Source organism: Phalaenopsis equestris, unplaced genomic scaffold, assembly GCF_001263595.1.
Source record: "Phalaenopsis equestris unplaced genomic scaffold, ASM126359v1 Scaffold000251, whole genome shotgun sequence".
Classification (NCBI taxonomy): domain Eukaryota; kingdom Viridiplantae; phylum Streptophyta; class Magnoliopsida; order Asparagales; family Orchidaceae; genus Phalaenopsis; species Phalaenopsis equestris.
Genome location: NW_018164693.1, coordinates 426,560 through 487,517, shown reverse-complemented (window position 1 = coordinate 487,517; position 60,958 = coordinate 426,560). Strand labels below are relative to the sequence as shown.

At 34.0% G+C, this 60,958-nt stretch overlaps 3 protein-coding genes across 5 annotated transcripts; 1 reads left to right on the top strand and 2 right to left on the bottom strand.

Moving 5' to 3' along the window:
- Positions 1-3,452: 3,452 nt before the first annotated feature.
- LOC110024266 (putative SNAP25 homologous protein SNAP30) lies at positions 3,453-6,930 on the bottom strand. The gene is made up of 6 exons (XM_020724143.1): positions 6,619-6,930; positions 4,884-5,406; positions 4,195-4,288; positions 4,001-4,116; positions 3,813-3,910; positions 3,453-3,692 (listed from the first exon to the last, which is right to left on the bottom strand). The coding sequence occupies exons 2-6, from the start codon at positions 5,382-5,384 to the stop codon at positions 3,593-3,595; spliced, it is 909 nt and encodes a 302-aa protein (XP_020579802.1). The 5' UTR covers positions 5,385-5,406; positions 6,619-6,930; the 3' UTR covers positions 3,453-3,592.
- A 13,372-nt stretch (positions 6,931-20,302) lies between these two features.
- LOC110024258 (alpha-1,4 glucan phosphorylase L isozyme, chloroplastic/amyloplastic-like) lies at positions 20,303-38,413 on the top strand. The gene is given in 16 exon segments (XM_020724123.1): positions 20,303-20,598; positions 21,883-22,121; positions 22,202-22,303; positions 22,706-22,882; positions 22,971-23,246; positions 23,643-23,917; positions 31,415-31,532; positions 31,625-32,071; positions 32,189-32,341; positions 32,697-32,825; positions 32,914-33,150; positions 33,299-33,326; positions 33,329-33,371; positions 33,578-33,764; positions 36,211-36,411; positions 38,056-38,413. Coding segments are annotated over 16 exon segments (2,937 nt in total). The 5' UTR covers positions 20,303-20,390; the 3' UTR covers positions 38,173-38,413.
- LOC110024259 (intracellular protein transport protein USO1-like) lies at positions 38,370-49,487 on the bottom strand. Of its 3 annotated transcripts, none has more exons than XM_020724126.1 (7): positions 49,366-49,487; positions 47,794-47,895; positions 46,969-47,593; positions 45,732-45,867; positions 45,489-45,656; positions 45,144-45,275; positions 38,370-38,466 (listed from the first exon to the last, which is right to left on the bottom strand). In XM_020724126.1, the coding sequence occupies exons 1-7, from the start codon at positions 49,481-49,483 to the stop codon at positions 38,389-38,391; spliced, it is 1,359 nt and encodes a 452-aa protein (XP_020579785.1). In that variant the 5' UTR covers positions 49,484-49,487; the 3' UTR covers positions 38,370-38,388. The 3 variants fall into 3 exon arrangements, with proteins under 3 accessions (XP_020579785.1, XP_020579783.1, XP_020579784.1); XM_020724124.1 differs by lacking the exon at positions 38,370-38,466 and adding an exon at positions 38,505-38,805; XM_020724125.1 differs by lacking the exon at positions 38,370-38,466 and adding an exon at positions 38,505-38,805 and having other exon boundaries at positions 45,144-45,269.
- Positions 49,488-60,958: the final 11,471 nt, after the last annotated feature.

Here is a 60,958-nt window from a genome sequence, read left to right as displayed (position 1 = left end):
ATTTCTGCAATAGATTAGCAGTTGCATTACCTCCAACCTACACTGTGCTCACCACTTTCTAACATCAAGCAAAGCTAAAGTGTAAACAAACCATAAAGAAGGAGTGCAACGAAGCAAAATCTTTGAGCATAAGAGAAGAATAACGAGCAAACCCGAGCAGAAATTTTTTTTAAACAAAAGGCAAGCTGTCGAGCAACCAACAGGAATGTCGAGCAAATCAGCAAGAGTATCAAGCAACCCACAAAATCTAAGATCGACCAAGAACACCGCGAAATCGACCAACATAACCGAGAGAACGAGCAAGAAAAACCAGAATCCGGAAGGGAGGCAAGATTGCGAGTGTTGTGAAACTGGATCTACTGAAATTTCTTCCCAATCTCAGATCTCTCGGCGAAATAGGGGAAAGAACGCGATTGTTTTGTTACCTGTGGAGGAGCGACGAAGGCGAGATCGAGCTTGCGATATACCCGTGGAGGACCGAATGATGAAAGGGCGGCTGCGGGGTTGAGGGTAGCCGAAGGTAAAATGTGGAGCTCAAACGCGGATCGCGGGGATATACCCGCGATCCGCGTGTAACACAAATTAAAAAAGCCGTTCTAAAAAACGCACGGGAAACGTGATTTCCAAACGCTGCGGCGGCGTTTTCAAAACCGCCGCCGCACATTTAAGCTGTCCCAAACGGGGCCTCAATTTGCCCTTTATTCCATTCCGATTCCAGATGTCCAGCAAAGCAATTTCGGAAGAAATTTCTGAGGGAATCCTTCCTTTCCTTCCCCGCACAGCTTGATAAAATTTTTGGAAAGAAATATGAGGGAATATTCCTGCGGAGCGAAATATAGGGAATATTTTGATTCCTTGATTCCTCCTCCGCTCCTTTCCGTTCCTGGCCTCCGCTCCTTTCCTTTCGTGATCATCCGCTCCTTTCCGTTCCTGGCCTCCGCTCCTTTCCGTTCCTGGCCTCCGCTCCTTTTCAGCTGAACCCGCGAACGCTCGCCTCAGGCAAGCCTCCTTCGCGATCCTTCGGCCTGTCGCATAAGCCTCCGCTTTTCGCTGCTTCTACCTGTCGCAAGCCTCCACAGAAAAATCTTTTCGCCTGCCCGGAACTCCCTTTCTCCTGCGTCGCGAAAGAGCCCGGATCCAAAAACCCCTTCACGCGAAAACCTGCGTCCTGCAAGATCCGCCGTTCGCAAATCTCGCCCGTTGGCGAAACTTCTGCTCGGACCTCCTATGGCAGAACTCTACCCTATCCGCCAAATCTTCTTCCTTGCGCCGACGAAATTTCTTCCCTTGCCCTCGAACCTTGTCTCTGATACCACTTCTTGGGAAAATTAGGGCGAAGAAAAATAGCAATCGACGCAAATCCAGAAGAACACAGAGATTTAACGAGGTTCGGCAAAGATGCCTACGTCATCGGGAGCAGAGCGGCGAGTTCCTTTCAATAATCAGAAAAGAGTTTACAGAATTCAGAGATACCTCCTGGGGTTACTAACAGGCCTATTTATAACCCCAGGAGTAAACCTAGGCACAATATGTAATTACAACATTACCCCTGTACCAAACCGCGGGGCTTTGCCCCCGCACCCCAACCCACGTAACTTCCCAATTTGGACAGATTCTTCCGCTCCGCTCCGCTTTGATCCAGCGTCTGTCTCGATATGGTATATGAGCCATACCATAACAAATACCCATTTCTGTTTTCATTTCTTGATAAATATGTAATCGTCTGTGAAATGTTATTCAATCCATTGCAACATGTTTGTCTATCTCCATCAACATTTGCCAACAGATTAGAGAAGAAGGTATCAACGCAATTCTATGTTTTTTCTTTCTCTCAAGAACACAATCACTCAGGTAATGCCTACTATTTATCTTCTCAAGAGAAACAGACTGCTGTTACTATGCTAGTCAGTTTGGCAGATCAAACCGACAGTTGGTACACACTGCATGTGTTTTGGAAGAATAGGCTATCAAGACCCATTGAGCCTTTTTAAATTTTCTATAGCCCATAATATTCGTTTATTTTTATATAGATCCCAAGTAATTTAGAATGATAATTAACTAGAGTTTTTTTTTAACTTAATAATTTGCATGTATATATGTATGTATGTATGTATGAATGTATGTACGTTTCAATCAATGTTTGATGTTGTCAGTCCTTCTAACCATCATGTTAATGAACATGAGCTCTTAGCTAGCTTCACTAACCATTTGAGTGTTTGAATGTATGTTTAAAAATGTAAATTTGAATATTTTTAATATAATTTAAAATTGATTTGTGTCACTCATTTTGAATGTCCAAAATTCCGAATGTTATTTAAATTCTCTCACACACAAATGGATGGCGAAGTACCTTTGTGATCGCATGCGCAATTAACCCATTTAGATGGTGCTTGCTATTTTGATGAGACTTTGCATACTTTTATGCATAATTGTATGTGTCATTACATGATCTGTGTATCACAATACATGATGATTTTAATACAATAACACATCATTTCATACATCCGATTTGACATATACATTGCATTAAATGATGCAATGATTATTTATATTGCTTATCCACATCATGATGCTAATGCATGCTCTTTTTTTGCGTGCAATGATAGGAATCATAGATGTTTGTGTAATAGCTGCTAAGTGTAGTAGTCCCCCAGACTTTGAGTGAGGTTTTCCATTCATTCATGAGTGTGCACACTCTTATATTTGTCACTCAATCCAGTCATTTATAGACAAGACTAACGTATAATTTTTTGTACTTTCAAATTTTTTATTATTTATTATGATAGTTGCTCAAATTATACTGAACTATTTTTTTTATTGCACATCCACATATAGGTCTGATTGGCTGAGAATAAACCGTTTGATCATAGTTTGGCATACCTCACTTTCACATGCATGATTGAATCATCTACAGACCAAATCAATCTCTTGTAATGTGAGCAATGGACACCCTTTTTCGTGTTATAGCCCGCTAGTTTGCCACTTATTTTCTGAGATATGATAGGATACATACATTGTATCAATACGAGTCTTTAACACTTCAGAGTTTCTCGGAACTTCTATAATATGTTAAATATATATTAAAATATGTAAAAATAATATAATTTCAAACCACATAAAACTTGATTCATTTTCCCTTTACTGCTAAAATTCATAAAATTTTACTTCATAAAGAACACATGCTTAATCAATATTCAATGTCCGACCCACATTTTGACCTTAGCTCTCCCTAGAAATATAGTGAGATATTTAAAACATGTAAAGGTACAAACATGAAACTTTCGAAGAAGTTATTTATGCCTTCTTTGTATTTTATAAACCCTATGTTTCCCATAATGAAACTTGAACTAAGAAGTTATTTATGTAATGAGAAAGCATGCACAAGCTAAAATTCATTAAATGACCAAACTTGTATAAGAAAAATATTTATACAATGAGGTCATATGCACAAACAAAGTTCATTACAGTGACCCAATATAAGGGTTGGAAATTGATAAATTACAAAAAAACATGATCCAATTCTAAAAGCAAAAGAAAAATTTTACCAATGATGAAGAAATGAATAATACAGAATTGCCAACAAAACTTATTTTTATCTTCCTAATAGATAGCGAGCACGAAGGTTGGCCCCTCTTACTCTTACATTTAGTTCCTCAACATCATCTTGCATGTGATCCAAAGCTTTATTCTGCCTTTAATCACCCAAAAAATAAATAGAGATTGAGATTTGCCATTAAAAGTTAATTGAAGAAAGCTAACTATTTTATAGCAAGGATAAACAACTAATTCAATAGGAAGAAGAACAAACCAACCTTTCAACTTCAGATCCAATGCCTATAGCCATGGCTTTTAGTTCACTTAATAAGTCACTCAAATTTGAAAGAGCATCATCTTGTTTCATTTTCTCCATCTGTTGGGACAAAAAGGAGTAATCAATATAAAACAAGTACAATTTTATTATACTTCATCTCACAAGTTTCTAATTTATAACTATGTATACCTCAACTCTTTCTAGGGCTGATGAAGGGTGTCGAGGATTTGATCGAGACCTTATAGCATTTAATCCAAGCTTTGTTCTTTGCTCCATATTAGTTCTCTTTTTCAAGAGCAAATTATCTGTGAATTTCCTTCCGGGTTAGGGACAGTTTGTTTAAAATGATCATCAAATTCATATTAATTCGTTGATATAATTACCATTTGAAAGAACCGGTCCTTTTATTTCACGACTTTTCTTAGGTTTCCATGTCCTAGAAAAAACTCCCCCAAGACTTCCCAGAATCTTTTCACCCTGAAATAAGCATGTAATCCATGTATAAATTAACAAGAATTTAAATGAATAGGGTGACAAATTTCAGATTGAATTGCTTCTTTGCAAGATAACTACCAAAGTATATTTTTTTAGACTCGACGAAATAACTTATCAGCTCACGTACTACAGAATCTTTTTGTGAAAGACTAGACATGAAGGATTTTTCAAAGAGCTAGGCATGACAGGTAGCCAAAAGAATTAATGTGAAAGAGTTAAGAAAATAGGGATAGAAGGTCAAAGAAAACAAGGCTATAAATAATTAAATAAAGCTGCGTAAATGAGATTCATCGAAGAATTCAAAAATTTGGTCTGAAATACAGGGATGAAGTTGATGCTTTGTGATGAACGTGATGATGGCAAACGTTAGTTAAAGATCAATTATTAGCTGACCAAACTATGAGAGTATCATACTTTCAAAATAGTATGCTTGCAAATTGCAATCATCTGACAGTACAAAATAACAAGCAAAAGCATGGCTTCGTAGTATATCCATAAAAACAACAAAAAATTCATACTTTTAACTTAAGAGATTTATGAACACGGTAGGAAAAAATTTTATAAATATATTGCATACCCTATTAAGTTCATGGTCAATGGTTACTGTTGTTGAATGAGTTCTAATAATCTGTTCACCCTGCTGATGAATGCTGCTAAGAGTCCTTGAGGAAACTACTCTTATTTCTTCAGCAACCTTCATACAACCATTGATTGTTTGTGTAGTTTCTTCTGCCTTGTGTACACAATACTTTTCTAGTTCTTGCACTGACTGGTTTTCAAAATTATTGACAGCTCGAAATTCATTCATGCATCCAATATTCCCATCAGCTAATGTAGAATAAAGAGGTGAAGAAGTGTCTTTTGCATCAGGACTATTATTATGCGACTGATTCGTTGAGGGGGTAGTAGAAGCCACTGTAGATCTATGACTTTTTTTCATATATGGATTGAAAGGGTAGGTTCTAAAGAAAACGGATCCAGGGAGCTCGTAAACCTTGATTTTAGGTGCTTTTGATGATCTAATTTTGGACATGCTGGTGTCCACAGAATGTTTGACATGCTGATAAAGATGTGTCATCGGATGCAGCGAAGATATCTGTCTGTAAAAACAAAAGATGAAACAAACTCATATACATGTAAAATAGCTAGGAAGTAGAAGACTTTTGATAGCTTAATCAGGATAATTAATGTGAATAATAAAATGCATGTTTAATATATTTAGTTGATAATAAAAAGAAAAGAAGAATGTAACACAAAGAAACTTTCCAAAGAAAGGGGGAAACTAGTTGGATGCTATAAAATTAATTATCAGAAATGATAAACCATTTTATATGATGATAAGAATAATACAAGTTATAAAATACAAAAGCAGATAATCTTTGTAAAGGTGTAACAAACCCAACTAAAATGAAGTCTGTTAAATCTGTATCAACAATCTTCAATTGCTGTCTTAAAGAGCAGTAAACGCATAACTCTATGATTGGAATAGTTAGAAAGATTGCAAATAATTTTGATGATTGTGAGTTTAAAAAGAGAATAAACGAAATGAAAAGAGAGGATATTCTTACTCCTATAAAGGATTCATATAACAAAATTTTTAATAGTGAGACACTAGGTACACTTTCACTTATATACATATGCAAAACAATATTATTAAAATTTCTTCAAAGTTCTTTTATTTGTTAGGAACAATTTTCTTTCTTTCATCTCGTCGAACTCATAATTGAAATGAAAATAATTTATATCATTTCTATCATTTTATATTCTTGCCCTCTAAATTCTTTCATTTTCTTCGTTCAGCTCTCTGACAGAATGAGGAGAAGATATTAGATGTATGCAACGCACCTACGAATAGAGAATATGAGGAAAAAGAGTGTAGAGACTAGAGAGAGTCTGTGTACATACAGACGTGTTCTCTTATTAGCTGTCTGCACGCACTTACTATTTTCTCTAAAGAATGAGGGACAAAGCGCAATAAGGAGCTCCCTTTTCTTTGTTTGCTCAATGAGTAATACAAGTTCAAAAACTTTGAAAGATTAGATACCTCAAGAACAGCACCGAGAAAAATAAAACTTACACATCACATACCACGATTTGATGCTGCATATGTATTACTTTCTAGAAATTCAGAAGCAGAAAAGCAGCAAGAGCTACTTAGGCTTTCATCAGAGGTCTGATTGATGCCCAAAAGAAAAAACTTCCTAAGTTCTAAAGGCCTACAAGGTCTATTAAATCTAAAAACATGAGAGCTAGAAGCTGAAAGCTCAACTGAGTCGAAGGAGGAAGAAAACCCAAAAAGGCAAAAACTTTACCTCAAAATCCTAAACAAAAAGCTCTGGGATCCAACCACCGCAGTCTTCGAAGTAGGGAGCCACCGGCGATGTAATTAAAGATCGAAACTTTCTTCGCGCGCTCCCACAAAATAAAGAAAAAAATAGGTGTTTGTCCGCATGCTGGTGCCTCTGTTTTAATAGATAGAGCAACGGGTACGGGACGGCAACGGTAAACTGTTTGCCGGCGATGAATTGGACCGTTTGCAGCGAATCGGTTTCGCTTGCGTGGGGGCTTCATTTCATTTTTTAAACCATCTTTGTTTGACAATGGGATTCAGTCTAAGGCTTTCTGAAATAAAATTTGGTCTGAATTTTATCTCTTCCGCTCAAATAAATTAATTTCAATTTATTTTATTTTTTATCTTCAAGCCTTTTATGATGACGTGTTTGTTCATGGAAAATGCAATTTTTTAGTTTCAGGATTTTATGTAGGAATTTCATAAGATTTCTTAGCACGTGGAAGGTATTTTGAATGAGTTTACAATTGCTCAGTCAATTTTTTTTGGCTGAATAAAAACAGATTCATTATTACAAAATTTTATAAAATTTTATCTTCAGGATCTAATTTTTAATGTATATTTACTCATATACTTGGAGAGAGTCCGTTCTCTTAGTATATGATAATTGGATTACTTGAGCTCTTTTACTATAAATTTTGACAATTGAGTGAGAATTTAAAAATATGGATTAAAGAGATTGCTTAAGGGCCAATTTGGGACAGCTTATTAGGTGTGGTGCGTTTTGAAAATGCCCGGAGGCCCATTTGGTTGTCGTGTTCGATCTGCTTAATTGAATAAGTCGTCTACGGTTTATTAACAAACGCAGTTGCGGGATATACTTCGCAGCCCGCGTTCTTTTACAGGTGTATTACATGTGTGCCCTTTTGACATTAAACAGTTTTCTCCGCTCTAGGTACCTCCTCGCTTGGCTCCCTCCCTCCTCCTCGTGTTTAGCGTCACATTTAACCTCTACTTCCCCCTCTGATCTCTTGTTACTATGCTCTGTAAGTAATTTTCGATGAAATGCCCTTCTATATGCTATTTCTAGCATTTTTTTTTTCAATGGAACAACATTCTTCATGCGATTTCTCATTGAATTGACTTTCTTTATGCTATTTTTTGAAATTTTTTTTTATGTAATTTGGAGTATGGATGAAACGGTGTTATTGATTTGGAATCGAAAAATGGATTACAAAGGGTGTTCATTTGTATACAACAAGTTTTCGAGTGACATGTATGTAATTTCCTCAAGTGAAAATATGGGATGTGGTTTCATCAATTCATTTACTATTTGAGTGGCAATTCGTAAAATGAAGGTAAAAGAGTTATTGATGTGTTCATAACATTAATTCGGGTAGCCTATTTGCAATTGCATCTATTCAATACTACACAATTTTTCCTTTAATGTTAGAGCTATCAATTGAAAAATGGATGAAAGAGGATGCCTCACTTGTAGATGGAAATATTTCAGGTGATGTGTATGTATATGTGGTGTGGTGCTTTCTTGGTGTATAAGAGTGTTGTGGTTTAGGATTGTGGTTGGGAGTTGTGTGCTGGTATAACAGTGTGTGTGGTGGTTTCGGTTCTAGCTGGGTGTTGTGTGTTGTGAGCGGGTGTTGTGTGTGGTTTGGGGTTGTGGTTGGGTGTTGTGTGTTGGTGGGTGCAGTCTGTAGTTTAGGGTTGTTGGGGGTGCCCTATATTTAATTGGACTCAAATGACTTCATTGTATTTTTTGTGTGGTGCTTCATTAATGCATAGCAGTGTGGGTTTATGTGTGTTGTGGATGTTTCATTGAGGTTTGGGCTATGGGATGTGTGTGATGTGGGTTCTTCATTAGTGTACGATAGTCTTGGGGGGCCCTGTATTTAATTGCCTCAAATTAGGTGTAGGTTGTGAGCTATGGTGCTTCATTGAGGTTTGGGTGTGGTGCTTCATTGATGCATAACAATGTAGGGTTGTGTGTGTTGTGAGTGTTTTATTTTGGGTTGTGGGATGTATGTGTTGGTGTTTCATTGTTGTATGTATTGTTCAAGTGCCCTGTATTTAATTGCCTCAAATTAGAAGAGGGTTGTGGGTTGTGGTGCTTCATTGATGTATAACAGTGTGGGTTTGTGTTTGGTGTGGATGCTTCATTGATGCACAACAGTGTGGGGATGTCAGTGTTTTGGGTGCTTCATTAGTGTGTGGGCTGTGAGCTGTGGTTGAGTGTTGTTTGTTGTGACTGTGGGTGTGTGTATGGTGGTTGTGGGTGTGTGTGTGTTGTGGAGTTGTATTTGTTATGGATCGTGTTGTGGGTTAGTGTGATGTGGTTGGTTGTTGTGTGGACTTTGGGTTATGGTTGTGGGTTGTGGGCTGTGAGTTGTGGCTGTGGGTTATGGCTATAAGTTGTGGGAAGTGGCTGGGTGTTGTGTGTTGTGGCTATAGGGGTGTGTGTGTGGATGTGGGTGTGTGTATGGTTTGGGTCTGTGGTTGTGGGTGTGTTTATGGTGGTGGTGGGTTGTGTGTGTGGTGATTGTGGGTGTGTATTATGTGGGGATGTCATTTGCCTCAAATAAAAAATATGGGAAGGGGCTAATGTTTGTTCTCTGGTTAATCCGAAATATTAGTATTTTTGTCTTTTCTTTGTTAGCAATGCAATGGTTAAGACCAAAGAAGTCAGATCATCAGCCATGTGGGTTATGGAAGTCAAGGTCCTACTTTGTAACTTGTGTCTTAAGGTGGTTGAGCTAGGAAATAGACCAAACACCTATTTTAACAAAGAAGGGTGGCATAATATTATGAATAATTTCAAGAACATAACAGGAAGGGAGTGTGATAGGTTGCAATTTAAGAACAAGTAAGATCAACTGAAGTATGATTGGAAATTATGGAAGGAGCTAAAATGGGGATCCACGTGCTTAGGTTGGGATTTAATGAAACATATAATAAATACTTTGGATGAATGGTGGATTGAGAAATAAAAGATAATAACATATCCAATAATTACTTATTTTTTCATTCTTTATCATGCTAAGCTATTTTAAGTAATAAACTTGCTCATATGTTGCAGGTATTGCCTGTGCAAAAAAAATTCAAATTATGTGGTATTGATCCTGGAGGAAAAGTTGGATCATATATTCAGTGGGGTTGTTGCAATAGAAACTCATGCGCTCACCCCAAGTGAGCAGAGGTTTGTAAGCAAACCAAATGACTTAGAGGCCAAGCAATTAAGTGGATTCGATGAAGGCCCCAGCCTAAACCTATAGGGGCCGGAGTCCACATGTCGATCAAAGTGTCCTAGGGTGGAAAAAAGTAAAGAAGAAGCAGCTGCTTTCGTCATAAGCCAAATAATAAAACTGGTGGATGTGTGCACAAGTCATGCTAGCACTTCACATGATACCTCCATAGACGACTTCCTCTGAGTTTTAGAGACATACCCTAAGTTTATAAGGATAAGTCATTGTATCTGAACTCTTTGAAGTTGCTAGAGGACCCGACTAGCAGACATATATTCATAATGATACCCCCTGACCGTAGGGTCGACTATTTACGTTTATTTATGAACAACAAGTACAATTGATTTTGTGGAGTTATTGCTTAGTGACTTTGGTTTTTTATTCATTTGTTTCATGGGATATATTATTTGGGTGTTTTTCTTTCTAGTACGAACGATCTATATGTTGCTCTGTATTTATTTCTTCTCATTATTCTCATTATACTTTAGCTTTGAGTTTTTTTGTGGATTTGTGAGGTCCATGACGAGACGTTCAACATTGTAGGTTCTTCTGGATAGCTTATTAGTCGTTGTCGGTTGTTGTCACGTGTGAAATTCTGATAAAGGCAACAAATTTCCTCTCTTCTTTTCGATGTTGCAGTTTTTGAGATACGTATGGATGGATTTTTTTTGGTTATATGCATATGTGACACATACGGACTTGGTATTGACTAAATTAAAGACAACTAAGAACCTCTGTTTAATAAGGTCTGTTATCTTTTTGTCATGACAGGTTCAGTGGGGTTGGTTTACTGAGTTCTTCGAGACATCGTGCTCGCACAAATCTGTAATTGATTATTGTTTTTGTTAATTTGTACTTGTGTTATGACTAATGAATTATTTTTTTAATCATTTAGGGAAGGTCAACTCTAGGATTTCAGGGACCTCCCGATGATTGCTTTGCCATTGCAGACTTAAGACTTTCCTACTGACAGCACATCAGACACATAGCTACATGAGACAGTTCTACAGGTGTCTGCGGAGAATTACAGAGAAGTGTGACTTCTTCTGGTTGACAGACAGTCTGACAGATTCCACTGGCGACAGTGATCGGGGTTGGATGGTATACTTGGAGGATGACATAGCTCGTGACATATGACGTCTGAATTTTAAAACTAATATTATCATATTCTTAAATACAATTTTAATAGTTTTTTAAACAAGTTTGATACTCACTGTTAAGTGAGGTGTATATCTTATTTTTTGAATTGTTTTGAAGTTGTTTTCTATTTCTCAAGAATCAAATATATTTCTATGACAGTTTTGTTGCAAACAGTATTACTGCACAAGGGCAGCATGACCAGTTATCTAGAAATAACTATAAAACGACTGTTTTCCAACAACACAAACCAAAAGACCAATCATCTTATCTGGATCAATTGTTGTGCAACAGCTTATCTGCAATAGTTTTTTATCAGCAGCTTATTAATAAAATGTAGCTGTTCAAACAATCCCTATTTTGTTAATAAAAAAGTTTGGGATGTTTTCTATGTAATTGACATTTTTTTAATCTTTCAATCATTTCTTAAAGTATTCTTTTCTTAAATTTCATTGTTTTGTCGTTATATCTCATAATCACTTCTAGAGGTTCATGTGTAAGATCGAGCTCAAGCTTATTCTACAAGTTCAAGTTGGCTCATGAGTCTACTTATTTATTATGAAAGAGAAAATAATATTAATTTAAGCTAGTATTATGATAAAATAATAAATTGAATGTAAAATTAAATTATAAAAAATAAAAATTAATTGATATAAAATATTAAATATAATTTTATTTTTTTTAATAAAGTAGTGCATTTTAATATAATTCAAGTATATTTTATGTCAATTATTTTTAAAATGGGCTGACTCACATGCTAACATGTTGGGTCAGGGTAGGCTTGAGTTTAGCCTGTGAACTCGTTAAGGTCAGTTCACAAGTCATTTATCGAGGCAAGCTTGATCCAGCTCATGAAGTAGCTCAATTACACCTTCACATATGACACTTATGACTGATAACATTTGACATGAAATGAATATTATATCTAAATATATTCATTCCATTAACTTTCAACCATTTTAATGCTATGATAGCAAAGCATTAAAATCAGTCTGTTAAAAACTAGAAAGTATTTATATTAAGAAGATTACAATTAGGTAATCTAATTTGGGGACATCTATTTATATGATTTTTCTATATTTTAAAATTTAAGTGGAGGTGATCTAAATATATGATTATTTCTATATTTAAAATATTCTTAATTTGTATACTCCAATTCTCTCTTATTTATATGAAGGATTAAGAAGGATTTGTGTATTGAGTTGTAATCCTAATTCAGGCGATTTTTTTTCTCTCTACTTGTTGATAGTGGAATAACCTCTTCCAGTAGACGTAAGTGGATTAGTGGCGAAGCAAGTGAGTCACACTATTTGGTTGTTGTTTGTTGTGTGAATTTGTTTTGAACAATATTTAATCCTTGTGGAAACTATTCCAATACTGATTAAAAATTTAATTTTATACTCAAAATTGGTAAGCACGGATCTTGAGATAATCTGAAGTTTGCTCCCGTCGAATTGGCTACCATCAACCGACGTTTCCCTTCGAATGGAGGACTTCGAAGGAAGGCTCCGAAGAGGAACGTTTCCCTCCCGATGGAGGACTCCGACGAGAAACATTTCCCTCATGACGGAGGATACCGACAGAGGAATTTTCCCCCTGATGGCGAACATTTCCCTCATGCAAAGGCTACATATGGGGGACTTTCCCGCCGACGGGGGACTCAGATGAGAGACATTTTCTCCAACGAAGAACTCAGACGAAAGACTTTTACCCCCAACTGAGGATATTTTAGCATAAGACAACAATAAAAAAAACCAGTGTCACCCTTTTAAAGCAAGGATAATATTGTAATTTACTTTTTGACCCTCATATAATTTATAAATTAGAGGGCCTTTTCATGTAAAGAGGATTTTTGCCCCTCTCACCTTTAAGCCTAAATTTTATGGAATAAAATGGATTCATGAGCTTAGGAACACCCCGATTTTCCCCTAAGGGAGTAAGTTTTTCCCTCTCTCTCCCACGTTCTTCTTCCATTGGTCCTATGTTTTATTCCTTGAGTATGGTCTATCGAACAGTTTAATATTCTAAAAGGTGTAGTAATGTGAATTGTGTCAATAGTAGGAAGACAAAGTACACTAAGAGGAAAATAATCATAAACAGAGAGACTTTCCTAGCAAGCAGAATGCAAGGGGGACTTGCACAACTGCTTTTTTTTCCTATTTATTTCTTGTCACGTGTGATCTTCAGGAACTTTTATTTCTCTCCGCGTAGATCTGTACAAGCTTTTTGGTCTTGCTCAAATATCTATCTACGGCCTCGCCAAGTTTTTTCTCCAAAGTCAAGTATGGAGTTGTCCTCACTACAAACTTCTCCATCATGTCGACCATCCTTGCCATCCAGCCCACCTGTTGTCTGGCTGATTCCCACCAACCGTCAGCTACTGCGAGGCCGATTCACATCCCGTTGGCCTATTTATCCCAACTGACAATCACCATAAAGCTGCCATTCTATTGCTCTTCTCTATCGTGCATTGGATTTCAACGCCCAGCTGGGAGCAGTGAAATCTCTCTGCAGACCTTGCTCTAATGAAACTCCCGGCCAACATCCTCTCCATCACTTGAAACTCTCGATCAGCATCATTCCTACCAAGCAAACCTCTTGACCAGCACTAGTTCTGCCGCGTAAAATTCCCAAGTCTCCCTTGTGGCTTATTTCTGTCGGCCAACCATCACTTCATCCACCAACCCTAACTTTCTTCTTACTATCCCAATTTGTTTGCAAGTTATCAGCTAAGTCATCGCCGTTGCTTGCCATTTTTGTCAAGTATCAAATAGGGGATCACGTGTGCATATTCTCTTAGTTAAGGGCATCTGCATGGCAAATAGTAATCAACATCTCACAGAATCAATAACTTATTCTTTCCTTTTGACATCTACAAGCCCTTCGCCTTCCTTTAATCGTTGCGGGGTTTTCTCCGACCAGCTTGTCAAGGTTACTGAAGATTTAGCTAGTTTTCAGAGTGTCTTGGATTTAATAGTGCATATAAAAGGTAAAGCCGGGCCCTTGAGACAATGAAGGGGAGCCATTCGTGGAGAAGGATCTGACCGAAAGGTATAGAAGATATGTAGAGATCCTCGACATCGACACTACCAAGAAGGTTTATAATGTGTTCAATCAAGAAGATGGGATTGATGTGGCTTGGAATCGAGTGAAGTTGCGTAGTTTGAAACAGGACTCGCACATGCAGAGATCATCAACATCGGCGCTATCAAGACTGTTCATAAATATATGCATGTCCACCTAACTCGGCCAAATCATGTCAACAAGGTAATCCACTCCTTCAAACAGTATGTTTTACCAACACTCGGGGAACTTGAGACAAATTCCGCGAGGGGTGAAAAAAACTTTAACACCAAGTGACAAAACACTCCTCGGGAGGTGCAAAAAAATCAAACGCCCTGCATCTCCAACACTCCCCTCTAGGGCGAGCATCTCCAAGACTCCCATATGGGGAGAGCAAGTCGAAGACTCCCCTCTAGGGCAAGTATCTCCAAAACTTCTCTCCGAATGAGCATCTCCAAGTCTCCTCTATGGGGCGAGCATATTTGAGATTCCCCTCTGGGACAAGCAACTCCAAGGCTACCCTCTGAGGCAAGAAACTCCAGGACTTTCCTCCGAGGCGAGCATCTCCAAGACTCCCGTCCGGAGCGAGAAACATTGAGATTCTACTCTGTGGCGAGCATATCGTAGACTTTTTTTTTCGGGGTGAGCAACTCTTAGACTCCCCTTTTAGGGCGAGCAACTCTCAGACTACCCTCCGGGGCGAGCATCTCCAAGACTCTCTAATTAACTGCTGACTCTTCCTCCGATAACCGACTCTTCCTCCTACAACTGACTCTTCCTTCGACGACTAACTTTTCCTTTCACTGGCTACTAAAACACGTCAACTTCCCCCCAATCGAAAAGTACTCCTGAATGACAGATCCAACAGATGAAGATAAAGACACCCGAACTAAGTGCGAAAAGTGTCTGACAAGGGGTAACTTTAGCAATTTATATTTTCAAGATTTATTCGACTTTATAAATTTCTCTGTCATTATTGCAGTTGTCGCTATCAAGTTGCAAGAAAATTAGAAAACATAATATGTATACTCAAAAATGGTTTGCACGGATCTCGAGGTAATGTAAAGTTTGTTCGTCGAATTGGCTTCCCTCGGCCGACATTTCTCTTTAAGGAGGTCTTTGATGGGGAGCGTTTCCCTCCCGACGAAGGACTCCGACGGGGAACATTTCCTTTCTGATGGAGAATACCGACGGAAGACTTTTCCTCTTGACGAAGGAGGGGGCCCCCCCCCCCCCCCTCAGATGAATGACTTTTACCCCTGATGGAGGACTTCGACGGATGACATTTTAGTATAACACAACAATACAAAAGACTAAAATATCCAGGACCACCATTTTAAAGTAAGGGTAATATTGTAATTTATTTTTTGGTCATCCTATTATCTATAAAAATGATAGTACTTTCATGTAAAGGGGCTTTTGGCTTCCCTCACTTATGAGCTCTAATATAATGGAATAAGATGGGTCAATGAGCCCAGAAACACCCTGATTAGCCTCCGAATGTGCATGTCTTTCTTTATCTCTCCAACGTTCTTTTTCACTCGATCTTACAATCTATTCCTTGGGTGTGCTTTACCAAATAGATTGAGATTTAACATCCCAGATGGGTCATTCTATCATCTATACGTCGGATGGTTATTTCATGTAAAGAGGTTTTTGGCTCCACTTACCCTGAAGCTATAATTTCATAGAATCAAATAGGTCCATGAGCCCAAGACTACCCCGATTTACCCCCAATGGTGTAAGTCTTTCTCTCTCACCCACATTTTTATTCCCTCAGCCTTACACTCTATTTCTTTGGCACGACCTGACCGACAAATTCAACATTGTTTTTATTATTTAATGGAATAATTAAAAAATTAATACCTATGCGTAATCAAATATCTTTATAAAATTATCATCCAAACTAGAAAAAAAATCAATCATCTTCATTCTGCACGTTCTGCGACTAAAATATTAAAATTTTGATAGAATTTTAGAAATAAAAGTTGATATTGTATTTTTATGTCCCCCTCAAAATGCCGGCATATTAAATAATTAATTAATATGAGCGGTAATTTATATATTGATTCAAAATTAAGACGAGTTAAAATTTTATTATAAATTTTAATGCTGGAAGATTTGCCTAGATTCCACGTCATTTTTATGAATCCGGACTTATTTTAATATTTTGATAAAAAAATTTAAAAAAAAATGAAGATAAAAAAGGATACATTTGTAAATAGTGAAGATTTTAATGTTATTTATGTAATTGCCCCCCATTTTTTTTAATTTTCGATCACCTTATCACCCATATAAATATTTATTTTAAATAACGCTGAAGGGAAGTCCTGAACAGCAACGCATAGAATATTAGTTTTATATTGATTTAGAGAAAAAGAATTAGTCTAAATAGAAAGCAAATAATATGATCGTCTAATATTGAAAATTACGTATTAATATAAAAATTTTGGGGCATTTACATACATAACCCTCAGACTATATCTAACACCTAAATTCTACTCTTTACATTTATACCACCTAAATCTTTCATATTTCAAAAAAATACCACCATTTTAATTTCTAAAAATTGAAGTACATATTTTCATGTACAAATCAAATGACATATACGTAAAAAACTAATATTTAGATGTTAGATAAATAAATACATAATAATTGAGTAGTATGTATGTAAATCTGCCTAAAATTTTCAGCTATATAATTCTGAAGACACTTAATGATTAAGAAAATTCATGTAATTATTCTCTAATTTAATCCCTTCTTTCGTATTTTGCTGTCATTGTAAAACCTTAGGATAATTGATAATAGAAAGTTGGAAGAAGACATGGCACCCTATATATATATATATATATATATAATTTATATATAATTTATATGTGATTACAACATTTTACTTAACCAATTTTTTAGTGGATAATACGTACAAAGTGTGATAGTTATAAAACATTATAAACTATACTAAACATCGAACTGGAGAGCATGACCAAATGCAAGTTGTAAATAAATTTAAATTCAATAAGAAAATATGGTAAAGATGAACATAAATAAGGGCATAGAAAGCGTTAATACAGAGATATAAATATAGTAATTAATTTTTATAAACATTTCAACTGTTATATAAGAAAGTACTTCAAAAACCTTGATGCATAGAAAATTTGCTTAAAAATTATTTATTTTTGGTGGTTTAATTTTATGGGCTACGTTTGTTATCCATGGGCAGATCTGATCAGCCCAAAATTTCCAAGCAGGGGCCTTCAAACATTCAAGCCCACAACTAATATCATTATTTCTCGATGTAGGACTAAAAGTCCTCGCCCTAAAAAGCACAAAAGTTTTGTGTGAAAATCTTAAGGTTATTTTTAGAGAAGAAGTCAAAACAACAAAAAGAAAGAAAACCTTTCAAATTTGGCACCTAAGAAAAGTAGCAAGTTAAGCACGGTAGAAGAACAACGATCATCTCCAAACATTTGTCAAACTTCCAAAGAATAATAAGAATATCAGAACATCCAATATCAAAATATTTTGAACTACCAGAGAAGAAAGAGAAAAACATAAACCAACTTCAACCATCATCCAAACAATAGCTCATCATAGGAGGATGAAGGCAACCTTTCAAAAAGCAACACCATGAAGAAAAACCACCAAATAGAGAAAGAGCTTTGAAGATCCAAACTACAACAAATACTCAATTAGCTTGATAACAAGAAAGTCCCCAAACAAATAGCTACAAGCAAAAACATATGCAATCAACATGTAGAAAAAACTTATTTAGATAAAGTTCCAAAACTCCAAACTACAAAAACAACTCAAATAGCAGGTCAACAAGAGAGCATGAACAGTAGAACTCCCAAACATAAACCCTACCAAACAACAACTGTAGTTGATAAGAAGATAGAGCTATAAAGAGCCATACAACCAAAGCATCTCAAATAGACCAGGCAAGACAAGCCAATACAACCAGCGAAAAAAACCAAAAGTAATAATCAAAATAAAAAAAGAAAAAAACTAGAAACTTAGAACCGATAGAACCAGCACAATAATCAAAGCAAAATAATAATAAAGATAAAGAATCACAAAACAAAGAGAAAAATAAAAGAAAAATAGTTAAAATAAAAGGATAAAAAACTCAGCCAAATCCATGTCCCAAACCAGAAGATTTCATCCAAATTCAATGAAAAAATTCTTGGTTTAAAAAAGAATAATTGAAACAATTAATTGTACTTGGAAATCTCAAAACATCTCTAACACTTCCATGCGAAGTTGTCTTCATCATAAAAGTAATCAAGACAAAAAATTCAACTATTTCTAGTTAAATTCATTATACGATTGAACAAGCTTTCATTCAAGTTTAATAACTCAAACAAAATAGATGAAAACCCAAGAAGTTTTTCAAAGAATGGTTAAAATTCAGAGTAAAAATAGGGGCACATCATAGCTCAACCAAAAATAACTAGAAAAATAAAAATACAAAGAGAAATTTCTGAAAAATCGGTAAAATAGCTAATAAATTGAAAAGAGAGGAGATCAAGAAAACTCCACAACAAAAATCTAACCAAAAGAAAAAAAAACACAACAAAATCTAAGAAAAAAAAAAGAAACATAAAGAAGAAAAGATTGAAATACTCAAGAAACAATAAGAACAAAATAAAAACAAAATAAAAAACAACAAGGGAGGTAGAGAATTAAAAATTATAAAAATTTATGATATAATAAGAAATAGACCTTTTGAATTTCCAATTCCTATTTTTAAAATTAATCATCCACTGAATATAATGAATAAGACCATCCAAAGTGTAATAATTTATTCAAAAAAATCTCGAATTATACTCAAGCCAAATGTAATAAGTAATAACTTACATAACCATAAAATGAAATCTTTTTCTGAATTTCACATGATATTTTATCAGAATAATATAGACCTTGAAAAATATTGGCACTGGGTGTAAAGAAATTCTCATTAGACATATATTTATTAGAAAGTGAATGGGATAAAGAACGTTCAAAATAAAGATAATACCAAAACTCAAAAATATTACCACATAAGACACATTATTAACATTCATCCCTCTTCAAGAAAGAATATTATTAAAATCTCAAATTCTACTCAAACCAACTATAATAAGTAATAAATTACATGGCTATAAGATGAAATATTTTCTGAATTTCACATCATATTTTACCAGAATAATATAAAACTTGAAAAATATTAACAGTTGATACTAAGAAATTCTCATTAGACTTATACATATGAGAAAGAGAATGAGATGAAGAACATTCAAAATAAAGTTAATATAGAGACTCAAAAATATTATCACATAAGACATATTGTTAACCTTCATCATTCTTCAAGAAAGAATATAACAGATTCTCATACCCTTATGAGTAGTTTTCCAAATAAGTTTAAACCAACCAAGATAAGGAAAATAATCATACAAAGATGAATAAAAAAACTTATGAGAATAATAATTTTTATTATTCTAAAAACAAACATCCCACCAAATAATAGAAATGTTATTAATATCATTAAGAAAACGACCAAAAACTTTCATAAGAATAAATAAATTCCACTTCCATCAATTACGACAACCTTGAACAAAACATACTTAGGAAAATTAAATCAATTAAAAATAATATCACCATAATGATCTCTAAGGGACAATGCATAAAGCCAAGGATCATGAAAGAACAATAAATTATTATTATTATTATTAACTTGAAAGTTTAAGTAAATCTTTATCTTCTGGACAATTTTAACAAAATCTTTTAAGAAAATGAGAACACAAAGCATAAGAATTATACTAAATGGAACCATAATGATTAAAACCTCGTCTAAATAGGTAAGAGTTATTGTTACAAAAAATTTTGGACTCAGACAAGGCATTAATATTATCCAAAGAATGGATACCAAGACCATCATTATGCTTAGACATAGTAATGATATTCCAAGTAATGGCATCTAACTTTCTATTGCTTTCATTACTTGAGAGAAAATTAGAAATTATGATGATAGTTCTCTTCTTCAAACATTTAGATAAAACAGTCAATTGAAACCAATAATACATGTAACTAGAAATAGTGAATTGCAATGTATATAATATTACAATAATAAAAGAGTTTGAGAAATTCAAACAGTCTATATCTCAGATATGTTTATGAGATTAATTTATAATAATGGCTTTTGTGTGAAAATATCTATCACTAGTAGACTAATCAATCATTGGTCTCTACTTAAAAATCTTGAATATGTTAGTATAGGTGTGGATGTAATTGCAGAGAGTGAAGTAGACACAGATATCTTCAGTTCACTCTATTGGCCGACCTGCGGAGGCTGTCTTTCATGGCCTCCACTCCCTTTCCTCCGGCACTTGCAACTCCTTCTGTCCCTTTCTCTTTCTCCGATCATCGCAGGTTTATTTACTGTCCATCCGTACCAGGGCCGAAGAGAATCAGCGGCCCCAATCACTTCTTCCGCCCGTTCCGGCTTCCTTATCGACTCCCCCATGTTGCCAGCGAGCGTCAGGTCAAAGATCCCGTCTCCGAAGAAGGTATCCTTTCGGTGAATATTCAATGAGTTCTTACTAATATCCTGATTTCATGTGGCCTTCTCTGCTAACCAGCTTACAAGGCCTGTTATTTTGATTGGGAATGGTCGGCTCATGATTTTGAGGCTTTTTTTTTTTTGTTCTTATTTTATTGACACTTAATTTGATTGTTAGCATTATAGAGTCATGCAATCCTTGGTTTCTTGTCCAATTGAGTCATTTGTCATCCATTTTCAGTATTTGGACGATAAGAATCTGGCTTTGATCCGAACTATTAATTAATTTGTTCTTTGCGTCTATTTTAGTTATAAGCATATCAAATGCATATGTCAAACTCCTTTTAAAACAAAAATTATATCTGATATTGGGAGTTAAAGCTGGGTCTTTACCACTCATTTTGACAATGCAAATTGCAATCTGGACATTATCACTTATCAGTTAGATTATCAGGAAATTAGGTTTAAGTCTCCCAGCTTCAGTTCTCAATTATAAATGTGCAAGCATAAAAATGGTAGGCTTACTGGACAAAACACCCGTTATTTTATGTACTGAATTCGTTGTGTTCGAGTACATTATCTGTACTTGTTTGGCTTGGTTTGTAAAAAAAAAATGGTAGAAAAGAAATTCCGAATATTAGCAATTCAAACTTGTAATTTTTGCATCCCTTAACTTGATCCTGATTGCTTGTGTAGACAACACGAACCTAAATGACTTTTTAGGGAAAAACCTTTCTTGCTTTATGAGCTTTCAGACGAGGAGGCTTTTCACACAAAAAAGCTTACTTGCTGCTATTAGCTATACTCAATCTCCAAAATTTCATTGCTATATTTTTTAATTGAGACAAATCTTTACAAATACACTCTTTAATGTTAAAAGACACGTCCTTCTTGCAAAATTCATTATAATATAGTTGAAAGCATTCAATTTACTTCCAAGAAAAGTAGAACTGTCATAGAATGTATGGAACTAAACCTATACAAGTTTTTTATAGTTATTTCATGTGATTTTTTATGGTACTCTTCTGAATGTTCCATTGTGATAACTAAAAATAATTGGAAAATTTTAATTTTGACTAGTGTAAGTGTAAGTTCTCCCATTTTGTCGGGTTAGCATGTTCACAGAAGCTCATTTGGTGGCCTGAGTAAGAATGAACTTTTTTTATGTTATTAATATTTAGCTGCTTTCTATAATGAAGAAGTGAGAGCTTCCTACTTTTTATTCTATGTTGATGTACTGTGATTTTTCATTTTCATGGCTTTACAAGACCTTCTTAAAACTGCTATACAGCTTTTCATGAAGCTTTAAGCTCTTCTGTACATGATGCCTCTACAATTACATCAAGTATCCTATACCATGCCGAGCTTACTCCCTCTTTTTCCGCTGGGAATTTTCACCTGCACAAAGCTTACTTTGCAACGGCTGAGAGTGTTCGTGACAAGTTAATCAAAAACTGGAATGCAACTTATAGTTACTATGAAAGCTTAAACATGAAACAAGCTTACTACTTGTCCATGGAGTTCCTGCAGGTTTGATTAATATATAACCACTTCAACTAAGCTATTTGTTAATAGCTTTATGTCCGTCTTTTACTCTATATACAATGCAGGGTAGAGCTCTCTTGAATGCAATTGGTAATTTGGAGCTAACTGGCCAATATGCTGAGGCATTGAGCAAGCTTGGGCACAAACTTGAGAATGTTGCTACACAGGTCAGAACGTATTTTTATTCTTCCATTAAAAATTTATAGGGAAATTTACATGCATAGCACACATTTTTTATGTATTTACATATCTCACGACTAAAATTTCATATTTACATACATAGCACTTTGGTGCATTAAACAAATTCATAAAAAGGTGTATTTCACTTTTAGAAAATAGTTTTAGTGCTTTTTTTTATGTGATATTGAAGATTTGAGTGTTATGTGTGTAAATATGAAAGTATAGGTGTGAGATATGTAAATACACAAAAACTATGTGCTATGTTTGTAAATGCCGAAAATTTATATGGTGAATAAAAACATGTTTCCTGCATTATCAAAGGTAGCAGAGCAAAGGAATAACACTTGGTCAGTTAATCTTGTTAGTTACCTCGTTACTTGCACTTCTAGGAACCAGATGCTGCCTTGGGGAATGGTGGGCTCGGACGTCTTGCGTCATGTTTTTTGGATTCTCTTGCTACCTTGAATTATCCGGCGTGGGGCTATGGGCTTAGATACAAGTATGGTTTGTTCCAACAAACTATTACAAAAGATGGTCAAGAGGAGGTTGCTGAAAGTTGGCTTGAGGTATTCTTATCAGTATTTGTTTCTGATAAGTTGAAGTTGATTTTTATTCTTCTTTAGTTTATCTATGAAATGTGGGTTATCATTGCAGATGGGAAATCCTTGGGAAATTGTGAGACATGATGTCTCATATCCTGTGAGATTCTATGGAAAGGTAGTTTTAGGTTCTGATGGAAGAAAACATTGGATTGGCGGAGAGAACATAAAAGCAATTGCCTATGACATTCCGATACCTGGATTTAAAACAAAAACCACTCTTAACCTTCGTCTATGGTCAACAAAAGTTCCCGCAAAAAAATTTGATTTGGAAGCTTTTATTGCTGGGAAACATAACCAAGCAAATGAAGCTCATGCAAATGCTGAGAAGGTTTAATTCTATCACTCCGTGCCATGTCTTTCTTAACTGCATGCATTGTGTGGGCTACCTTATCTGTTTTTAGTTCCATTGTAATTTGTATTTATTGTAATAACTGCATAATTGTTTGGATCAGTGCGCACTTACTTGAAATGTTTGTCGAGCCTTGTTAAATTTGAGAGCAAGATTTATGCAAGTTGAAACTATTTCTACTTTGCTTTAAAATGTCGCAAAAGTATTAAGGCGCAAATTTTAAGCTTTTTTTTAGCATCATGTTGATATATGAAACCATTAAAGGGCGAACATTAAAAGAATGGAGAAATTGAAGATGAATTTCTACTAATTAATCTGGTTCTACAAGCTAGTATGATTCATATGAACATTTATTTCCCCTTTTTTGGACATCAGATTTGCTATGTATTATATCCTGGAGATGAATCAGAGGAGGGTAAAGTTCTTCGTTTAAAACAGCAGTACACCTTGTGCTCTGCTTCTCTGCAAAATATTATTTCTTGTTTTGAGAGAAGATCAGAAAATTCAGTCAATTGGGAGGAATTTCCTACTAGTAAAATAGCTATTCAGATGAATGATACTCATCCTACGCTAAGCATTCCTGAACTGATGCGGATACTAATTGACTCGAAGGGCTTGAGTTGGAAGGAGGCTTGGAGCATCACTCAGAGGTATGGTTTACCATTTTTTAAGACGAGTTTATTAAATATTATGTTTAGATGTTATGTAGTTATTTTGCAGTTGTCCTAGAAATCCTTTAGGATTTGAAGCTGACGCTAGATAAAAATTTATGAATTTAGGCTTATATGGTGCAATGGAAATACTAAGGTCAAAATTTTGTTTAAGATATCATGATAAAATGCTCTACGGATAGTTGGCGACACTTAAGCAAGGGGCTAAAGAGGTGACTAAGTACTCAAATACTTATAAGAATTTGGTGATAAAAATTTGATGACCGGAACAAAATGTACCAATGTTGATTAATACAACGCCAACAAACTTGTTATAGGCCTTGGGATGGAGATTAGGAATGAGAAGTAGAAAAAGGATTCCCCCATCACTAGGATTAGAACACAATCTGCCGCATTATCTCTCGAGACCTACTAATAAATCTAATCCTTCTATTGGTAGTGCTCAAGGCACTAAGTCTATTATAGAGTCTGTCTTAAGAAATAATAAGAAGATTATATGTTTCAATACAAAAGGACATATGCAAGCAAAGCTGAATTATTATTTATGAAAGAGTGAGATGATCAAGAAGATGAGCACATTAAGGATATCATTGATGATGCCTCTCAATACAAATTGTCTTAAAATTTTGACTCACAAACTGATGGGAAAATAGAGGTAGTCAATAGAGTTTTAGTGATTTATTTAGATGTTTAGTAGAGAAGAGTTTAGTTAATTAGGATTTATACTTTGCTACATCAGAATTTGCTTATTATAACACTATTTTTAGAACTATGCTGTAGACAATATTTGAAATAGTATATGATTACAACCCTGAAAGGCTAAAGGATTTTGTTGAGCTTTCTATCATGCATTTTGCAATTTGGATTCACATTTGTTAAGGATAGGCCTTCATGAAAATTTGAGATAAATTGAATAAAAGCAATATTAAATATGTTAGGCCTATAAAGAAATTTAAGAATGCAAAATGCATATGCATATTTTTAATACCCTCAAGTATAAAAGATGAGTGTGAATATATTATTAATAGAATTAGACTTGAAAGGAATACCCTCAAGTATAAAAGATGGCTCTTTTAAAATCCTTGACAAGTTAGACCAAATGCATATTTTTAATAATTCTCATATGGTATTTATAATATAAGCCTTATATTTAATATTGAAGATATTTTTTCATTAAAAAAATTCATATTACATTAAAATTTAGGGATTGTTTTGGATCAATTTTTGTTTTTTTGTTTTTTATTTTTTAAAACAAGAAATAAGAAACAAACAAAAAAATATTATTTATTTATCAGTTTTTTGTTTTCTTTCTGTTTTTTATTTGTAGAGAGACACCACTATTTTTAAAATGCTCAAAACAAGAAAAAACGCATGTTTGTCTATTTTTAAAACACCGAAAATATCCTTTCGCTCGCTCGTCTCCCTCACAATAGTCGACAATGTCGAATGCCTTCACTCACCGACCCCTTTCCTTTCACCTTCGTGACCGAAACTCCTCGTTCGTCGGCCCCGTTCCCTCTCGGCACGAAACTCTCCTTTGTGACCGAAACTCCTTCGCTTGCTGGCCCTCTTCCTTTTCGTCTTCTCTCATGAACCACTTTTCTCACCATTATTAAGTAGTGGTTGTCGATGAGTTCAGATGGTTTTTAGAAATTCATAGCAGAATGTTTTGTTCTGAGAATTTCTAACTATTTCCTTGCTTTGATGTTTACGTAATAAGTTATACTCTTTTTCTCAGCTATTTTTAAAAAATATTAAACTTTGTTTTAATTTAAACCTCAAAAGTGTTTTATCTCTCTCTTTGTTTATTTCCTTCTCTTTGAATTTTATCAGCTCATTAGATCCCAATGTCTACAAGGTTTCCGCTTGATCGTTGCTCTCTTTACTCTCTTTCCTCTGCTCTCCGCACTTTACTGTCACCGTCTACGTTGAAGAAGGCAAAAATCTTTTTTGCAGACAAACCCTTCAACTCAAATTAGGTAAACTAGAGTTATTTAAACATAGAGTTATTTTGAAAATAGAGCTATTTATTGTTGGCTTGGGTTTTGCGATTTTCTTTTTTTCTTATTTTTAATATCTTCCCTCTTACAAGCATCATCTTGTGATTTTCTCCTTTCTTATTTTTAATATCTTCCTTTCTTTTGTCCTTTCTTTTAAAGTTGATGATGGTCATATATATAAATGCATTGGAATTGTGTGTTATGTATATGAAATAGTTGCCTTCAAATGATACTAATAATGCATGTAAAAAACTTTCAAGTGTAATCTACATAATTATTTAATGAAAATTGACTTGACATTTCTTTCTCATGTGTTAAGTTGAATCATGGATAACAATGGTGTAATTGAAATCATTGGAGATGTAGTATGGTCAGATAGAAATGCATAAAGCTTCATTGAACTCATGGAGATTGAAATCGTTAATGAGAATAGACAAACAACAACTTTTAGCCTAGCTGCATGGTCACACATTAAGCAAGGACTTGAATCATCTAAAAAAAGAAAATACAAACATGAACAACTAAGACATAATTTCGATACGCTTTGAGATCGTTGAAGAAAATTTTCAAAATTATTGAAGGAGATTGAAATTGGTTATAACTCAACAATAGGTCAAGTGATTACATCTGAAGATGTATGGGTCAAATTATATTAGTTATTTATTTTATATTATATTTAATCAAAAATTTATATTTTATTATTTACACATTTTTATTAATCATAATATTTATTTACCAAAATATATGTCAATAAAAGTGCAAAAATATTTCAGAAAAAGGATGTTTAATGTACAAGTCCATTGTCGTATTTATGGTGACACAACTGCAATGGGAATTATGTAACATTCTTCTACCGGGTCTAGAATCCCTTCGGACACTGAGGAAGAAGATGAGATTGGAGAAAGTGAAATAAACCTATAGAGGAGAAGAATAAAGGAAAATTATCGGTTAAACGTGCGAAGAAGACAACAATTTCAGTGATTGCGTCTACACTTTAAGTTTTAAGTGTGAGTTCGAAAAGAATGGCCAATATGATAGAAAAGAAATTATGTATCTCAATTGGATCTTCTAATGAAAGCTCTGAATCTTTGTTGGTTGAATGTATGAAGTTTTTCAATTTAATAGAAGACCTAGATGATAGTAACTGCTCGAAAGCTTTAGAGAAATTCCAAGAAGATGCAATATTGATGAAGATGTTTTTTCATATGCCCGATAACAAAAGGAAAGGCTGGATTCTTAATCTGAAATTACTTTCTTATCACAATGAATGCTATGAGCCCTCCTTATTTTAGGTGTTTATGTTTTAAATGTGTCATGTTTACTTGTTTTCACATTCGCTATTGTTGTCTAACATTTTATCAGCTTGGGTTATAATTATGATGCATGTTTATGATTTTAGAATCTTTGGATGGATGTGTTGATGCATTGCTAATGATCATATGAATTGTTTTAAGAGGGATCTAGATTTTTTTTTTTTTTTTTTTTTTTTTTTTTGCTTGAATATGAAAAAGAGTATTGTGATTTTTTATCTTCAAGATTTCTCTTACAAAGTTTATTTCTCCAATTATTATTTTATTTGTTAATCCATTCTTATTTTAAGTAAATAATATATGGATCCAATATCAGATTTTTATAGTGATGCTGAAGAAGTACTGGAACTAGCAATCACTCTTACTTGTGTTGATGATTATGATAAATATTATTTAACAAAAGAACCATGTCGAACTTATACTCTTCAAGGTCACGATTATGAAATTGAAATACTACAAAGACATCCAACTCGTTGCTTTGAAAATTATAGAATGAAGCCTCAAGTTTTCATTAATTTATCTACCTTTTTGAACCGTAAAAGTTCTATGAAAGACTCAAAATGGCCGACCGTAAAGGAACAACTTGCAATATTTATGTTTATTTTATCGTATAATGAACGTGTAAGAGTGGTTGTTGAATGAAGCATTCATTGGAGACAATCTTATAAAATTTCAGAAAGAATTTGAAAGCAATTTGTCACTTGGGAACTGAGATTATTATTCAACCATCATTTGAGATGAATCATCCTGAGTTCCCATATAATCCAAAGTACTATCCCTTTTTCAAGGTGTGTCAAATTTTTTTTTAAAAAAATTTTATTTTTTTATTTGAGTTATGAATATTAATTTATGCAAGTTTTTTTGGATAAGATTGTATAGATGCAATTAATGAAAAACTATTGCACATGTGCCTAAGAAAGATCAAATTCAATATCGTGGAAACCATAAAGTGCTAACCCCAAATGCAATGTGTGCATGTGGATTTTACATGATGTTTACGTATGTATTGTCGGGTTGGAAAGGAACAGGAAATGATGCGAGAATATTCTTAGAGTGTATTTTCAATCCTCAATCAAATTTCTGATGCTACCACATGGTATGTCAATTTTATTCTTATCAAGTTATATAATTATTAAATGATATTTATAGTGAAATATGTATATAAACTTGTTTTTTGAAAATAGAGAAATATAATCTTATTAATTCAGGATATGCTAATATGTCAAGATTCTTAACACCATACAAAATAAAAAATGTATCATTAGTGTGATTACCATGAGGGCGCTCAATCTTAAAAACAAGAACTCTTTAATTATGTGTATTTTCTTAAGAAATAATATTGAGCAATCTTTTGAAGTTCTGAAAGCAAGATTTTTAATCATTAATAGAACATCTTCTTATGATTTACGCACACAATATTATATTGGTACAGCTTGTTGCACGCAACATAATTTTATAAGATCACTATCCGGAGGAGATATATTATTTGAGATAACGAAAATGAAATTTTTATGATTGACACAGAAAAAGGATCTACATCAACTCTTGTCTCACAAAGTGTTATGGAAGTTAATGTTTCTCAATCTCAGTTGTTGTACATGATACTATTTTGAGACCATGTTGTCAGAAAACTTTGGAGCAACACACACAACTGAGTTTACTAGTTAGCTTGTAAAATTTTGTATGTTTATATTTCACAATGTTATCAATGTAATGTTGAATTTATTTTATTTTGGATTGAAAGGTCATTTGCTTTATTATTGGACATATAAGTGTTATTTTAGTTTGCAATCTTCATGATTTTACGTTTTGTCAGAAGAGAACATCATTGGATGCGCCGAGTTTTATATTATTGTTGTAACATTATTATAATTTTTATATATATGAGCATGACATATTTACATCGTTTAAATTGATGATATTTTTTTAAGAATTATAGATTTTTCTTAAAAAAAAAAGAAAATACTCAACCAAATAAGTTTTATATTTTTTTGTTTTAAAAAACAGATAAATCAAAACAGTCTCGAACACATTTTCTAGAAACTTAAATCAGAAAACAAAAAAAAAGAAAAATAAAATGGACTAAAAACAAAAAAACAAAAATAAAAAACAAGAAGTGATCCCAAACTGAGCTTTAGAGTGGCTATTTTGCAGTTGAGCTAAGCAATGAAATACATGTGACCATTGATCCCAATCTATTTCAAATGGAGAGTATTCTATCAGATGAAGCACCATATGTAGGAAGGGAGAGATAAGGTGGAAAGGTAGGCCATCATTTGAAAACATTTTGCTTATATTGGAGTAGCTGGCCAAGCTTGCTCCAGAACTTGCAAGTGAGTTCACAAACTTTAACTCTTCTGGGAAGAGTTATTTTGGGTCTAGAGTAGTTGAGGTAGTGCCTCATAGGCTTACAAGATTTACGACAACAAAATAATTATTATAGTCATATCTTAGTCTTTTTTATTTTCCAATTTTTATATTTACATGGTTTCTATGCTTATCTGTTGTAATAATAGGGCAATGTGTAATTGCTGGGTTACATGTTGTGTGATTATATTTCTATAAATGCTAGGAGGTGTGCAAGGATAAGTGTTGAAGATGCCATGAAACAAGGGTTATGACAATGCTATAGAAAGCAATGCGTCATTTTTGGAGAAGACATAGATTCTCCAAATGATTTCAGATAAAAAGTGTCACTATTTGCAAACCTTATATTGCCTAGGTTATTTTCATGCTCTTGGCCAAGCATGGCCTTCTTCTTTGGCTGGCCTTAGCCCTCCATCACAACCTCCACATCCCTCCATTTTTAAACCTACAATATAAGAGGCAATTTTCACAAGAGGTACTAACCTTCGTGCAAAAATAAGTCCAAATCAATATTTAGTGAAACACTAGAGGAGAAAAATTGAGTTATTTAGGGTCATTTGAGTTGCAATCCTAAAAGGATGCTCACATCGATGTCCTAGGAGTTGTGGATCGAAAAATTCAAATGAAGATCTTTACTTCAAAGGATTTGAGGTCACTCCACCCCCAACTTCTTTAAAAGGTGCAACCACTTGTACACTATTTTATGAGTCAAAGGAGAAAAGATTTTGGATGTTTTAATAGAAGATTATAAAATAAGGGGGCTACTATGTGTCCTTAAACAAATTTATAGCTATAGATTAATTCCATCTATCTAATCGAAGATGTCAAGATTCTTACCCACATGCTCTTCATACAATAAAGTCAAACTTAATCATGGTCCTAGCCTCTACATCATCATATGACATCAATATTCATGTGGGCCCCATGATAATGGTTTGATGAGATTCGCTTAATTTCCGCCAATCCCTGGATTACACAGAAATTTGATTTTCTGATTTAGATAATCTTAATCACCAATCTCAAAGCCATCAACTCAAACATAATTAGTTGATTCAGATCTCCGACAATGCTAAACTTGAGCCCCTATTTTTATGTCCATCATTATCATGAGCGTGATGTTCCAACAAAGATCTCGAAGCTAACATGTTTTGACCTCTGACCTTCATTTGACCAAAAGATTAAAGAGGCATTTACATACATAGCCCGCAATTTCTATGTATTTTCATATGTCAAATCTAATATGTACACACATAGCATTTAAATTTCAATGTCACATCAAAAATAGCTATATTACCATTTTTTATTAGTGAAATATATCTTTTCATGAATAAGTTTAAAATGCCAAAGTGTTATGTGTGTTAATATGAAAGTCTAGGTGTGAGATATGTAAGTACATAAGAATTGTGTGCTACGTAAATAAATTTCTCAAGATTAAAATGCCCACAATCAAGAGGCATTTTAGCCGCATGTGGGCATATTAGCCGCACATGAATACAGGATCTCAGGTTGCTTATCTAAGCACCATAAATTTGGCCCAAGGTACTAAAAGACTCGGAGATCTTTCACATTTTGATGCTCTAAAAGGAAACTTTTTTTGGTGCGTCGTCCCACCCACTTATAATATTTTATTATTCTTGAAAAGTTTTGGAAACTAAAGTCTTATTTTATTTGTTTCATAGTTTACTGTGATAGACAATAACCTTGAATACATACTTGTTTTAATTCAGTAATTTCCACCATGAAAATGTGCACTTATGATTGCTAATCAACCTAATTTAGTTCTTTGGCTATAATTACAGGACGGTGGCATATACAAACCACACAGTCCTTCCTGAAGCTTTAGAAAAGTGGAACTTGGAACTTATGCAGAAGCTGCTCCCTCGACATGTTGAGATTATGGAAGAAATAGACCGTGAGGTATGCAAGGAGATTCTTGTTATAATACAAATAGATTTTTTTCCTCATATTTATAACATAAGAACATGCTGATTTTCTTGTGTTTGTAACAGCTAATAAACAAAATTATTTCGGAATTTGGCATACAAGATCTTTCAATGGTGGAGCAAAAACTGAAGCATATGAGGATTTTAGAAAATGTTGATTTTCCTGATTCTGTTGTAGAGCTGTTTAGTAAAGCTAAAAGGACTACTGAAATTAAATCGAAAAACAAGCTCTTAATCAAATCTTTAGAGCCTTCTACAGATGTAGCAACTGAAAATGGAGTAACCATAGATGTGGCTGAAAAAGTAAGTGATGTGACTAAATCTGAAGGCCAACTGGAAGATGAGGACAATGATTCTACCTCTGCAGAATTAACTTGGTTAAAATCCAATCCTAAATTGCCAAAGATGGTACGAATGGCCAATTTGTGTGTTGTTGCTGGACATGCAGTCAATGGCGTAGCTGAAATTCATAGTGAAATTGTGAAAAAAGATGTTTTTAATAGTTTTTACAGGGTGAGTCTTTTTTTTCTTCTAAACCATATATTTTTTGGAGGCCTGATCTGTATAAACGTGTTGCAAATATAGCCTAAATTCACATCTTTATGATTTCTTCTGTTTTGTTTGTCGCAGCTTTGGCCTGATAAGTTTCAGAATAAAACAAATGGGGTCACTCCAAGGCGCTGGATCCGATTCTGCAATCCTGAATTAAGTAAAATAATAACCAAGTGGATTGGTACAGAAGACTGGATCGTGAACACTGAGAAATTGGAAAAACTTAAGAAGGTATGCTAATACGATCTGAATAAGTCATGTAAGATTATGTTCTTGATAAAGCTCTGTTGTTTGAAGGGTGCAGCATTTAATGGATATTTGTTCTTCACACTTTCTCCTTTGAAGTCACTGAACTGCAACAATGATAATTCAGTTGTTAAATCTGGAATCTATATTAAGTTCATGATTCTTGTGGACTATCTTATTATATCCCTTTCATTATAATTGCTCTGCATCCATTTGTCCTTAAATGAGCATTCCTTAACATTTCTTTCCATATTATTTTTCTTTTTCTATGAACTTGCTATATATGTAATTATCCATAGAAATATGAAAAAAACATGCTGATGATTCTTTTCTTGAACAGCATGCTGATAACGAGGATTTGCACAAGGAATGGAGGGCTGCAAAAACAATCAACAAGATGAAGGTTGTTTCATTAGTCAGGGAGAAGACGGGTTATATTATCAGCCCTGATGCAATGTTTGACATACAGGTAACAGTTTATCTCGCTAATTTGAGTTTTCAGATTAGCATTGTTCCACAAAATTTTAGTTTGGATATCAAAATTTGGTTTACTTCAGGTAAAGAGAATCCATGAGTATAAACGCCAACTGTTAAACATACTAGGAATTATTTATCGGTACAAGAAGATGAAAGAAATGGATGCTCAAGAAAGGATTTCGAGCTTCATTCCTAAGGTATGCATATTCGGAGGTAAAGCGTTTGCAACATATGTTCAGGCAAAAAGGATTGTGAAGCTCATCACAGATGTTGCGGCTACCATAAATCATGACCCTGACATTGGAGATCTACTAAAGGTACATTTTAAGTTTTAATGTACTTCTCAACACCAATAACTTGTCGCCATGTTTTACTGATTTTTAGAGGTTCCCTCATTAGAAGTTCTCTATTTTCTGTTGATGTGCTCAGAAATTTATCAAATATTGATGGTTTTGTTGCCTCCAGGTTGTATTTATTCCTGATTACAACGTTAGTATGAGATCCTCATTCCTGCTAGTGAGCTGTCCCAGCACATCAGGTAAACTCTACTCGTCTTGGGACTTGGTGTAAAATTCTATCTTTGGCGGCCAAGTTGTGGAGTAGATATAACGAGACTCCATATTTCTCAATCTTTAGAGCTTAATTTGGTAGTCATTCTGTTATAAATCTTAATTTACTGCTAGTGGAGATGTTATAAAAATGTGTTCATATTTGGTTCATGATCAATGTTTCTTGTCTGAGCAGTACGGCTGGAATGGAGGCCAGTGGAACCAGCAACATGAAATTTGCAATGAATGGTTGCGTACTGATTGGAACTTTGGATGGAGCCAATGTTGAAATAAGAGAAGAGGTTGGAGAAGAGAACTTTTTCCTTTTTGGTGCTCAAGCACATGAAATTGCAGATTTAAGACAAGAAAGAGCTCAAGGAAAGGTATGGATTGCCAACTAAAGAAAACAAATGACATAGGAAAAGGATTGCTTGCTTAGAGGCCATTTGGGGCCACTCTTAATTTTTACTTTCTATTTTTTATTTTTATTTGATATGTATATGTTTTTAAAGGAAATAAAACATTTTAGTTAGCATAGGATGTTAAGTTATTTTTAAAAATACCTAAAATAATTTTTAAATGTTTTGAGTATTTTTAAAAACAAGCTAATATATTTTTGAAATCAAAAAAATAAAAACATGTAAAAAATGCACTAAACATACAACAACAACAAGCCCTTATCCCACTAAGTGGGGTTGGCTAAATGGATTCTTTTTCTCCATCGTATCCTATGAGTGCTATATTTTCATTTAATTCTAATAAATTAAGATAATTTTTTTACACAACAAGCCGAAGTCTTTTAGGTCTTCCTCTACGTTTCTTAACACAAGTTAAATCTAAAACATCTATTCTCTTAACAGGGTCATCAAATGGTTGACATTTCGTGTGACCAAACCATTTGACATGACTATCTGATTTTGTCTGCCAATGGAGCTACTCCAACCGTTCCACGAATATATTAATTTCACATTTTGTCTTTAAGTGTAAAGTCAATCATCCACATGAGCATTCTCATCTCAATAATACTTAATTTTATGTTTTTCTTTTACAGACCAACATTCTACATCTTAAAGCATAACAGGTCTCACCGCGATCTTATAAATTTTTTCTTTAAAGTCTAAGCGGTACTTTTCTATCTCACCATAGGCCCGATGCATTCTTCCACTTCAACTATCTAACTTGAATTATACTAATAGCATCCTCATGTTTATCATCATCACTTTGAACAATAGACCCAAGTTATCGAAAACTCTCACTTCTTTTAATGACTTGATCACTTATTGTTACTGTTAAAATTAAATTCAATATATTCAATTTCAGATATACTCAAACGAAAGCCTTTAGACTCTAAAGTTGACCACCATAATTCAAGTTTTTCTGAACTCTTTTTAGTCTTATCCACAAGAAGGATATCATCAGCGAAAAACATATACCAAGATGCATTCTCTTGTAAATGCCTAATAAGAACAAGCATAACTAAAACAAAAAGATATGGGCTTAAATTGATCCTTGGTGTAATCCAACTAAAATAGAAAAATACTTGACCAATCCTCCTTGTATACATTAATTGCTTGATTATAAGCAATATCAACATTTTTTTTTAGAACTCTACAAAGTATCTCTTTGAACTCTATCATACGCTTTTTCTAAATTAACAAAATTCATATATAGATTCTCCTTATTCTCTTTGTACTTCTCTATCAAACCTCTCCATAAATTTTTAATATTCATAATAGAATTTTCAAACTTATTTATAATTACACCAACGCAATTTCTAGTATGACTCTTATCTAAATACCAAAGTTTAAAACTTAAATTATCAATCTTGTTAGCATTTTCTCCAACATATTTAATTTCTTGAATGCATAAAATATTTTATCTTACTATAAACCATAATATCTACTAATTCCATTAATTTACTTGTGAGAGTGTCTATATTTCAAGTTTCTATCATAATATTAATTTCATGAATTAATATCTTTTTCCGTATCTATATATAATAGAAGAACCCTTGATTATTGAACAATATACTCGAGCGTTGGTAAAATAGCCTTTAAACACTTTTTTTATTTTATTTAGGTAATGCGGTGTGTCGCTTTCAGGGGATATCCTAACATTAACACAATAATTTGAAGGATTCATATCATAATATTTCGGCAAAAAGTTTTACACTGATTTTCAACTATCTAACGTTACCGTCAATTTTTGGCACTAAACAAATATATTTTTAAAATTAAAAAAAAAATGTGATCCAAAACATGTCCTTACCTTCTTGATTTTAAAATGTCAATATATTTGTAATCAGTATTATGACATCTGATTCTCTATTCATTCCAACTGTATAGAAAGTGTTAAGGTCTAGTTAATAAAAGTAGTGTTTTGTATAACTTCCTCTCATATTATCTTTGATTTTCTCACTCTCATTTCTATTTCTACGACACAAATCATATTTACAAATCTTATTGGTACATTCTTTACCTCATGTTGTACATTCTTGTATAACCAAATTTTATTTTCGTGAATTTATTTTCAATAGATACTATCGTACCATTTCTATCATAACCATATTCGCATCCTAATATATATATATATATATATTAGGCTATATCACACATCCTAATAGTTTTCTTTTTGTCACACAACTTGTGGCTTCCTTGTTCCTTGATATAATATCAGCTATTACTTTTGATAGTACTATCTTTTCAAAGATAATTCTGCACTCCTTGTGCGCTAAGACAATTTATATAATGATTTAAATTTTAGTGCATGAGCTCCTTTAATCCTGCACCGTACGCATCTAAATCACTTCATTTCTCCATTAAACCGCAGTTTGTGGCAGACCCTCGATTCGAGGAAGTGAAGAAATATGTTCGGAGTGGTGTATTTGGGCCTTTCAACTATGATGGGCTGATGAGATCTTTGGAAGGTGACAAAGGATACGGCCGTGCAGACTATTTTCTTGTCGGGAAGGACTTCCCGGATTACCTGAAATGCATGGATGAGGTTGATAAAGCTTATAGAGATCCAAAGGCAAGTTTTTGCTTATTAACCCACCTTTCAAGTTATACATTTGCATTCGCTTTTTGCACATTTACATTCTCGTTATTCTTTTTGTTAAGAAATATATTTGGAAGGAAATCAATGTTTCCTGGTTGTCAAAAACCATTATTTCCATGTTGGGGCCTTTACATACATACCACCCAATTTTTATGTTTTTACATATCTAACATCTAAACATTGATTTTATATTTTTACCGTCCAAATCTTTCTCATCACATAAAAAATTCCTCTATTTTAAATTTAAAAGGGTAAAATATATTTTTCATGCATAAATAAGATGACGTGTAAATATTGAAGTTCAGGCATAATATGTGTAAATACATGACAATTGAGTGGTATGCATGTAAATTTTGCTTCCAGGTTTTGATTCAGTTGCATTTGTTGGAAGTATTCAAATCTGTTGTGGGATAAGATAATTAGTTCCATTAAAAAAATTATTATTGAAATTTTAGGAGAATATAAAATTAGATAATGCATTAGTAAGACGATTTTGTCTTGGAGTTAGAAGGTGCAAAAGAGTAAAAAAGGGTAATCTTGAGAAGTGACAAATATTGAATACAACTAAGGCTTATAAAGATAAAGCCAAAGCTAAAGATCTTTAAAATCTATAGTGAACAAAACAAATGCCATAGTTTTTAATGATTTATATAGTAATCATTATACAAAGGAATGAGAAAACAAGAAAAATGGATAGCTAAGATGAGGGATAATAGATCTAGAGCAACTTGATCATGTTAGACGCAATAAAAATGAAGTTCATCGATTAAGACATTAAAAAAAGATGATGTTATTGCTTCGAGAATTTATTAAATGAAAGTTGGAAAGAAGAAGCATGATGAGGAAATTAATAAAATATATTATATGATCCAAAATAATATGCAGATGTATGAATGTAAAACTTTAGGTCCAAAAGATATATTTATTGAGACTTGGGAAGTTATGGGGAATGTTTTGATTTGATTAACATTTATTTTCAATGAAATTTTGAATGATAAGAAGATTCATAATGATTGAATAAATATTTTATTATTAATTTTTAAGAACAAATTTGATGTTTGAAGTTCTGCTAAAAACAGAAATCAAACTTACCAGTCATAGAATAAAATTAAGAAAGAGAGCTACGAAATATGTGCTTATAAGAATAGACCAGACTTAAATATGTGTATTAAAGGGAAAAACATGCACCAATAACATAAGCAAATAATAATTGTTTTATCAATGCTCACATTTAGGATAGGGCATTTCAAAGTCTAGAAATAATATTTGTGCTCAAGAACAAAGTTGACATACATCTTTTTGCTCCATTAATGCTCACGTTTAGGAAGAATCATACTATGTAGCCGAGTGTTTAAGAGAGAGAGAAAGAGGTGACATCTCTTGCAACCATCCAAAACCATGAAGGCAAAACATAATTACAATATTTAGAATCAGTTCGATGCATATTATAACAAAATAGCACTAATACAATTCAATACATCCGATTGCCTTCCACAATTAATTGGTATGAAGCCAAGCACTTAATCTTGCACTTTCATATACTCACAGAAACCTTCCTCTAAAAGTAATACATGTTGACTTCCTTGTAACATGATTTATTTCATTAAAATGTAGCAGAGGTGGACAAGGATGTCAATATTAAATACAGCAAGGTCTCACAAATTCAGCAGCGATCGGACAATTCATGAATATGCCAAAGACATCTGGAGCATACAGCCTGTATTACTTCCGTAGGGATCAATATTACCCATATTTCCTTAAATAATATGTAGTGGGTGCCTTCCATGCAGCAGAGATTCCCTAAAGCTTTTGATTATAATTGTAACCCACCTTGTGATCTGCTGAATTAGGCATCTTTTGTAATTTGTACAATTGCAAGTCAATTGAGGCTCCTAAGTTGAGCCGTTCAAATGAATGTATCAATAAATTTGATTTGCACTCATACCAGGATTACTCATAAATGCAGTTTTGTTTCTTTGATTGAGCTCCCTTCAATAGTTGGTTAAATATGGCTCTCCTATGAGTAAACTGTAATGAAATTGAACGCAAATGCCTGAAATTAGTAAAACCAGGAAGCACGAGATGCATCACATCAGCAGGCTGTCACAAGCCATATAAAATAACTCTAATGTTGTGTAGTCTATGTAAAGTGTCCTATTTGGGTATTTCGTCAATCAGAAAACTTGAACTGGGCTTCCACTCTAATGAAGCTGAATTGGAAAGCCTTCTATTTCTATTATCAGAATGATCCATTATTGAGTTAGTTAAATAATCCAATAGGTTGTCTGGAATGCCATTGCCACTGCAACAGGGCAAAACAATTTTCTGCGCCTGCGCTGCTTCTAGGTTTGTTATCTGATGTGAGCCCTGAAATCAAATTCCTCACTTAGGGATTGAAAGGGAATAATGCAGATGCTACAACATTAAAATATCAAAGGATATTTAAATATAGATTAGAAATACATGATTATATATATATATATATACATACATAATATGATCTTCAAACTTACGATTATACTGTTGAATTGACCTTTGCAGGAAAATTACTTACAAATCAAGTCTCAACAAATTTTCTGAAAAATTTTAACATTCATCAAGCATGCCAAAAGAATAAATTTGATTAAAAGCTATCTGTAATCACTCAGAAAGCCTGATATTAAATAATCTTTAGAGTTCTTCAAATTCTATTAACAATTTTATTCTTCTATATAATTCATAACATCAAATTTAAATGGGTAGTTATCCAAGTACATAAAACATTTAGCATCACTAAACATAGTTTGTTGTTATTCCTCCATTTTTTAAAAATTATTGATCATCAAGCAAAATCATCATTTTTTAATGGATCACTTCCATTGCAAAAAAAAAAAAATTATGATTTTCATTGTCTTTCAAACTATGGAATTAAGCATATGTGGTCCATGACATTTAAATAGTAACTAGACATTTTTAATTGGCGTTTGTATATCATGTGAAAATTCTTATTTTTCTCTTAAGAATGATTGCGCTACTATAAAGTGTAGAAACATAAACCAAGTAATCTATATTAAAATCAATGATGTGATCATGAGTATGAAAGCCAAAAAAATTTTAGAAGAAAAAATAAAATCAATAGAGGATTAGGCCTTCATCTCCTAAAATGAGCAAATTGTAAGCACTTTTGGATAATGCGCATCTTGATGCTGGCGGTGATTCTTTTTTTGGCTCGGCTGAGTCCACAATAGATTCAATGTGGAGAAAAGTGGTAAATCCCACGTCTTAAATCTTTTTTTTTTGGCAGACTTGGTGAAATTGGTAATTTTTAAAAATTCCAGATGGAAAATTTACATACATACCACACAATTCTCATCTATTTACATATCTAACACTTAAACTTTGATATTTACTCTTAAAAGAGCTGGGTATCATAAACCAATGCTTGAAAAAGGTGTATTTTGATCATTTCGGTTTCAGATAATATATAGCGATAAAATTATGTACCAACTGATTACTATCGTATCCTTGGCCAAACATTAATATGTTAGGGGTGCCATAATGAAGTTTTAAATTGGCCACCCTTTATGTATGTCACTCACAAGTCTCCGTGAACTTAGCTACCTGATTGGAGGAAACAAAATATTGACGTCCAAATAAATACTATAAATAGTCAAAAGAACATTTCGGCCATTTACTCATTCATTACATTATAAAGCCATCCCCGAGGAAAATTTGTAAAATTTAAGTTAACATGGGTTATAAACGCTTCTTATGGCATCTCATTGGTCGTGCAGTTGCCTTCTTTTTAATATAAATAAATATGCTTATGACATCTACACGATTGTGCTGCCATTGCTTTTATAAACGGACCACAATTGGTCTATGTGTAGCTTGTAGAAAATAAGGGATCCATTTTATGAGAAGGTCCAGGGGATGATTACGGATGGTTTATTTTAAGGCCAGAGGCTGATAACGAGCAGTTAAAGATATGATCAGGACTGGTTCGCCCAACTGAAAGCCTTACACGAGTCATAAGGTGGTATGACCTAAATCATAAATTCCAAACTCTTAACCCTAAACTCTAAAAACCTAAACATCTTGCAAAGTCCCCAAATCATTACCTCTGAATTGTCAATATCTCATTAAATTCCAATAACCAGGTGATTTCATGCAACGTATTGAAATAAACGCTAATGCATTATGTTTTACATAGACACCTTCTCATTTTGAATTCATGCATCTAGAGACCCAGATACACAATTATGCACAGATGCATCGATGTTTATCATTAACTAGTAACAACAAAAGTCAGTCTTAATCCACTTGGCTAATTAGACAGATCACGCTACATCATTGGAAATAATTGTTCAAAAGAGTTGGTTTTGGTGATGGTTCAAAACAACTAACCCTACTGATTCATTCCCTGATCCTTAGCATAACTTAGGTTGCTTTGAGTTTCAAAGGTCCTTAAAATTCTCATTATCACTTGCTCCAAGTAAAACATATCTGTGCATTGAAAAAACTGCATTGACTTACATATGGACCGTGTTCAATGCTACACCCAAAAATCAATCATTTAGACTACGAATACCATTATAGTGGAATAGTTTTGCAGAAGTAGCAAAATATAGGCTATTCTATGAAGTGTTTTTAAATAAATGATGAAATGTGAGGGGGTTGTTTACGTTTAAAAGAAAAATAAAATTATTAAAAATTATTAATGTTGTTTATTAGGTTAATTAAACTTTAAATAATATTTATTAATTAGGTTAATTAAATTTAATTAATATTAAAATTTTATACATCCGTGCTCCCCGCCCTCACTCGACAGCATAACCGTTCGCGCCTATGTTGAAGCAACAGTCGTGTAATGGCTTGGTAACCCCTCATTCGCAAGAAAAAATATTACGTCCAAAAGTCCTCTGGACAACGACTGCGATCCACCGGAGGTCTTTTTATTTTTCCCTCCACTCTATTCGGTGGATCACAGTCATTGTCCGGACGCAGCTTACGTTCGGACTCCGGACTTAGGCCCCATTTAGGGCGGAGTTCAGGCTGCGGCACAGCCTCACAACGCTAAGTTGAGCTGTTTGGGGAGGCATTGGGGGCGCAACAAGTCGTGTTTTGCCTAAAACGAGGGTTGCGGGTTTGACCTTGCGACCAACATTTCTTACTGATTTTTTTACCGCGTTGCCCTCCTTTTTCGCGATTTGGAGCATTGAGATCGTTGTGTGCCCTAACCTGCATTCATCGTTTGCGATCTCTCGCTTCTTCTTCTCCTTCTCACCCTCTGCGATCTATATCGTCCCAGTTCCTCCCGTCTTTGTTCCCCTGTGGTAAGCATTGATTGATGTCGTTTTTATGGAAGATTACATAACACTTCAATTTTGATACAGTCACATATCTTCCATCTCAATTGCAGTTTTTATCGAAGTTTACATACATACCACTCAATTTTTGAGCATGTTACTTTGCTACCGTTTTTTTATGGAAGATTAATAGATACCACTCAATTTTGATGCACTTACATATCTTCCACCTATACTGCAATTCTTATGGAAGATTACATACATAACACTCGATTCTTAAGTAGTAGTTACTTTGATGCCGTTTTTTATGTTGAAATGGTGTTTGAGTAGCTGTTAGTTTGATGTCATTTTTATGGAAGATTACATGCGTACCACTTCATTCTTGAGTAGTTAATTTGATGCAGTTTTTAATGTTGAAATGGTGTTTTTTATGTGAAATGAAAGGTTTTGGTTGGTATACATGTAAAAAATAATGTTTAGATGTTGGATATGTAAATACATAGAAATTCGATGGCATGTATGTTAATGCTAATTTTTCTTTTCACAGTTTGGTGTTGTTGTGTTGTTGTGTAGTGTTGTGATGGTTGGCCACTGTTGTGTTGGTCTGTGGTTTGTACTGATCAGCCACTATTGTGTTGGTCTGTGTTGTGGCTACTCAGTGTTGTGTTGGTCAGTGGTGTGTTGGTTGGCCATTGTTATGACGGTCAATGTTGTAGCTGCTCAGTGTTGTGTTGGTCAGTGTCTCAGTGTTGTGTTGGTCAGTGTTGTGTTGGTCAGAGCTATGGGTTGTGTTGTGTTATCAATGTTGTGGGTTGTGCTGTGTTGGCCAGTGTGTTGTGTGGTGGTAGCTGTGGGTTGGGGCATATGGTCGTGGGTTGGGGAATATGACTGTGGGTTGGGGTGGTAGTCGTGTTGTGTTTGGGGCATATGCTTTTGGGCTGATGTGGTGGTTGTGGGTTAGGATGATGGCTGTGGGTTGGACTGGTTGATGGTTGGCAACTGCCTCAATCTTCATACCTTCATATTATTAAATGTAATTTTAATAGTTTTTTTATTTATTTAGTAATCTTGATACTCAGATGTGTATAATAATTTTTATATTGTTCTGTAATGACTTTTTGGTTCTCATGTATCAGATATATTATTACAACAGTTATGTTACAAACAACAATACTACATAGGGCAGAATGGTTGTTCTTCCAGAAACAGCTGTAAAAAACAAAACAGACAGCCAACTTATCCATAACAGCTTCCCCACAGCAGCTTCCTAGGGCAAGTGCCCCCAAACAGGAAAAATTATTGCATTATAAGTCCTAATGCAGTTTTGCATCAGAATTCCAATCAGGGCCTACCACTTGTGCAGGCAGACACACCCATGTATTAAATTAATTTTTTTTTACTAGGATGGGTCTGTCTGTAATGTGGCAGATCCTGATTGGAGTCCTAATGCAAACTGCACCAGAACTCCTGATGCAATAATTTTTCCTCAAACATCCCCTTAATATTATTTCCATTCTTAAGATCTCCGTCATGTTCCCTTTCGTTTGTCTCCCAAAATTCCTTTGTCTCTGTCGCTCGATCCTCACTTTCCTAGTTCAAAGCCTTTATTCTTCCCGTCATCCCCTTGCTTCGTCCTTTCTCTCCGAATGGGAAGCAACGCAGCCGCAACAAAACACAACTATCTGTTTATTTTGTTCGCTCAAAATTGCACCAAATCGTCAAAGTCTTGCTGCGCTACACCATCACATAGGCTTGCATTTTTTTTTCTTCACTTTTGTTTCCCGCGAGTTCTTTTTCTTTGTTTCCCACAAGTTGTAAGCCCTTTCCCACTTATTCATTCGCAGTGTCACCATCTCTCTGCCGTTCCCCGCTTCCTTTTGTCCACTAAAAATTGCACAAGATCCGAAGGCCTCTCTTACAATCAACACTTCGTCATCCTCTCCAATTCAGAACACACACAACATAAGTCTTTAAAGCTTATAAAAAGATATTCAAATTTGTGAAATTTTAATGCATGCATATGCTCTAAACAATATGTTGAATGCCCAACTATTGGGTTCGAGAATATTGTGTTGATCGGGTCGTCTTGTATAGGGCAGGCTCGTAAGTCCCACCACACTAGTTTGATCCTCCTCGTAAAGACTGGAGTTGACAAGTCCAATAAGCCTTAATAAATGTCTAAATTCTGAAATAAGAATTTATAAGTCCAAATCACCAAACTAGTCTGATTCTCCTCTTTTTAAGGACCGGAGTCGACAAGACTTATACCTTAAAAGTCTAAACTAACAAATTAAATGTCTCTCTTTTAAATATAAAAAATTTAAAATGTTAAAATCTACGATGATGGCCCTGTTAAAATCAAACGTTTCAAAGTAGTTAACTAATGTGTAAAGCAAAATTCAATCACTTACAAGCTAAAAGCAAAATGCATCTGTTCAGTGCAACAGTTTGTCGAGGGAGGGTGACAAACTTTTGAACTTTTGATTGACTTCAACTCACAAAGAACGAATGTCATATCAAATGTATCAATACATTCACAATCAAAGTAATTGCATGTCAGTAAAGACATGACCCAAGTCTTTTCTCTGTGTTATTTTGTTGTTAAATGACACCACAAAACAACAGTTATGACCAGAGCCCCTGACCAGGTGGTTTCCGTCAAATGACACCATTATATTACCGTCATGATAGCAGCCCATATGTTCCTTAGAGATTTTCTACTCTTTAAGTTGTAAATCATAAATATACAATTGATTGACACAAAGTCTTCTGTTAGCTAAGATCGACTTAAATTTGTCCCCTTAGACAAATATCTACCCCAGATCTACAAGGATCTCTTGGATAATGCAACTTATGGCTGCTGACAAAAATCTTTCCTGTCAAGTTGGGTCAACTACCTCATCTGATTAAGTAGATCAATGACCATGATGACCCGGGATGCCAGAACCATGGAATCTTGATCGGGTTTCATCTTCATTCCCCCACCATTCGCTTTAAGCTCCAAGTGGTGAATTCTACAATTTAAATCCTAAGTCTCTTGTTATTATATGTTAAATATTCAATTATTAAAGATTGGCCTTATAAAAACCGCTCTCCCGTTATCGGGAGAGGTAATTAACCATAAAGGGTTGCGCCAATGGGTTACCTCAAACCCCATATCAAAACGTCCTCGTTAAATGAGGGTGAAATCTCTAGGTAGTGTATTATCTATAATGCAATCTGTTTTCTAAAAATTCAACCGCCAAAGCTCTCTCAAAACAAAACTATAAAATAATTGCAGAGAGTATTCATGGAGAGCGGTCGTTGAATATTTAGAGCACACAAGGGGCAGACCAAGACAACACATCTACTTTTATTAGATTGCATAAACTCATAAAATGTATAAACATTGAAATTCAAGATAATGAAGAACCATACCTCTCGTAAGTGTTGAAAATCATCATCTCGTACCTCGGATGCTTGAACTTCATTACAATTCGTTTCGGATACTTTATGTACTTCTTGTAAAAATCTTATAACTGAAAGAAATTTTTTTTGCTCCTTCTGTACCTTGTTCCCAAGTACAAATGCATTTAAAAAGAGTAAAATGAAAAATTAGTTTTAAAAATGCCAAATTGCCAGCTATGAAATAAATCATTTCTCAAATGAAAAACCATTATACTATTGATGATAAAGATGACATTGCAGTAAACTGTACGAATTCATCAAATTTATAACAAAATAATAAAAAAAGAGATCACAAAATTTTGTAAAAATATACACCTGCTCTTCTAAATCTTGGATTCGTCTAAGAGAGGATTGCTCTATAGAAGCCCGGCGTTTACACTCATCCTGAAGCATGCCTGTGATTTCATACCTCAATTCAGCCATTGCTTGAGTAAGATCTTCCGCGTCTTCCTTTGCCTTCAATTTTTCCTCCTTCAGTTCTTCCTAACACAACAAAAACTACCTCTAAGCAATAAGAGCACTGCGTAAGCTATTGACAAAGTATAATTGGGATCAAACCTTAAGCTTCTCCACCAGAAGCTCAGATTCCTGTATTTCATATGCCATCTTCTGCATCTCATCCTTCATATTCTCGTCCCAAGCTGTTATGAGAGCAAGCTTTGAAACCAATGGGCACAAAACTTCTTCACAAGTGCTTCAGAAAATGCAATAATACTTACCACGATTAAATGCCACTCAACTGAATTTAATAACAAATGGTATTGTAGCAACATATATAGAAAATAAATGATCAGTCATGCATATAGCTAAAAGAACAATAACGCACAAGCCTACATACAGCAATAGGTATTCAATATATATAACTAAAGTTAGCTTTTAATTTGGTTTTTATCCAAATAAGTGGCCCGGGTTATCCTATATAATAGAAGACAATCCTCTTCTTCGAACAATCTTATGAGTGGAATTTTCGTGGTGAAAACAATCTTTTGCAAAAGACTCAAAAAATCAATGCTGGTGCTAGAATGTGGTTTGGAAAAATAACTAATAAATTCACCAACGATCTCTGCTTGCTCTTGTAGGTGCCACATCCCACAGCTCTCACCTAACAACTCTTGCTCGCACGACATCCTAAAGCATCTTGTGAGTGCTGCATCCCAATGTCACTTGCTCGTGGGGCATGGGGCATCCCAACGAGCTCTGTTTGTGACATTCCAACACCTCTCGCTCGTGCATCGTCCCAGCTCCTCTTGCCGGTGCTAAATGCTAGTTTCACTCGCTCGTGTGACATCCTAGCAAGCTCCGTTTTTGTTATCCCAACAGTTCATTCACGCATCGTCCCAGCACCTCTTGCTTGTGCTGCATTCCAGTGCCACACTAATGCTCATTACACGATAACCCAGAAAGCTATGTAAATGATTCAATCCGTTAGTCTTAGCAACCTACACACCTGAGCATCACCTACAGTAAGTTATTTGATTATTTAACTATTTTTAATCATTTTTTTCTTACTGGATTTAAGTATGAAAGATTTACATATTTTACAAAAAAGGGGTAGGGAGATAAATAAATTATAATTTAGGGTAAATCAACTTCAACTAATGCAATTAAATACCTGAGAGAATATTGAAGCCAATTCTCGCTACCATATATGACATTCATTTATGGAATGCTGACGATATCAATGAACATATAAAGCATTCCAATCAACTAACCTCTTAGTAAAATCCAAAGGAGAATTGTTTATAGTTATCAATAGTAGAATACAAGCAAATTAATAAAAGAGAGCTTAACTCACCAGATTCCACTGAACGAAGAAGGCTTTTCATTTTCGCCAGAGGATGAGCTATTATGAGGTTCTCCATGCATGCTAAAATTTGTCCTGCTAATCTCCTCGAACCAGTTAGATAGTTGCTCTTCAATTTTACAATGCAATCCTTTAAATTTATTCTCAGATCTCTCTAATTCTATTTTTAGTCGATTATTTTCCATCTCAAGGAAGCTAATTGTATCCTGTGATTCATGTAGCTGCATTTCATATTCCTCCCAGAGTTCATACATCTTAGCTTTGTCTTGAACCATCTGCTGGCTCAAACTTTCTGCTTGAAAGCATCTCTCCTCCAAAACTATCATTTCAAGTCTCAGGCTCTCTATCTCACATTGAGATTCCAAAGCAGTAGATGATATCGCCGCTTCAAGTTCCTCTATCCGCATTGCATAATTTTTGAAATCTTCATCTTTGCTTTTTATTTCCTGAGTCAGCTGAAGGCATTTGTCATCAGACTGCACTAGTTTCTCAGTCAACAGCATTGGTTTCCCCTGCAACATTCCCACACCGGCAAGCTTCAGTTCTAGGCTGTGAACAAGCTCACTCATACAATTCGCCTCGATACTACGCAGTCCTAGCTGATCCTGAAGGTAACCTGCAGTGGCAGGTATCAACGATTCAAGGTAACCTGCAACCGAACTAAAGGAAAACACACACAAATATATATATTTTTTTAATGTGGAAAGATTTATACAAAAAAAGCCGAGGAATAAGATTATTGCTTGCAAGGAGATAATGTAATAGATATGAAATCACCATTGTATTCTATGGAAGAAAAACCAGCATGAATTTTACCTATTTCAAGAGAGCAGTTCTTTAGCTCCTTCTCCAGTTCCTTGATATATTTCTTGTCATTCAAACGAGATTCTGATGAGTCTAACCAATCCGTCTCCATTTCTATATTAGCAAAATATAAATGAAATTAATGAACCAATCAACCAGCAAATGAAATGAAATCCTAACAATTTATTGATAGATAATGAATCTACGTTTGCTGATTTGAATTTTTCAACCAGTTTTCTTCATTTACTTTCACTCAAATCCCCAGCATCCAAATGCGATCTATAAGTCTCTGACGTCCAAATTTAGATTGAGACAAAAACAAATTAGACATATTAGGCAACTTTCTTACCAGGGTGCTTGTGGCAGCACAAATACAAGGACAGTCATGATTCAAACTAGAAGAACCTTTCTACCAGTAAATTGAAAATTCCCACCGAACACTTCCTTCCTCATTGTTTATATGTTAGATCCAAAATTGACTGGCATAATTCAAGACCCCTTACTTGACACACGGATCAAATCCAAATAAAAAATAGAGTAAAGATATCGGATTCAATGACTTGTTTACAAAGGAAGCAATCGATCGCCTAGACCATAGAGACATAGTAAAACAGAGCCTAAAAAATATAGAAAGAGAGAAACAAAGATTAAATAAAAGTTTTGGCAAAAACTACAACATGATTTCCACCCCGCCCCCGCCCCCGCCACACATTAAGCCCTTATTCATAGATGCGTTCCAGGTTCAATTGTACAGAACCTACATGATAATGTACAAAAATATATACATAAAAGAGACTCAATGTAGCTGAGTCGTATAACAAGCGAGTTTAATTGAAGTGTTGTCCAATCAGAAATAAGTTAAGCCGAATTTCCTTGCCCAGTTCGTGTCCCGTCGGCGAATTCTATGGCCAAGAAGAACTAGCAAGTTCTGCTAATGAAAAACCCTTAGTTGGCTCTGGCAAATACTTTGCCAGCTTCTTCATAGGAATAGCTTAAATAGGAATGTGTTATTGGTAGTAAGACCATTAGGTCATGAGGACCAAAGAAAACTTGATCAACCAAACCAACACTTAGAGTTTGTGTAGCGCATCCTCCCAAAGATCAAACATAGATTCATCATATTCTCTACCTATTCAAACTCGCCCTATATAAATGTCACTTATGAATCATCCGTCACCTTCCAATTCTTACAATTCCAAAAACAAAAACAAAAAACAAACATTATCTCATTCCAAGAAGAAAAAAAAATTATTCGAAGTACGAAATCGAGCAAGAAAAATGCATGTAAACCCAAGAGGACATTTCAGAATCAAAACCCTAATTATGCCCTTCTGCACTGCGAGCCAACAGGGATTGCATTGCAAATAGAATGATTCCACAGAAATCCGAATTGCGACGATAGCAATGATGCATGCTTTGTAAAAACTAACTGCTTGCGCAAACATTCTTTCCGTCGCAAAATAATAGCATCAATGCACATATTATAGCGAAAAGAAAAAATTATTCCATCCCGTCTCCACCCATCAATTCAAAATAAAGATCAAATAACTCAAAAATGGTATGAGATAGAGAAGAGAGATTGACCAAAACAAATTCGCTCAGCCACCGATGAGTAGGGTAAGAAGCTCTTCAGCGCTTTGAGAGCAAACGATTCGACGAAGAACAGCAGAGATTGATTGGGCGGCAGAAAATCGGCCGGCATGGTCTCTTTGAGCGCCGTGGAATGGTCCCTTGTGGACTGGATTGCTCCGGTCAATGGACTCGGGCTGGGCTTCAGGCTTCTGAAGTTATGGGCTGAAAAGAAATGAGAAGAAATTGGATTTACTAAATCTTTGATTTTAAAATTATCATTTTTTTTGTCTGACAAGATTTTTACTTGAATCCTGCTTAAATCTGCTCCCTGTAGCTCCTGTGGGATTTGATTTGTAGAGTTCTTTAATGATTTGTCGAAGCTTATGACATCCATTCGTGTCATAAAGGGTTTGCTCGGTTCTTTCTCTTCTCACACTTCACATTTCTTCACTTGTCAATCTTTCGCCTAATTAGTCATAAGATATAAGACAAATTAGGATGTGAATCCATGTTGGGTATGTTGTAATGTAGAGGGGGGGAACCAAATTATGTCTTAGATGGGCAATTTTTCCATCTAAAATTTAAGATGCCTCTATATAAATAGTAAAATTTAATATTTTTTTTAATAAAATTTAGGCAATTGATTAATTTTGCACCCTCTTGATATACTTTTTTATCCAATCATTTTGCACCCTCTAAAAAAATTATGTTGGTTCCGCCCATGATAACATTTATAGAGATGTGGATTCATATTATGCATATCGTAAATATTTCTCGTGGTCGATTGATTTTACTATGGTACTGTTAAAGAAATCATTTAAAATTTTTTTCTTTCTAAACTTAATAAAAGCATTGAGACCTGGGTTGTCTCTTGAGCATAGAATTTAATAAAATCGGAACAATGTTATATCGATTTGCTATTTGTTCTTGCCTCTTTTTTTTGTGTGAATATTACGTACAACATCTGTATGTGTGGACCATGGTATTGGGGTGGTATTGCACCCCAACATCATCCAAATACCACTAATTCACACCCAACATGCACCTATCATGTCAGTACATAAAATTTTTATTTTATTTTACAAATGATCTGCATATCATTATTAATATTCTTTCGGATTCTCAATTGTTTTAATTTTTAATTATGTTTTGTATCAAGAAGGATCCTTCGGATTTTATAGAGGCCATTGAAAATCAAAATATTCTGTTGGCATTTTTGGTATAAATATGAGCGAGAGAAAATATTTGTGCACAGTTAATTTCAGATTACTATGTACTGAACAATTATCTTGCGGAAATTGATTTATATAACTTAATTTTTTTTTAATATTACTTGTATTTCAACATTTTGTTTATTATTAAATTTGTGGGTGTTAAAACATTGGAGATCTGCCACAATTAAAATGGCCGTACTACTATTAGTTCTGTTGGATCTAAAGCTATCTGCGGTGATTGCTGAAACCTACTCATAGAGCAATCAAGTAGAGAAAATATTATGTTCGGAATAACGAACATCTGAATGATGGCACGCATTGCACTACGCCACATTGCATAGTGATAATGTGATGCAATTCAGGTTGCCAACCGAACATCCGGACGACAGACATGAATACACGTAATATTTCCTAGAGAGAGAGAGAGAGAGAGAAGTTATTATTGATATTTGCGCTCTTTTTAATGTATTCCAACGTTCCTTTTTTATGTATCATATCAAGTCATTCAAATCCTTAGGTGAGAAAGCATGTTTTTCTCTTCACCGATTTTAAAGTCATCTCGCTTTCACAGCCATTCACTTTAATACTTTATTAATCACTTTTATAATCCTAAGATTTAGAATGACTTGAGCAAGGCCAACAAGATAGCTTCCATATAGCAAAGGAAAATCCTGAGAATATCATTCTTTATTAAAGTGTGATTAATATTAAACCCCCCCAATCCCCATCAATCACTCTCAAATCTTATTCCTAGCGTTCAAATTTCTTTTATGTGCTAAACGGATTCAAGCTGTCATTTGGCTCTATTCATACTAACCCATGATGACGACGACGTTGATACTAACATTAATGTTGGAAAATAATGGCTTTCTTTGATACTATTTTTACATTATTTTTCTCCGCTAGTATATTAACAGTTTAATTTGTAAACTATTCTGACATAAATTAAAGTTAATTTTGTAAAATTTCTTCAATTATATTGTTATTATAAATGTAAATATATAAGAATTTGGTGATATTTATATATATGCCCCTTAAAAATTTGTGATTACTATTATTAAAAATGAATTACATTTTTTATGCAAAAATCTTTGACAAAAAAATGTTATATAATAATTTTTGTGGTATGAATGTAAATTTTTCCTTCTATATCTACTTTTGTTAATTAGAAAAATAAAAATAAAAATCAGCAGCATGTCGGCAACTCCAGCTTCTTTTGAAAAGAGTGGAAAAAATCGCCAAAAATAAACAAAGTGGGAACAGTTTGGAATTCAGTTGGTGTCCAAACAAACGCGTTTAAAAACTACTTTTTTTCTTCGCAATAGTTTTATTCCTGACAAGATTTGTATTTTCAAAGGTGAAACGAGAGCTTTCTGGGAAGCCAAAAGGAAATTGATTGGTACTTTTTTTTTAAAAAAAAAATTAACATTTCAGACTTGACCTGCCAACTACATGTGTGAATCTGTTTCCCCCAATCCATATATAAATTCCTATAATTGCGTCGATTATTAAGGCCTAGGATTGATTTTATAATAAAAAAGAATGTGGTGGTTTGTTCTGTGAATTAATATAAAATTAATGAAAAATTTGCTTCATTAATGCTCTCGTTTCAATTTAAGAAGAAGTATTGTAAATACAAAGTTTAGATGTATCAACATTAAAAGCTTATGGTATCTAAATTAGTCATCTTGAGCAATACAAAAATACAAGAGTTTTTAATACGTTTGTGTAAACCAAAAAATGGTATGCCCAAATCTCGAGGCAATTTAATTGTTTAAATAAAAAGATAGATGATGAAAATGTGCAAAAAAAAAAAAAAATGATTATATAAAAGATATCATAAAGAATTGTTACTCCCACATTAAAGCCGGTTATTAATAAAATAAAAATAATTGCATGTAGCTTCTTCATTAAAGTATGGTCAAACATGTGATTTTATGTGGTTCTTCTCTTATAGATAGGGAGCCCTAAACCATAACATGTAAAAAATGGCTCTTCTTTCATGATAAAAGGAGAACTCTCTCTCTCATTCTCAATGTAACTGTTATTTTTTATATATAAAATAAGTTCTCGGGGATACCCTAGTTCACCTTTACGGGGCAAATCTATGTTTTCTTTTTCATTTTCCGTCTCTTTCTTTTTCCCGCTTAAGGCCTCTATCATTTTGATCTTTGGGCATGCCTCATAGAACAAATTTGAATTCAACACTTTCATATATTTAGCCATTTCTTAAGTTTTTCATAACGAAAAGGCCAAATCAAATAAGAGATTTTGGAATATTTATGATACAAAAATACTCAAATTTGGTGATTTTTAAGCTTATTTTTATGATTAGAATGCTTGGATAACTTCTTTTTTTTAATAATTATAAAAAGGCTATTAATAATATGTGTTATAAATGAATATAAAAAAAGGACCCATACCAATTTGCGCTCTCTAGAAATCATGAAGTACTCATAAAGATCAGTTCCTAATTTGAAGGGTCACTCTCTCATGCCCAAGTTGCATTATCTTTCTACCAGCAACTATGTGTTGTGACTAGTTATTCATTTTTAGTCATTAGCATTTCATTCATTGTATCCATATCTTTGTAACTATCCTCTCAAATATTTTTTATATTCATTATTATGAAAGTTAAAGTGTAGCATTTCTTTTACCATTAAAAAAGCTTATAAATAGAGAATCAACTAGATATTATTCCATGATTAACTTTTTGGATATTTTATATCACAAATAGAAATCTCAAATATTTTTCTTTCTAAAAACTTTCCTCATTTTCTCCCACTCTCCCTCTCCACTCTTCTTCTTCTTATTATTCTTCTTCTTAAAGTTTCTCTTTATTATTTATTATTTAAAATCTCACATGTTTTGTTGGAGTCTAGAGATCATTATAGAAAAATATATATCCAATGATAAAAACTCATATTTATTATGACTAGGAACTACTAGATGAATTATTTAAGGGCTAAAAATTGACCTCTTGCATGTTGAGATTTCTTGAAAAAGTTTTTTTGTTTTTTTTTTTATCAAAACTCTATTCTTCTTTGGGTAAAAATGTAAATTTTGAATACTAGAACTCGCTTGAAGTTTACCTATTAGAAAATGTCAAATTACAAAAGAAAAAAAAGTCCCTTATTTCATTTATGTGGGGAGCAAAGGGTAGTCCTCATTTTGGTTCTTCTTCGTGTATATATATGGAAATACATACATATATGTCACTTGAAATAATTTTAAATATTTTTTAAATGTTGTCAACTATTTGAGCTTTTAATTTTGGTCATTGATTTACTCAACATGACGTACATGTATTATATGGATTCTATGACTGATCATAGTTATAAAAAAAAAATCATAAAATCATAACAGTACTAGCGCAGCAAAAAGTATGAAAAATTAAGAAGCATTAGATACTATTCTTATATTAAATCAAGCCAAAAAGATTATTTACATATTTAACTATGATAAAGTCTAAGCTAATTATGTCCCGAAGCAAGTGCGGCAAGAAAGTATGGCCACCCAGTTCTTGAAAAGGCTATTGGTGGATGAGCCGTCCGCATCAATCAACTCCTTTTTTTTCACCCATATCCCTCACACCTATTGATTTGATTTTGAGATTTGACCCTCAATTTTACTGTGCAAATACAATTTCATTTTATTTTCATCAGTCGACACATATAATTAAAACTATGAAACAAGTGTAATTGTAAGAAATTCTTTACATTCCGCTAACAATTTTTCCTTGACATTTACCAAATCATTCTAGTTTATTGTGTGCGGTCAAAACGGGAGCGACGACGACGAGCAACACGGATTGTTTGGTGGTATAAATATAAATAATAGAACTTAGGTGTCATATATGTAAATACAATAATTTTCTTAGTGGTATATAGCAAAATCTGCCTGAAGTAGGTATAGTTGCTCAAGTGATAGATATTGAATCTTTTAGGGGTTTCTCTCCGGTATTAGTCGTGGGCCCATGTAACTTGGGGAAGACATGTGAAGTGAGAGGTAGAAGATGATGGATGTGTGCTCTCCAAGCACTAACTTCTAGTTTTATGAAATAAATGAAAGTATAGGATCCGCGTGACCCCGGAGGACAAGACAGTGTCACTATTTAAACAAATCTCAATTGCTCCCCCACTTTCATAGGATTGGAAAGAGGAGGTGTGTTAAATAACATTTGTACGATATGATGTTTGTTCACAAAGTGTTAGGATAGGAGTGTTAAACGGGTCCAAAATGAGCATGGGTGTATGTCAATTATTTAGCGATGATTCAGACTTTGATGATTGATTGATCCCGAGGATTATTCGATGCGCAAAATTAATGAATTGATTGGGCAGCTCAATCCATCAGATCAAAGAATATGACAACTGGCACTTCGAGAACTAGGGCCGATAGGCCACTCTGCAGGTTAACACGACAACCGGTATTGACAACTAGCATTTCAACAGGCGAGGTCAACAGGTCACCTGGCAAGTCAATCCAACAATCAACATGTGACAATTGGGTCTTAAAAAATATAAGATTTCTTGGTCCGCAAAACCCATTAACATATATAACAACCCAAAATGTCATTTATTAGTATATATTTATTTTTTTGGCTCTCTTGGCTCTTTGAAAAGTTTCAACAAGAAGAATAAGAGAATTGAATGTCTGATATCTTTGTTACCACTAGAAAATTATATGCTCTCTATGCTCACAACAAGATGAGGGTAGCAATGTGCGAATTCAATTTGATATAAGCTTTGACTTCTATTCACTTGGGGGTACCTTAGCAACACTTAATGGAGTAGCCACTTATAGTTAGTTCAGATTGCCATTTTCTTGGGGCCAATTTGGCTACACTTGCATAAAGCAGTCACATGAACTTCCAAGTAAGTTCAGACTGATTCTTACTTGGGGGCCTTAGCTCTCCTGCAACAAGGATTCATTTGAATTTACTAATTTTGTTGATTGAGACCTCAAAGTTTTATGCACTTACATTGAGAGACCAATTATGCCAAATGATTGAGTTGTCTGTAACAAGGACATATGTTCCATACAAGATAGAATGTTATGAAGCACGATTTTCCGTTAATCGTAATGCTTCCACTTTTGATGGATAAAAAATATGATAAAAAAGAAATTAAATTTTATACTTTTTTATGCTAGTAATATTATCCCAAGTTTATCGTTTATCGCAACTTATTTTCTATCCAAGAGTAATTCTCACGTGATTGGAAACAAGATCCACATACGACCATTGAGAATTTGTTGGGGATGTTGATAGGGTGTAAAGAAGAAATAACATGAGTTTTCAAACATGTCGGTAATTTCAGGAGTTTTTTTTTCAAAAGTTAACTCTCTATTGTCTATAATAAGGGAGTGTGGTTATGATGGGAATATATTATTTCAATCTCGTCTTTTAATAAGTTTTTTTCTACTTGCCTTTTGTTGGGAATGCTCTTTCCCTAAATCTACATCGATGGATGATATCCAACAAGAGAAGTTATGGAGTCTAGACAAAAAATAATGGCATCCTACTGTGAAAATGAGAAGTGAAAATACAAAGGAAAATGGAAAGATGGCTGAAATTTGAGAGGTCACTAAGGAGGGAGCTCTTTCAAGCCGTCCCATATAGGATGTTATTGTTTTGGACCCTATCCTTGGTGACATGGAAGAGGTCGCCTGAGACGACTCGGTGGTGTGCCCCCAATCAATCCCCTACTGTCATGGCCAATTATCACTGATCTGAATGACCCTTCGGTTGGTCACATATCAGATTTATTAAGCAAGTGGAAAGGGTCCAACCTCTTGGCGCTCACAGAGCTTAGTTCTAGCAGTAACGACACAGTCTTTACTGCCATCGAGGCCAGTTAAGTTGGTATGTTATGGATTGATCGATAACTTTTAAATGTTTTTTGGTGTCCTATACAGTTTATTTGTAGATCAACATCTTGACCTAATGATGCCTCTAAGTGACCCCCACGTAAAGTGGAATTAACACATGTTTCAAATATATGTGCTAATTACTTTCTTTGCTAGTATACTCTTTTGTTTCTTATAGAGATCCATGATGGAAGGATGTCCCTTGCCATAAAAAAAGTGATGTCAGTTATAGGGTAACCATGACTTTGGAAGCTATAGTGTCTCCTAGTTGCTAGGGAGAAGCAAACTGGCAATGGTGATTGCGACCTCTGATGAGGTGTCAGCTCCAATCAACAAACTGTAGATGATGTTGAAGACCATGGGCGATACTTCAGCTGGGTTGTAAGCTAGTCACCATGAGCCTGTGGGCAATCTGAGGGAGGAGCTAGTTGTAACCAAAGCAAATTTTTAGAGGCTAAGGACCAAATCATAAATTTAATTGCAAGTTTACTAAAAGTGAGGGAGCATATCATGGATTTGAACACATGGTCAATGTTGAATTTTGTGATCTCTCGAGAAACCTAAAGGGAGCTTGAGAAGGTGAGAACAAGGCTAGCCCTTCTATAGCAATGCCTTGAATCGATCAAGATGATCATTTCCCGTTAGGCGGGCGGCTCATCTTGTAGCATCTTCTCCAATTTGACAAGACCACAATATCAACCAAATAACTTTGTTGATAATAATAATTTATGACAAAGAATTTTTTGATAAGATCTCAAATGCAAGCAATTGAGAATAGCATATAACTATCTACCCAATACTTATCAAATTTTAACTTTCTGGATATTGTCTTATTTAACATTAAAAGAGGTTCAGAAAAACATTCTCTATCCAAAGTTTTTTAATGAGTATTAAATTAGAAAGAAGCTTATTTATTGTTGGATTACTTGAAACTAAAAAAAAAATCAATTATTCAATGAAAATATAATGCAATTCTCTTATCCTATTAGTTTAATTTAAATCATCTTTGGATGACAACCATAAACAATTAAGATCCCACAAAGTATATTAAAAATAAATAGTTTTATAATACAAAACAAAGTCTAGCATTTTGCTTATGGAGTCACAACATATTGGCACATCAATGTATAATGACTTTATTATAGATAAGCCAATATGTCTTACAACTCACAAGATTTATATAAGTGACTAGAGAATATATTTATAAATAGGCTTGACTCTCTAAAATTTTTAATTACCTTACTAGTTTCTTTCAAACTATCTTGTATCATTAATTTTATAATATGAGCAGCACAACGATCATAAGAAAATTCTCCCATGATAAGAAAATAATATATTCCAGCAAACAATTCTTTTAAATGTCTAGCAACTACATCATTTGATGATACATTATCTAAAGAAAATGTACTAATTTTATTTTGTAAACGATATTGTGATAAACTTTTAAAATTTGTTTCAAAAATCACATACAATATTTAAACTAATTATCCTTGAATATAATTTCTAATCAGAACTAATATGATATACAATAAGATATATAAAATTAATTGTTTGGCTTGATGTTCAACAATCAATAGCAAGTGAAACTCTCTCAAAGAAGAGTAGGTAGTGTCCATATGCTTTGAGAACTAATAGTCTACTGATTGCTTGTTGTTGTGGCAACCACAACAATAATATGCTCCAGGACAGATAATATTTCTTTAAATCTTTATAGCTGTCACATCTAGTGATTTAAGGTATTATTTATTGATTTTAAATATTCACTAGGATGTTAACGAAAATAAATGTATCACACAAGTAATATATGACTCTAATAGAGTCCTAACTATAGATCCCACTGGGAAGCTTGGAATTCTTATAATATTAACTCAAAGAAATTTTATTTAAATTGCATAAGCTTAACTAGGAATGCAGGTCCAAATTTGTGTTTTTAAACTAAATAAATTATATCTACTACTCTTTCTTATCTCTAAACTCTACTCTTATCTCTAAACTCAAAGTAAATTTTAATATCATTAAACTAAGTTTTATGAAGGAGAGTTCAAATTTTAGAAAGTATCATTCTCCTTGCAATGATATTATAATCAGTGAATAATTCAAATTTCTTTAAATTATATTGTGTCAAATAGGAGCATGCATATTCTTTACTCTCTTACAAGTACATAAAGAACAGTGACTAATCTAAAGTCAAACTCATAAATCCTTGGTTAGGTTGGGAAAATACTAGCTCTCACTCTAGAGTTCTCACTATCCCTCAGCCTGGAAGCTAACATCTAGCCTTAGATCCTCAACTTCTGGATCAAATTGGAGATTCTAGCCTGTCACTCTAGAATCACCAATTTAAGCCCATCAAAACTTATTTTTCTATTTATTTGCACTTAACCACATGAACTACATTTTCATCCATGAGATCAAATGTGATTCTTACTTGGTTGAGGAAAACATAGTTCTTTCGGATCATTATGTTTCACAACTGATTCTAACTTAACAATTGACCATATTGTTTAAGTAAATGAAGTTTGAAGTTTAAATCAACACAATTATGAAATTAAAGCACTTCTAAACAATTTTAATCATTCACATGATTATTTCCCATTGCAGGGAAAAAGACAAAACAGACTACTCAGATCTTATGAGGAAAATACAACAAAATATGAATTTATATATATAAATAAGTTTACACAATAAGAACAAGTAAAACAAGTAAAGTACAAACTATTTATCTCAATCTCCTCCCCAAGTAAATCCTTTGAACCACTTTCTCACCTTCCATTATCACTTAAATCTCTCTTAGAGATGTAATGAAGAAGAATTCTCTCACTTCCTCTCTCCTGTTACAACTCTAAGAGACTATCTTCTCTTCCACTCTTCTTCACTTACCCTCATCTCCTCCTCCTTTGGTATATGGCTGAATTTCCAAGAGTCACCTCTGGTACTCTTTCAAAGTTTCGTCCAAATTCAATGAATATGGGAGAAAACTGTTTTTGGCGCCTAATTGTGGCGCCTAGGCGCCATCCTTTCTGTAAACTGGCGCTTAGGCGTTACGTCAACTTTTACAAAGTGTCTCTTTTTTACTCCAAATTCCTTCTTTTTTCCTTCTTTTAGCTTCAATTGCCCCAACTTATTGTACCTGTAACAAAAGCATAGAAATATCTTCCAATAAAATGTAGTATCACTAAAAAAGACATTAAATGTGTATATAAAAGTAGCATATTTTTAGACGTGTCATCTACCACATCAAATTAAGAAAACAAATACTTCCAATATCCTTAAAAGTACAAGAAATATTTTGTGCACTCTGAAAGACAAGACATAGTCACGTAGATGCCATATATCTTGCATATAGTAAAAAGATAATTAAATAAGGAATAAAAGAACTGCAACTTCAACAACAATATTGATTTATTTTCCCCAATCCATAACTTTAACAAAAGAAAATAAAAAAAATACACTTACCCAACTTAGATAAAAATTTTATGTCGTGCTCAAGAGGCCACAGAGGTAACCACAACTTCTAGCACTCTAAAATGATAATAGGGAATGTCAAGTGAAGGAGAATGATACTCTCAATGATAGAGAGCGACAAGTGACAACAAGGTTGTGTGAGTGTGTCTATATTTTTGCGAACTAATTTTAGGATGTAAGAAACCAACTTACCAGTTAACAAGTAGGCAAGCAACTCAAAAGTAAATAGAATGAAAGCAAAGGGAGAACAGGGAGCATCGAAGAATAAACACGAATGTGTTCGAAATTGGATCTAACACTACACCTCATCAAGCAAAATAAAGTTCACACAACATGCTAATAAGCAATGAGCCAACAACACCATCGAATGCTCTAGGCTAGATTGTCGGCGGTGTTATTTCTCACCTTGGGTTTGGGGTTTCAAAGGGCAGATTAGAAATGAAATGAGATGGATGAGAAACGGGCATGGTCAATGTAGCGACTCTGATGAAATGCGATATTTATTTTGTGGTTAACCTTGTATACATCATCCACGATCTACTAATCATGACCCAAGGCCAATCCACTGTATGATCTTTACATGTAATTTATAAATCTATTTCTAATATGATCGCGAGTCGAACGATCCGATCCGACTTTTGATCGAAATCCAATAGAAATAATGTCAAACTTAAGATTTTGACTCATACCTCGGCTTAATTTGTTTGACACAATCTCGATCTAAACACAAATTCAAATCAATCTTAGAGCAATTAATAAACTTACTCAACCCTAATGATGTATGTAAATATGAATGTTTGAGACATGTGATAGAGTATTATGCATGTAAATTTATATCCAAATAAAAAAATAATATAACTTAATGCAATCAGAGTTAACTACTTTAGCTTTAGATGGGACATGCAAGTGACCCCACCGTGCATGACAATGAGGAAACCATAAAATTAAAAATTATTTTTATAAAAGCATATGCACGTGTTACCAAAAAAAAATGTTCAGCTGCAGGTACATTTACATTGCAAAGTGTGTAAATTTGCTAATTATATATATATATA

Bases quoted from the DNA above. Each gene is read 5' to 3' on its own strand.
- LOC110024266 (XM_020724143.1), bottom strand. From the start codon at position 5,384: ATGACACATCTTTATCAGCATGTCAAACATTCTGTGGACACCAGCATG. The intron at 4,289-4,883 runs GTATGCAATATA...TGCTTATTTCAG, and splicing joins TTGACCATGAACTTAATAGG to GGTGAAAAGATTCTGGGAAG. The intron at 3,693-3,812 runs GTTGGTTTGTTC...GGGTGATTAAAG, and splicing joins ATTGGATCTGAAGTTGAAAG to GCAGAATAAAGCTTTGGATC.
- LOC110024259 (XM_020724124.1), bottom strand. From the start codon at position 49,483: ATGCCGGCCGATTTTCTGCCGCCCAATCAATCTCTGCTGTTCTTCGTC. The intron at 45,276-45,488 runs GTGTATATTTTT...CTTGGGAACAAG, and splicing joins TCCAAGATTTAGAAGAGCAG to GTACAGAAGGAGCAAAAAAA. The intron at 38,806-45,143 runs GTATGGTTCTTC...ATTTGATTTCAG, and splicing joins ATTTTCAACACTTACGAGAG to GGCTCACATCAGATAACAAA.